General features: G+C 37.7%; 5 protein-coding genes across 6 annotated transcripts; all 5 read left to right on the top strand.

Moving 5' to 3' along the window:
- Positions 1-17635: 17635 nt before the first annotated feature.
- Positions 17636-19241, top strand: LOC109242158. Its single transcript, XM_019408993.1, has 3 exons — positions 17636-17698; positions 17919-18639; positions 18946-19241. The coding sequence occupies exons 1-3, from the start codon at positions 17636-17638 to the stop codon at positions 19239-19241; spliced, it is 1080 nt and encodes a 359-aa protein (XP_019264538.1).
- Positions 19242-23144: 3903 nt separating this feature from the next.
- Positions 23145-29194, top strand: LOC109242162 (histone-lysine N-methyltransferase, H3 lysine-9 specific SUVH1-like). Its single transcript, XM_019409004.1, has 3 exons — positions 23145-23313; positions 23720-26026; positions 28892-29194. The coding sequence occupies exon 2, from the start codon at positions 23840-23842 to the stop codon at positions 25973-25975; it is 2136 nt and encodes a 711-aa protein (XP_019264549.1). The 5' UTR covers positions 23145-23313; positions 23720-23839; the 3' UTR covers positions 25976-26026; positions 28892-29194.
- A 941-nt stretch (positions 29195-30135) lies between these two features.
- LOC109242163 (probable protein S-acyltransferase 1) lies at positions 30136-35299 on the top strand. Of its 2 annotated transcripts, none has more exons than XM_019409006.1 (6): positions 30136-30541; positions 31938-32117; positions 32200-32508; positions 32893-33114; positions 33544-34000; positions 34623-34708. In XM_019409006.1, the coding sequence occupies exons 1-5, from the start codon at positions 30440-30442 to the stop codon at positions 33979-33981; spliced, it is 1251 nt and encodes a 416-aa protein (XP_019264551.1). In that variant the 5' UTR covers positions 30136-30439; the 3' UTR covers positions 33982-34000; positions 34623-34708. The 2 variants fall into 2 exon arrangements, with proteins under 2 accessions (XP_019264551.1, XP_019264550.1); XM_019409005.1 differs by lacking the exon at positions 34623-34708 and adding an exon at positions 34998-35299 and having other exon boundaries at positions 30137-30541.
- A 3893-nt stretch (positions 35300-39192) lies between these two features.
- LOC109242164 (probable protein S-acyltransferase 1) lies at positions 39193-46779 on the top strand. The gene is made up of 6 exons (XM_019409007.1): positions 39193-39702; positions 40305-40499; positions 40688-40996; positions 41890-42111; positions 45167-45826; positions 46308-46779. The coding sequence occupies exons 1-6, from the start codon at positions 39646-39648 to the stop codon at positions 46311-46313; spliced, it is 1449 nt and encodes a 482-aa protein (XP_019264552.1). The 5' UTR covers positions 39193-39645; the 3' UTR covers positions 46314-46779.
- Positions 46780-50622: 3843 nt separating this feature from the next.
- LOC109242165 (magnesium-protoporphyrin IX monomethyl ester [oxidative] cyclase, chloroplastic) lies at positions 50623-53401 on the top strand. The gene is made up of 5 exons (XM_019409008.1): positions 50623-51139; positions 51922-51986; positions 52093-52420; positions 52552-52650; positions 52948-53401. Exons 1-5 carry the CDS (start codon positions 50681-50683, stop codon positions 53209-53211), a joined length of 1215 nt encoding a protein of 404 aa, XP_019264553.1. The 5' UTR covers positions 50623-50680; the 3' UTR covers positions 53212-53401.
- The last annotated feature ends 10631 nt before the right edge of the window (positions 53402-64032 follow it).

Raw genomic sequence — 64032 nt, forward strand, 5'->3', positions numbered from 1 at the left:
CTGCTCCAAGCGGGGTATTGGCTGCTCCAATGGGTAGTAAGGACCGCGCCATGGTGGCGACCAGTCGTTGAACTCTTTCCAGGTATACTCATACCCCAATCCGAAGGTGGTGCCATGTTTCTTGAGCTTGATGGGCTTAGTGATTCCTTGGAGATTCTTGCCAAGTCCGTTGCCAGGTTCATATCCACTCCAGTTTAGTATGCTTTCAATTTTGTTGTCCCACCATTTGTCTTTATCAACGACGTTGACTCGCTCGATGTGGTGGTAAGTTTCCCCGCCTATCCTTCTTCTGCCTCCTATTGCTGGGATAGTCTGGCGACTGTATATGGGATTGCTACCGTCGCCGTCAGTGATCACCTCTTGGTGGTTCCACTCAAACTTCACTACCTCATGTAGCGTTGACGCTATAGCCCCAGCGGCATGAATCCACGGTCGTCCCAACAACAAATTGTAAGATGCTGGCACGTCTATTACTTGAAAATCAACATCAAACCAAGTAGGCCCCATTTGCAAACACAAGCTAATTTCCCCAATAGTGGACCTTTGGGAACCGTCGAAAGCTTTGACGTTGATGGCCCCGTCCTTGATCTCATGCAGCCCTTTTCCCAATGTTCTGAGTGTTACCAGTGGACAAATGTTGAGGCTAGAACCTCCGTCAATCAGGATCCTGGTGATAAAATAATCTTCGCACTACACGGTGATGTGCAATGCCTTGTTGTGACTCAACCCCTCTGGCGGCAGCTCATCTTCGTGAAAAGTGATCTTGTGACTTTCCAATACTTGGCCTACCATGTTAGCCATCTCTCCGCCGGTGATGTTACTTGGTACATATGCCTCAGTCATCACTCTTAGCAAGGCATTCTTGTGTGCATCGGAACCTTGTAGCAAAGCAAGGATAGAAATCTGTGCTGGTGTTTTGTTCAGCTGATCAATGACTAGGTATTCTTTGGCTTGTATCTTTCTCCAGAGATCGTCGGGCCCAGTTTCAGTGATGGTTGGCCGACTAGAGGCCTGTTTGCTTGACTCGGCCAAATGCTCCGGGGTATAAACCCTCCCGGTTCTTGTCATACCCTGTACCGCAACGGCTTCCCCGAACTTGACCTTCCCTTTTCTTCTTGCCTCAGTTGTGTAGTCCCATGGTATAGCCTTTGTATGGAACGGTGTTACTGCCGACATCGCCATTGAAATTTTCGTGTCTATCTTTACTCCGAACGGAGCCTGCACCTTGGGCGGTAAAACTGCAACTTCAAAGGGTGTAGGTGCGTTTGCTGGCGACATAAACTCAAACTTCAATTGGCGCTTGCGTCTTTGCCGAGGATGGTGCTTCAAACTCGAGTGGCATGGACATGTTTACCTCGGCGTCCCCAGAAGGCTGAATCTGGACCACAATCGGATTAAGGGTGACTACTGGCTTCTTTGGATCGTCGCCTTCTGTGATTAAACTGATTGATCCCTTGGGGTCCCAATCGTCCTCTATCTCGATCATGTGAACACCTCCTCCCTTGTGGTCTGGCAGAGGGTTATTGCGGACATTCGGAGCAGGTTCCTTTGCTACAATGATCTTGTTATCAATCAAAGTCTGGATCTTATCTTTCAGAGAGCGGCATTCATCGATGGTATATCCTTTCATGTCGGAGTGGTATGCACAGGATTTATTTAGATTGACCCACTGAGAAGGGTTTTCGGGGGTTATAGCAGGGATAGGGGTGACATAACCAGCAACTTTGAGCCTTTCGTACAGTTGGTCAATTGGTTCAGCAATGGCGATATATTGTTTGGGAGGCCTGCAGTCAAAATTTGGTCGAGGTCTAGGGAAGTTTTGACGTGGGGGAGGTGATTGATGGTGGGATGGTTGGGTGTTGTAGGCTTGGTAAACATGTGTTGGTTAGGAGTGTTTGGGTGAAATGGGCTGATATGCGGGAGGTGGAGATAACTGATAAGTGGGTGGTGGAGTATGGTAAGAGGGTGAGGGCGCTTGGTAATTTGGAGTAGGTTGATATGTGGGTGGAGGCATTGGATAGGTTTGGTATTTGATAGGGGATTTGGTCCTCTGTGCAACCATTACAGCACCTACGTCCCTTTTCTTGGACGTACCATCAGACTGTAAAGCCTTATTGCTAGCTTGCAAGGCTTCAAAGTCCGTAACCATACCACTCTTGATGCCTTCCTCGATCCTTTCTCCTAGCTTGATGATGTCAGAAAATTTGTGGCCTTCCATCATCGTCAGCCTCTCATAATACTGTGGGTCTTGGGCCCGAACGAAGAATTTGTTCATTTGCTCTTCTTCCAAGGTAGGCCTAACCTTAGCAGCTTCTGATCTCCATCGAGTAGCATACTCACGGAAGGTCTCCGTGGGTTTCTTCTTCAAGTTTTGAATATAGAACATATCTGGTGCATTCTCTGTGTTGAACCTGAATCTGTCCATAAAATCAGACGCCATGCTTACCCAGTTTGACCACTTCTTTGGATCTTGGCTAATGTACCAAGATAAGGCATCTCTCCCTTCAAGCTCCTCATGAAAAGCTTCATGCGGATTCTCTCGTCTCTTCCCACTCCGACCAGCTTGTCACAGTATGTTCTCAAGTGGACCCTTGGATCCCCTGTACCATCAAACATCTCGAACTTGGGAGGTTTGTACCCCTCGGGCAGTTCGACATCGGGCTGTATGCAAAGATCTTCATAGTTTAGCCCCTCAATTCCCTTACTACCTTCAACGCCTTGAATTCTGCTAGTCAACTTCTTAAGCTCTTCGGCCAGATTTCTGATGAGCAAGTCCTTATCCTCGGACTCGGGTGTGCTTGAGATGGGCTGGGTAGAGTGTGGCACAGTCTCCACGTAGATGGAGGTATTATTTTGGGTGTGGCAGTAGTTATTTGTGGAGTTCTGGAGTTCTGGGATGAGCAGTGAGGTATGGCAAGTATTGCAGTGGTGGTGAGGAGCGGGATGGTTTTGTTGCTTTGGGATATTTTGCGGAGGTACAGGATTCTGAGTTTTGGGAAAGTAACCTCTGGAGTGGTGAGGGAAAATGACAGATTTGCCAGATTCCGGACTTGATCAAGTTCTTCCTGAAACTTCAACAGCTTTTGTTCTAGTTGGGATGCATTTTCCTTGGGGACCAGAGTACCATGAGTGACCTTTACCCGTTCAGCTTAGTTGTTCGAATCTTCCATTTTTCCTTTGTTTTTGTGTGTGACAGGACTGGGAGGAAGAGTAGGTGGAGGGCCCCTGGATCTCGTAAAATATGATGATGTTGCCAGAGTTCACGAACTAACCTTTGGGAGGGGAAATAATAAATAAAAGTAAAAACAAAAAGGTAACAAGTCAGTGAGGATTATTAGAAAAATGTTGCAATATTTAAACACGTAGTGCTGAAAAATAAAGCGCATCCTAATTTTAGGGACCTCGTTGTGCCCGAGGTAGGCCTAGCAACAAGTTAATTTGGAGAACTTAGAATGCTAAATGTCTCATTTCATTGATAAAAGGTAGACGAATCCCAAAATGACACTAAATAACAAGAAAATAAAAATCACTAATGGCCATCGGCCTTATTACATCTTATAAAGTGGAAATGGAAATTCCTATATATTTGGTCCCAGAGGGACCTTCCCTAGACTCGGCATTGTTGGCTCCATCGAACAGCTCCCCTAGCTCGCGCAGTCCTAGTAGCAAATAAGCTCTGGCCAGATGTCCGCCTTCGTTTCCCTCAGCATTCTGACAATCTTCGACCCTTTTGAGAAACGATTTTGGTCACTAGAGTGTAAATCTTTTCACCAGCTTAGCAATCTTGGGTGGATGTTGGTGACCATGCCGAATCTGGGGATTTCGTGCCTCATATTTCTGCAAGACAAAAAGGTTAGGCCCTTACCCCCACCAGACTCGACTATTTAATATCAACAATCGGCATAAAAGCATTTTAGTTCTCCAAATAAATGCACAAAACGTGGTAGTGTCTGTTTGGATTTTGGGAAAACCCAGTGGACTTTGGACAAGGCTATCTTAAAGAGTCATTATGCGGACAACATAACTGACTCGGCTAGGTTTGACCATGATGCATGCACAATGAAACAGAGTGAGGTTTCTATGGGGTATTATACTGGTACACTTGAGCGGACAGCTCAAGAGGGAAAGGCGCGGAACCGTCGACTACACCGTTGATCGACTGGTTTTACCGCAAATATGCCTTTGCCGGATTTAGGGGGTGATAATATCGGAAGGGCGCAACCACTCATTATAAGCGTTGCTATGGTATTTTGTTTGGCACGAGTGGAATATGATGTTGAAAACATGCTTATGCAATAATTAAAACAAGTTGTCACGTATTTGCACGTTCATAAAATAATAATTACAATAATTTAAAACAGTAATAAAGGAATGCAGTAAAGGAAGGCGGTAAAAGAAATAAGAAAAAGAAACAAAAGACAAGTTAGTTTTGTAACAGAAGAAGGAGTTAAATGCTTAAAGGGATTAAACAAATAAAGGCATATAAGAAATGTAAAGTCACAGTAAAAGCTTGAAATTGTAAAAGCCTAAAAGAATATCCCCAGTAGAGTCGACATGCAGTCGCACCCCCTTTTTCTCGCGAAGTCAGGTTTATGACATTTGGCAAGACAACTCGTTCCCTTTTGGGAATTGGGTTTTGGATTGAAGAGTCTCCACCTAATGATTTAAGTGCATTAGGACACTAAGAAGGGTTTGAGTCAAGTAACCAGAGATTGGGTAAGGGCTTGAAATTATCCTAAGGGGAAGGTGTTAGGCACCCCTCAGGATCCACTAGTGTGGTTCCCGGCCAAACTATTGTTGTGACTTAAATACAAATAACACATAGGCAAGTAAGAGTTTCAAATAAGAGGGGATTTTCATGTAATGGTCACTAATAAACAAAGGCGGAAAGAACTAAAGAGAGTTGATTTTCTTAGAAGAAATGGTTTTAAAAGATTTAAAAGAAACAAAGAACAAAGGGAAAGCGGGGGGTCCTAGGTTTACAAATAATATGGATCACCCCACACAATATCCGGTAATCACTCCTCAATGAGGGGCTACACGTGATGTTATCGCGTGGTCATCATATCCATATCTACCCTTTCCCACCCCGTTAAGGTATTAAAGCGCGGAATGGTCTCGTTTACCTATTGCATGCTATTACCCGCCCCAATCCTATCAGCCCCGGAGGTACTTGGGACTACTAATCCTAAAGGGAGGAGATATTGGCTTATTTGTGGTTTCAAAAGGTAAAATACTAAGGCGACAGGCAAATACACGTATAGCAAGTTGGGGGGAAGCACATAGAAAGTAAAAGGCTCAGATATACCTCCTTTGACAGAGAAGCACATAATTTTAGCACGACTTGCACATACTGTTTAGGGTCTGATTAAAACTTAAAGGTTGAGGCAAACTAATTTATTACATAGTTAAGATAAGAAGCCCGAAGCAGGCCTACCTGTTGGTTGTAGCTAATAAAATCTGATTCAGTTTATAAAATATACCCTATGGTTTGCCTAGGTGCTAGACGAAGATCCTATAGGCATGATATCTATTGATTTCAGAAACAATGAATTAAACTGAATACATACTGATTTAAGAAAAAGTTGTCAGTTATTAAAGAAAGGCGAGTTTTAGCAAAAGACCATAAGTTCTGCAACTGGTAAGGCATTATTACTGGTTTTAGACTTATAAGCGAGTGAGGCGATTCAGATTTGGTTAAAGCTCCTATAGGCAAGCTTTCTATGCGTTTGTTGACTTTAGAACACTTTTACAGACATGGAGAAACGCAGAAATCCAACAAACATGATATCTAGGTGTTGTATTTTTATATGAACATGATATCTAATTGCAATTGATTATTTAGGGCCTATAAATATGTTTGCCTAATGAAAGTGGATATGCAAGATTCAGAAAGACCTATAGGCATATTTTCTATATGCATATGCAGAATTCTGATTTCGAATAATTGTAGATATGGCATCTATATGAGAGAATGCAGGATTCCTACAGACATGGTATCTATGTGTGAAATGCAGAATTCAGGAATGTCTATAGGCATGTTATCTATATGAAAGTGCAGAAGTTAAGAAACTCCTATAGGCAAGTTATCTATATGAGGGTGCAGAAATTCAGAAATAACCTATAGGCAAATTATCTATATGAGAATGCAGAAATTCAGAAACTCCTATAGGTAGGATATCTACCCCTTTGCATGCATGGTTACCCCTCCCTTTTTCACTAGCCATCCCCGATAGTTTTATTACAAAGTTATTACAGCCCAGAATGAAGATAAAAGAAAATACATCAGAAATTAAAAAGGTACAACCAAGGAGAGCCTGATTCCGGCTTCCAAGAGATCAATGTTTCAAAGCCTTTCTCTCATTTGGGGTGTGTCAGAGTTTCCTAAGAGTCTCATATGAACTCCGGGCAGTGCTTACACCCAAACGTATCATCAGATTAAGACATAGTGCAGTGTGAAAGGGCTAGCCCTCAGGTGTCCAAGTTAGAGGGAACTCAAGGTCCCAAGGCAAGGCTCACAAGAGAAGGGCAGAACTTAAGGACTAAGAGAGAGTGCAAGTGCAGAAGCAGAATTCTGAAAGGGGAAAGGGAAAGGGAAAACAACTTAAATCAGTACACATAAGGGTATAGGGGAATGGGGGAGTTGCAAGAGGCAAAAGCAGGCTGGTGGGCATACCCAGCAATGGGAGATGCTGGCACACCCTTAGGCTTGTTAAGACATATTGTTTAGAGGTTAAGATCCCCATGGATCAAACTTAATTCATGGACAACAACTTACGTTGCCATGCCTCAAGTCATAACTCAAAACACATAGGGGTGATAGGAGTAGGGATTCATTACAAACAAACAGAAAGGAATCAACATGCTAGTTTAAATATTTAACTCTGCAGCAACAGTAAAGTAGACATGGATACAAAAGCTGTAATTAAACACATTGTGATGATGCTGAAGCTTAAATTAGGACATACCAGTTTCAAAGAAACAAATAGAGAAAAGCAATAGGTCTTGTGAACAGGCCACAGTGCAGGCAAAGAGAGAATATTATTATGAGTAAGTAAGAGTTCAGAAGAGGTTGTGAATTGCGAAGTGAAGGATTATGAATCGTGAAGTGAAGGATTGTGAATCGTGAAGTGAAGGATTGTGAATCGTGTCTTTGTGAAATAGGGGCGTGACTTTTATAGTGTAAAAATCAAGCAGAAATAAGGTAAGAAAATAGTTGAAGAACTGATTGTCAATCAATTACACAAGACTCCCTTTAATTAAGGGATTTAGATTCAAACGGGTGAAAACCAATTAAGGAAAGAAATTGAGTAAACACTTTGTGCACAGCATGCAATTAAGGGCACATACATAAAAGGGTTATTTAAGGGCAGGGTTTTGAAGTACACGGTTTGTACAATTAAGGTAAGGAAATCAATTAACAGTCAGTACATCACAAGGTCTGAGATTTGTATGAATGATTGAGTCAAAAAGATGGGAAAGGTTTTTTAACTTAAGGGAAATCAGCAAACAATAGAAAGGGAATCAATTAGACCTATTTAGAAGGGATTCTGAATTAATCACAAGTTTGAAAACCACTTTAAAGGGAAGTTCCTCATATATAAGGAGCATAAGAACATGTTAAGCATGAAAGAAAATTGTCATGTCATCAATAGAAAATCCAGTGTAGAAGAGTTTAGTAAAAATCCAGAATCATATGCAAACACGGATGTCCAAACTCGAAGTTGGACTAAAAGAGTTAGGGGTTCTAAAAATAAAAACTCTAGTTCAAGCAAATCACGAAGCAAAGATGAGAGGGCAAGCAATTGAGTCGAAAACATGTTTAGGGGTTTCAGAAAAGAACTAAAACTTCTAACATGCTTCTTTCAGCAACAGAACTCATGAGAAACATGATAGCGAAGTAACATGCAAACACAGTAGAATTGTTTCAAAGCAAACAGATTGGAAGAAACTAATTCGAAGCATAATGAGAAAAGACTGTTAAGAACAGTAGGAAAGCATGCTTAAGAGGATCTTTTAGAAGAAACTTAAACAAGGTTCGGTAGAAGGAAAATAGCAAAACATTAAGAACACAGTAAAAATATAGCAGGCGAAACATACCAGAACATGGTAGAAGAAAATACCAGAACATAGTAGAAAAGCATACGAGAACACAGTAGAAGAAATACAAGAACGTGATAGAAGAGAAACATAGGAGCACAGTAGAAAAGCATACGAGACTATAATATAGGAAAACACAGTAAGAGAAGTATATAAGAAATATGGTAAAAGAGAATACAAGAACAACACAGAGGCAAATACACACGAAAGAAAAGAAAGTCAGAAAACACTTGAACATTTTCAGAAAACCCTAGATCGGAAAAGAAAGGTTTTGAAAGTGATTTTTGAAAGAAAAGTTAGGGAAATCGTTTGAAAGCTCAGGGAAAGCGTAGATACACAACGGATCTAAAGAAATCGGAGAAAACCTAGAAGGGTTAGGGTTTCAGAAGAACCCTAGAGATGAGAAAGGCTTTGAAAGGTCATCGATCTAAGTCGGAGAGGTCAGAATCAGACTTAAACAACCATGGTACGCCGGAGCAATGCCGGAGATGACCGTGGAACTCCGAATCGACAGAGGTCTGGGTATGAACCTTCAAGGTCAGGCCTTGAATCTTCAGAGATCATGCACGTAAGAGCCATAGGAGGCCAATGTAGGACTCTCGTAGCCTTGGAGGCCATAGATTCCGGTGGATTTCAGGGCGGAGATGGTAAGAGGCGGCTAGGGTTTGAGAATATTCGAGAGAGTTTGAGAGAGTGGAGGGTTTCAGAGGTGGCGGGCTGGTGAAAATGATTAGGGTTAAGGGGGGGTTGGTAAATTAAAAAAGGAAAGAATGAAGCGTGGCCGTTGATCATTTTGTTCAACGGCCTGGATTAAACGGGGAGCCAGGCGGGTTGTATTTAATTGGGTCAGGGGCGGGTAATTTAAGAATTGGGCCGGGCAACTTGGGATTGAAATTGGGTTTAATTGGGGGGGCTGACTTAGGCTAAAATTGAAATAAGTAGGGCTAGTGTTTAAATAACCACTTTTCCCTTTTTATTTATAAAAAATAGTAAAATAATTTCCGGAAACAAAATTAAAGGCACTAAATTGACTAATAATATGTAAATATTAAATAAAAAAATACTGGAATCAGTTTTGTAATTATAAACGCAATTAATTCTTAAAATAGGCTAATATTGCAATTATATGAAATTTAGCTTTAAAAATACTAAATAAATTTGTAAAAATACTAAAACTTACCTTAGCTATATTTTGGTATAAATATGAGAATACAATAAGTGAATCAAAAAATGATAATATTTGGGGAATAATTATTGGTTTTTTACTGGTGAAATAGGGCAATAAAATCGGTTTAAAAATCTTTACAAAATTAAAGAAAAAAATAGGAAAATTCTTGGACATACTTATATATGCATTCCTATGTTATTTGAAAGGTAGTTTGTATATAAAAATATACAGGGAAAAATTGGGTATCAACACCATCGACTATTCAAACAAGTGAGTTTTCTGCTTTATGCCTGCGCCTTTGTTATTGCTGTACTGAATCTATCTTTCCCTCCTTTTTTTATGAAGGCTGTGGTGCTCCATAAAAGGGAATTTTCCAAGTCTCCAACTGATCTTGCTCGATGTGAGGCTGAGCTTAAGAAGGTTTCGGAGGAGTGGGACAGCCTCAACACCCTTTATGTTAAGATAGTGGTAGGGATCAACGATCTTCGAGCTGAATTGATGCAGGCTTGCCAAGGGCGGGCCGAGTTTGTTGAAAAGGTATTATAACCTTCGAGGGTCCATTATGTACTTGTTTGTTTCGACGATTAACACTTTTAACTTCGCAGTTTCATCAGAAGGGCGAATTGGTGATGCAGCTTCTGGAGAAGCTTAAGACGAAGGAGGCCGAGACCTTGGGGTGGAGGCAAAGCATGGACGATATCGCCTCTGAGAAAGAAACTCTTCGAGAAGAGTTGGATTCACTTGAACGTCAGTTTCAAAGTGTGAAGGAAGAGAGCCTAGCTCGAGGCCGCGAAATCGAGGAGCTCAAAGCTAAAGTCGCCGCCGAGTTGGCCAAGGCCAGGTCCGATGCTGAGGCGATTACGGCTTCGTAGCGAGCCAATGCCGAAGCGGCTAATGCCCGAGCCAAGGAGATCTCCATTGTGGATGAAGTTAAGCTATCCTGTGCAGTCGACCATGCTAGGCGACAGTCCCGGAGGGAAACCCTCGAGGAAGTGCACGCTCGTGGCTTTGATCTTTCAGCCGATATCGAGAAGGCGAATGCCCTGGAAGAGGAAGCTGCTGCTCTGCTTTCTGATGAGGATGATTCAGCCAGTGGCTCTGAGAGTGGGGAAGACAAAGACGAAGTCCCCGAAGATGAGGCTCTCGGAGATGCGGCCCCTAAAGATATGACCCTTAAGTAGTTTTACGTTTCTTCATTTTGTTTTTATGCAAGTGTCCCTCGTGTAAATATCTTCTGTAATCATCTTTTGGAAATGTAAAGGGAACTTCTTATCTCATCTTTGACTCGTGATGGGTTTCATATTGCCTTTATTTACGGAATACTTCGCTTGTACAACTTGAATGATTGGTCCGGGAATTGGTTTGAACTCGAGATATAGTTGACCCTTAGATCTTTATGGATATAATAATCATCGTGCTAAATTTAAATCGATCCGATGTGAGCTCGGGATATCGTGACTCATAGTCCTGGTAAAGTGAGAACGGGAGTCTCGAATTATAAGTTTTTGGCCTTAGCCTTTCGAAGTTGGCCCTTGAGCTCTTATATATCGGCCTTTAGGCTCTTTAGATTGGCCCTTAGGCTCTTTAAGTTGGGCCGATTCGGCCTCTAGAATGGCTACATAATTTTTCCCTCATTTCGGCTAAAAGACTTGGTGAAAATTTAACTATGCCTTAGCATGTGTTTTTTGTACTCGTTGGGTTTTTCGAAGGTTCGACGTATCGGGACCTTGTTTGCGTACTGATAATCAAATACCTCTTGAGGTTTTATTGAGGGATGATGTTGTCGAAGCCTTTAAATAGTTTGAGGGCTGATTTTATCGAAGCCCATTATATTTTGCTTTCGCCGAGGGTAGCCTGATTTAACCGGTTTTTACAAAGTGTTTGAAGGCCTTTAATTTATGGCGGAAGTCGGACATCTCCGAGCCGTATTATTTTGGCTGTAGCCTTTAGTATGGTCGTAGCCTTTATATGACCGTAGTCTTTAGTATAGCCGTAGCCTTCGGGTATGTCACTTGGACTTGTTTCCCGATAACTTTCCGAACTTGTTCGAAAAGTTAGTCCCCGAGTATATTGGCCTTGGCCTTTGTTTCGAGGGGGTGCTTCTTTGAGGTCTTATGAGTTTGAGTTTTTGATGACTCGGATGCATTGTCTGTCGACGATAGTCCCCGAGTATTCGGGGGTGCTTTATGCTTTGGCTCTTGAGCCGTTTTCCATAGGATTATAAGTGTAGAGTTCATGTAATAGTAGACTTTTTTGAGACACAAAATGTTTTTGGTATTAACAGAATGCTTCTTTAAATAATCAATACATGCGTACATGCTTTTGCCGTCAGGGCTTGATTATTCTATGTGGACACGGTTCATCTGACCATTTGTCCCATTATAAAGTTTTCCTATCGAGGCCCTCTTAGGCGTGAAGTATTTTCCCTGAAAAATATGACCTCTGTGGGTGATGTCCCCCAGTATTCGAGGTTGATTGAAGAGAAGCCTTGGATGCTGTTGAGTTTTCCCTAGGTAGCACATAGTTGTTTCCTCGTTAAAAACCTTGCCGGTAAAACCCATTTGGGACAAAACCCAGGCTAAGGAAAAAAGAGTGCAACGTATACTTTAAAACCTAAGGCCTTCGTGTAAAAAGGTGAGTCTTCGAGATCGCGCGCCTTTGAAAACTTCCATCGTGCCGAGCTTGTAAGATCCTTTATCAACGAATCCGAAGGATCTTTTTGGTCTTATCTTGCTATCCGCGATCATGATACCTTCAAAAACCATGATTTGGTCGGGGATGATTTTGATATCCCGATTTCACATCATGACGCCGAGAAACTTTCCCGAGACGACTCCGAAGACACATTTCTTTGGGTTGAGCTTCGTGTCGCATTGTCTCAAAACTTTGAATGTTACCTGCAAATGAATTAAGATGGTCCTCTGCGCACATGGACTTAACCAGTCATATCATTAATATAGACTTTCATTATTAACCTGTTTGTTCTCCGAACATCCCATCAACTGGACATTGGTACGTAGCTTCTTGGATTGAGGCCTCCCTTTTTGCTTCACTGGTTCAAACCTGGGATCGACGCTCAGCCTATGTGTGGTGACTTCCATCGGAACCTCTGTCATATCTAAACGGGACCAAGCAATGCAATCCGTATTATCAATAAGAAACTAAATGAGTTTTTTCCTGAGTTCGGGGGTTAATCCCGTCCCCAGGTGTACCTTTCTCTTGAGCGGTTGACTGGGTAGCATCCATCGAGGCTGGGAGCTGTGATTGCTATTTGGTCGCATGCTTACCTTTAGGGCTCGATTCCTCCGAGTCCAAGGGTTCTGGTATCGGCACCACTTCCTCGATTGCAAACATTTCTTTTGCAGCATGCTGCTCCCCGTGGACTATTTTCACTCCTTCCTCTGTCGGGAATTTCATCATCTGGTGGAGGGTCGAAGGTACTGCCCTCATGTTGTTTATCCATGGTCTCCCGAGGAGTGCGTTATACCTCATATCACCTTCGATGACATGGAACCTGATATTTTGTATGGTCCAGGCTACGTTTACTGGCAAGATAATCTCTCCTTTTGTTGTTTCGCTAGCCATATTGAAGCCATTCAGCACCCGGGACGAGGGTACAATCTGATCTCGTAATCCAAGTTGTTCCACTACCCTCAATCTGATTATGTTCGCAGAACTACCTGGATCCACTAAAACACGTTTAACTTGAATTTTATTTAGAAGAATAGAGGTTACCAGGGCATCGTTGTGAGGTTGGGATATGTTTTCTGCTTCCTCGTCGCAAAAGACAGGACATCCTCGGGCACATAGCTCCGAGTCCGCTTTTCTCTTGTGATCGATACTCAGGTGTGCTTGAATACAGGACGTTGGGGGACGTCGACTCCTCCAATGATCATGTGGATTACGTGTTGTGGTTCTTCTTGCTCGTTTTTCCTTGTATCTCTCTCCCTGAAGTGGTTCTTAGCTCGATCACTTATAAATTCTTGAAGGTGGCCCTCGTTGAACAATCGAGCCACCTCTTCCCTTAGCTGCCAGCAATCTTCTGTTCTATGTCCGTGCATACCATGATCCTTGGACATCAAGTTCGGGTTTCTTTGGGAGGGATCGGTTTGTATGGGCCTCGGCCACTTGGTGTCTTTGATTTTTCCAATAGCCGACACGATCCCTGATGCATCCATGCTAAAGTTGTACTCTGACAGTCAGGGAGCTTCGGCGGGGTCGGTGTGCTTGTCGAACCCACTCTTGCTCATGAGTCCCCGAGAACTTTGGCCTCGATCGTTTCTCTGATTGCTTCGAGGAGTGTTACGGCTCGAGCCGCTATTTCTTCGGTCGGTATATGGCTGATACCGTTCTTTATTGAATCTAGATCCCCGATCTATGTCTCTCGGGGGCTTGGCTGCGAATCTGTTAGGATGAATTGAACCCGAGGGGGCTCCCAACTGATCATCTTCAACCCTGATTTTTGACTGGTAACGATTGTGCACATCTGACCACATCACAGCTGGATACTCGATCAAGTTCTGCTTTAGTTATCGAGAAGCAATTAAGTTTCGCTCGTTCAAACCCTGCATGAAGGCCTGCACTGCCCAGTCGTCGAAAACCGGCGGCAGTTCCATTCTTTCCATCTGAAACCTGGACACGAACTCCCTTAGCATCTCGTCGTTCCTTTGTTTTATTTTGAAGACATCTGACTTTCTCGTGGCCACCTTTATGGCCCCGGCGTGAGCTTTAACGAAAGCATCTACTAACATAGCAAATGAATCAATAGAGTTAGGAGCTAAGTTGTGATACCAAATCATAGCTCTTTTTGAGAGTGTTTCCCCAAACTTTTTCAACAATATTGACTCGATTTCGTGATCATTCAAGTCATTTCCTTTGATCCCGCAAATGTATGAAGTAACATGTTCATTAGGGTCGGTTATCCCGTTATAGTTGGGTATATCGGGCATGCAGAATTTCTTAGGAATGGGCATCGGGGCTGCGCTCTGAGGGAATGGTTTTTGTATGAACTTCTTAGCATCTAGACCTTTTAAAAGTGGAGGTGCCCCCGCTATCTGGTCTACACGGGAGTTATAAGTCTCCACCTTCTTGTCGTTATCCTCAATTTTCTTTTCTCCGGATTCTATTCTCTTAGTGAGCTCTTCGAGCATTTTCATAATGGTGGGGTCAGTCTCCGAGCTGTCTCCATTTGGTCCTTCCGGCGTTGGTTTAGCACGTTGATTGTTTTCATGTTCAGCTACACTCGGGGTCTTATTCTGGCTTTGAAGCTGCACGACGGCGATTTGCTGAGCCTGCAACATCTCAAATATCACCTGGAGGCTAACTCCTCCATCTCCTGCTCCCGGCGTTCCTTGGTCCCTTGGTCGAGCATCCCTGCGTACGCTCCCTTCGGGGTCTGTGCCTAGGCTGGTGTTTATAGCAATATGAGAACCAACATCAACTGGTTCCACGTTTGGCACTTCCCCAGGGTCTATTGGTGGTACACCGACCCCTACATTGTTGTTTTCTCCAAGACCCTCATTGTCATGAACAGGTACGTTTTGTGAGCTAGACATGTTTCAGCCTGAAAATCAAAGATTATTGACAAGAAAAAGCGTAAAGATAACGTGTGTAATGAGAATCAGTAAAGAAATAATCACTATTATCTTTAGCCCCACGGTGGGCGCCAAACAGTTTACCTCGAAAAATACGAGTAACAATTAAATTTGATTTGTGGTTTTAAAGATATGTGATTTAGTTCAATACCAATTAAGAATCAAGAAATATGAAGTAGAATGAAAGATAGAAGTGAATCAAACCAATGTTCCTTAGCATTAGTGACCTCGAGACGATGACCTCGAGGTGGCTTAGGGCAGTAAGAAGAATTAAATAGAGAAATCAAAGTAAGAACAATTGAGCTAAGGGGCAATTCTGATGAACAACAGACAAAACGTAGAAAGCATATTCTTTGCTAAGTGAAAAGGTGTCTTACAAATGATTGGGGTTCCCTTTTTTTAATAGAGGAACCCTAAATAAGGAATATTTTTATTTACAGTGGAATATTCTTGTTACAGCAGTCTTAATCGCCTAGTACGGAATTGTACGATCCTATTCCGAAATTCGCACCATGATCTTAGGGACGTGCCAGGAATCTAGCTCGCTCTGGTATAAATCCATAACGGTACTATTTCGAGGTCGAGCACACTTGGCCTCGGTATTCCCCGAACTCCTGCTTCCAGGCATTACGCTCTTTCTTCGAGCTCGAGCCCGGCCCACTCGCTTCGAACTTGACTTCTCCCGGGCTTGGACCTAGGGCGGAACCTCGAGCTTCTACATCGGGGGCATATGACTTTAACCGTATACACACATAAATCGGATTTATCAAAGACGTATAAATCGATTTCGTCAAATGCGACTTATAAATCGCATCCTTCTATAACGTCAGCGACTTGTGAGTCGCAATTAAATCGGACTCAGAAGCCGCGATCATCTTCCAAATCAAATGCGACATATAAATTGCATTTACTAATTGGAACCTATACATCTCCAGGAAATGCGAAATACAACTTATAAATCGCATTCATCATATGTGACTTATAAATTGCATTCGTCATTTGCGTCTAACAAACCGCATTCAATATATGCATCTTATAAATCACATTCATCTTTTTCCAGAAAAGGGGGCTTTTGCTCCAACAAGTTTGTTTAGAAAAGAAATTCCAAAGCGGGAGAGATGGTTGTACCGTTCAATAACACAACCACTATTTTATAGATTTCAAGGAAAAATAAGAGAACATAAAATTTACTAACAAAAAAATTTAAACTTGAATAGACATGCATCAAGATAAAGTACCACGTATGGAGATATTCAAGACCAATAAAATGCACAAAAACTTTTTCAAAATAATTACAACAACTAAACAGATAAATAACAGAAAATGTAAGCAAAAAGAAAGAATATTAGAACTTGAAAGGAAAGGAAAAAAAACTAAAGAGCATACCGTTTTTACTTCAAAAGAAACAAAGAAATTAGAGGACTTGAAAATAAACAATGAGACTATAATAGTGTCTTTTCATTTACTCTCAAGTTTAGACTTTAGATACTAACTTTCAAAATAAAATGAAGTGCTCGATAGACAATGAAAGGACATAAATGAGTCAATTATTCAAATGGTCACTCAACTATCTGAAATTATCTAGTAAGGTCATATTTCTTTCTTTGTAACAGAAAAGTCACTTAACTATGCTTATAGCACTCATAAGATCACTCAACTAGATTTCTTAATTTTTGATTGTCAAATACCTATTTTGCCCTCTAAATTATCAACTTTTATCTTTTTTAATAACTTTTTTAATATTTTAATCTCTCTTTTTAATCTACATTATGGACTTATCTATAGAGAAAATAAATTCAATTTAAAAAATAAAAAAACTAATATTCTTTAATATCAAAATAATAAAATAATTGAGTATAATTTTCAAGAATATATAATACATATTATAAAAAACCTTTATTTTAAATCATTGCCTTTATATTACGTGCATAGAATATATATTTTAAAAACTTTTATTTTCTTTCATTCTCAATTTTGTAAATAAATTTTTGAGTTTTTGTTATTAACATCAAAATTGTCATTACGAATAAATTGTTCTGATTAAATTATTTACTATGCTCAATATGCTATTATTCCAACATTATATATGCTTAAATACTATTTTATTTTTTATTTTATAAATAAAATTTATTTGTTCTATAAGAAAGTCCATAATTTATTTTTTAACTTTACGTGTTGGTAAGGTAAGCTTGTGTTACTCTCTCTAGACTTTCTCTCTCGGCGCATGACTGCGTGATTTGCTAACGTGCGCTGATCGGAAATGGGGAGAGGACGACCTAGGAAGCTGGTGAAAAAGATACAATTAGCTGATTTCATTGCTTCAGGAAGTAGGAATGGAAGTCTGGGACGTAGTACTGAAACAGATGCACAAGAGAAAACTCAAAGCTGTGATCAGGGAACTTCAACAAGTATGGCTAAATCTCGAGGATCGAGTAACATGCAGCTGAAATTAACACGAGATCTGGAGAATTTGAGTCCAAATATGAGGGATTTGACACCTCAGGCAGCTGATGGGAAGCTAGGTAAGGGAATTTCGAATATGAACACTGTTCCATTGGTTACTGTTTCACCAATGGAAACAGTGTGTAGTTACAAGGAAAAGGAGCTGAACATCATGGAGAATAAGGTAATCGACAGTGCGAACAGAGAAATTACTTTGAAAGAGCAGTAATTACTGAATCAAAAAGCAACGAAGGAGGCAGAACAAGAGAAATCAAAAGTAGTAGTGGGGGAAAATCAACAGAAATGGTCAAATCTGTTCACAGGGAATAAAATGGCTGCAAGAGGTATGGATCTAGTGTTCATACCACCTACTATTCAGGATGGGGTTAAAAAGGTACAATTACAGCAGGAGGAGATGGAATTGGAAACTACAAAGTGGTAGAAAGCTATAATTGTATATATCATTGGAGAAGCACCGTCAATAGGAGCCATGGAGAGAATCATAGCTATGCAATGGAACTTTGCTGCCAAACCTACAGTGTATTATCATAATGAAGGCTATTTTGTGATACTATTCAATAGTATGGATGATAAAAATGTTGTACTATACTCAGGAATTGATTATGATGTCATGGACAGAGGACTTTGATTTGTACAATGAAGTTCTTAAAACTATTCCATTATGGGTAAGCTTCCTTAACTTGTCTTTGAACTGTTGGGGACGATTGACATTGAGTAGAATTGCTAGTGGACTAGAAACACCTTTGTATGCTGATGAATGTACAAGTAATGCTTCTAGAATTTCCTATGCTCGAGTGCTTATAGAGATGGATATCAGCAAGGAGTTACCTAAGTGTATCAAAATTCAAGATCCTTCAGGCAAAGAGTTTAAGCAAATGGTGGAGTATGATTGGGTTCCTCAGTATTGTAAGAAGTGTTTGATGGTGGGTCATGATTGTGAAAGAGATCAAGGAAGAACTGGAACAACAAAAAGAAGTGTGCAAAATGAGCAACATCAGACTAAACAACAAGGAAGGAGTACCAATGTAATTGGGAATATACAGCAAACAAGGAAACCAACAACTCAATGGGTGGAAATAGGGCTATCAAAGCAAGCAGAGAGGGACACGGGCAAACAGATCTATCAAGGAGATGAAACACAGGATCCAAAAGAATATCAACAAGTATGGACAAAAGCAAAGGGCAGGGTGGAACTGACAAGTCCTATACAGCAAGTTATAAGGACTACCAATAGCTTTTCTCCATTGAGAGAAGTAGCAAATGAAGGCAAAACATGGGCAGATAATGATAAAGCTGGAGGTAGTAGGGGACAAGGTGAAGAGATAATTCCAACTAAGCAGAAACCTATATGAAGATAGTGACATGGAATGTGAGGGGTTTTAATAAGGTTCATGGAGATGAAAATTTTCTTGAAAAAACAAAAAATCAATCTTATAGCAATAGTTGAGCATAAAGTACAGAGTATTAAAGAAAAGGAGGTCATAAATAAATGTGCACCAGGCTGGAGTTGGTGCTCAAATAGTAAGGTTACTGAAAGAGGTAGAATTTGGATTCTATGGGATGCAAATAGTATTCAATTCACTATGTTGCAATCTCATACTCAATATATTCATGGTATAGTCAAAAATAGTAGCTCCAGCAAGCAATTTGCTTTTACAGCTATATATGGACTGCATATTGTTGCTCATAGGTGTGATATGTGGGAAGAATTAAGGAAAATTGATTCACAGATGGATAGTACTTGGCTGCTCATGGGGGACTTTAATGCAGTACTGGACAAAGAAGACAGGGTAAATGGTACAGAAATACAGGATAATGAAATCAAGGACTTTAGAGCTCTAATGGAGGATTGCAGGTTAAATGAACTAGAAAACTGTGGGAAGAACATACACATGGACAAACAGCCATGTGTTTAGTAGAATTGATAGAGCTATTGTAAATGCACATTGGATGATGAATATGCCACCATTGCAAGTTTGTGTGATGGATCCTCATTTCTCTGATCACTCTCCTTTATGTATAGAGGTGGAGGCAGGAATGGAGTATAAAGGGAGACCTTTCAAGTTTTTTAACTGTCTCACTGAGCATCCAGAGTTTGAAGAAATAATAAGAAGCAGATGGGAAAAAGAGAATAGAAATATGAAAGATATATGGTGTAATTTGAAGCAGATCAAAGAAGAGATGAAAAGTTTAAACAAGAGAGAGTTTTCCAATACAACAAAGAAGGTGCAGCAGTTAAGGGAAGAATTAGCAAACATTCAAACACAGATGAGAACAACTAACACAGCAGCTGATATGTTTGATGTGGAGAGAAACACAAAGCATCAGCTAGAGAAGTGGAGTAATATAGAAGAGAGCATCTATAAGCAAAGGTCTCGAATACAATGGCTTCAGCTAGGTGATTCCAACACAGCTTTTTTCTTTGCAAGCATGAAAGGGAGAGTAACACAGAATCAAACAAAGAGTTTAACAAATAACAATGGAAGATTGATCAACAATCCAGAGGGCATTAAACAGGAGATAGTGGGGTTCTATTGAGGATTATTAGGGAGATCAACTAACAACATGACTGCTATTAATCCTAGCATAATGAGGAATGGTCCAAGACTTATAAGGTCACAACAGCTTCATCTTATAGCCTCTTTTACTAAGGAAGATGTGAAGACAGCCTTGCAAGGGATTGGTGACTCAAAGGCACTGGGTGGAGATGGTTTCAATGCCTACTTCTACAAGAAGACTTGGCATATAATTGGCAAGGACATCACAGAAGCTGTTCTGAAATTCTTTGATGATGGTATAATGTATAAACCAGTAAATAGGACAACAGTTACTCTGATCCCAAAAGTGAAAAATCCTTCTTCTATAAAGCAGTTTAGGCCAATCTCCTGTTGCACTATTGTTTACAAAATTATTTCCAAAATGCTCACAAATAGGCTGCAGTCAGTAATGGGAGACTTAGTTGATCTGAGTCAGGCAGCATTTGTACCAGGGAGAATACTAAGTGACAATGTTCTACTGGGGCATGAACTTGTTAAAGGATATGGGAGAAAAGGTGTGTTACCAAGATGTATGGTTAAAATTGATATGCAAAAGGCGTATGATTCTGTAAAATGGTATTTCCTTGAACAAGTACTTACAGAAATGAATATCCCAGGGAAATTTCTTTCTTGGATTATGACATGTGTTACTACAATGTCTTATGCTATTGTGGTTAATGGGAAGCCAACAACTCCTTTTGATGCAAAGAGAGGAGTTAGACAAGGTGATCCATTATCACCATATTTGTTTGTTCTAGCTATGGAGTATCTTACAAGGATCTTGAAGACTCTTAAAGAGAAGCCTGACTTTAACTACCATCCTAGGTGTGAGAAGCTGAATATTATCCAACTCAGTTTTGCAAATGACTTGTTGCTGTTTTGCAGGGGAGATGTGGTGTCTATACAGCTATTGTATGAATGTTTTCAACAGTTTTCAAAGGCTTCAGGTCTGATTGCTAATCAGGAAAAAAGCTGTATCTATTTTGGAGGGGTCACTGAAGATATTCAACAAAACATTATACTGTGCTTAGGTTTTTGTAAAGGCTCTTTGCCTTTCAAATACTTAGGAGTCCCATTGAGTAGTAAAATGTTATCTATTACTCAATGTCAACCTTTACTGGATAAGATGTTAGGCAGAATCAAAAACTGGACAACAAAGTTTCTGTCTTATGCAGGCAGGTTGCAGCTGATCAAAAGTATTTTATTTGCTATTCAATCATTTTGGTCACAGATATTTCCTTTACCTAAGAAGATCCTACAAGGAATTGAGACAATTTGCAAAAGATTTCTGTGGACAGGTGAAACAGAAACCAAAGCTAAAGCTTTAGTAGCTTGGAGACAATCATGTTGGCCAAAATCTGCAGGGGGTCTGAATATCACAGATATGGTTATATGGAATAGAGCTGCACTAATCAAGCAATTGTGGAATCTAAATAAGAAGAAGGATAGATTGTGGATACAGTGGATTCATACTTACTATATCAGGCAACAAGTAATATGGCAAGTGAAAGCTAAACAAGCCTCATGGTTAGTGCAAAAAATTCTGGGAGCTGGTAAATACCTAACTGAGGTCAACATAGCAATTGAAGAAGTGTTGAGCATGAAGGAATACTCCATCATATTGATATGTAACAAGTTGAGAGGTGGTCTACCTAAAGTGGACTGGAGGAGTATTGTGTAATAACTGGAGCAGTCCTAAATGGAGATTCATTTTATACTTGGCAATTCTGGAAAGGTTGTATACGAGAGACAGATTACTAGGATGGAGCATAGCAAAAAGTTTAGCATGCTCATTACGTGAAAGGGTAGCAGAAAGCCATGAACACTTATTTTTTCAATGCAACTACTCAGCAAGTATATGGAGTAAGTTGCTACAATGGATGGGGATACAAAGGAATGTACAAGGTTGGGATGCTGAAAAACAGTGGGCAATAAGGCATGCATCAGGAAAGAAGCAAATGTGTGCAACATACAGAATGTTACTCGCCTGTGCTGTTTATTATATTTGGCAGGAACGAAACTGGAGAACCTTCAGAGGAACACAAAGCAGCAGTGAGGAGATGATCAAACTGATAATTCAAGAAGTGCACTGTCGTGGAATGTTGAATTCTAAGATAGCGAGACATTTACAGAATTTCAATTTTTATCCATAGTTTGTAGTTGAGTAGTTATGTAGATATGAGGGCACTAGATTTCATGTCCAAATCTATGTGAGTTTTGAGGGTTCTTGCTATACTTGTAAATATTTTTCTCGGTAATAAGAAATTTAATTACCAAAAAAAGTCCATAATCTAAAATAAAAAGAGAAAAATCCATATAATTAAAAAGTAAAAAAAAATAAAAAAATAGATAATTTAGAGGGTAAAAAATAATTATTTGCCAATCAAAAGTTTGAGAAATCTAGTTGAGTGACCTTCTGAGTGCTATAGGCATAGTTAAGTGACTTTCTTGTTACAAACGAAAGAAAAATGACTTTAGTAAATAATTTCGGATAGTTTTAGTGACCATTTGAATAATGGACTCAGACATAAATTTAAGATTATAACAATAGTCTTTTCATTTGCTATTTAAGGTACTTATTTTTTAAATGTATACTAGTTTAACGAGTACAGTAATGATAGGTATGAAGGAGACTATGTTGCATTATCACAAGTTTTGTTATTTATCGTGAAATGTATTTGACGATTGCCGTACATTGATATCAATAACTTAATTACTTTTTTAATGAAATATATTTGTTATCCTTTTGGCTATATACTCCATATATAATCACACACACGTTCCATAAGATATAAGTAGTTAATTCTCAAATTTATTATACAATATTCATTTTTAGGGAAAACATGATTAAAAATACATAGTTACATTTTTGTACCAAAAAAATTACAAGAATAACATTAACTGAAGAGTAAAATGGTCAATTAATTTGTGATTGGTATGTTGGTCTTTTATCTTAGGCTTAGGAGCTTCACTTATAATATAGCACGATAGAAAAGTCATAAAAAAGATCATTTACTGCCTCATTCGTTATAATTTATATGACATAATTTGATTCAAATAATTTAACTCAATACAAAATGTAAGAAAGGAATATTTTTTAAAATATGTGGCTTTAAATATGCTATAAAATGTATATATCATAATATTTACTACATGACTATAAGATTTATTTTTTGAAATAAAATACTATAAAGTTAAATTATTTTCAACCACATTTAAAAAATGAAATAAGGAAAGTGAGGAGTATATGACTGTAGTTTGTGTTAGCAGGCGGCACCGGCACGTGACAAAGATAGTGCAAGACACAATAGTAATTTTCTTTTTATTCAAAATCTCACACACAGTAAGCATTTAAGTATGCCAAACCTGTCAACTTCACTACACACTAAACTCAATTTTTCTTCAAAAGCTCTCTGTGTGCTTCAAAGATCGTTGTCCCAAACTTGCCCAGGTACTTATCCTTTTCAAGATCGTTTCTTTTGTCTGAAATGTTTGAATTTCTGAGACTTATTTTGCTTCTGGCAATTTTTCTTTAATTTTTTTGTAAATTATTTTTCTTTTTATTGTCATTTTACTATGAAGGGTTCCTATTACAAATCTTGAGTTGGGTTTAGCTTATTTTGTCCTTTTGCATGTTGTTTTTTCTAAATTTTGGTGGAATTTTTGCTGGGTTTCTAGGGTTAGCTCCATTTAGGGCTTGTTCCTGTTCATTTCCCTTAAATTGTGAGTTTTTATTTGGATTTTCAGTCAACATAGCCATTCTTGAGCAGAAAGTTTGCATCTTTAGCCTTTTTATTGGTGCATGATGTCCTAGAATTGTACTTTTTATGGTTTTCTTACTTTTTTTCTTGCTGTAGTATTGGAGATTGTGCATGGATCTAAGTGGTGACTGGAAAAAGTTCAGAGCTTTGTATTTGGGTTATTAATGTGAGTGAAAGTTGTGATCTCTGTTGTTGTGGCTATTGATTTCGATTGAAATGGAACAAGGCTTTGCTTCAGACTCTGTTCCACCAGCAGGGTCCATTGACAAGTCTAAGGTTTTAGATGTGAAGCCTATGAGATGTCTTATGCCTGTTTTCCCATCCCCAAATGGAATGTCATCTGTTTCAACTCCTCAACCCTCACCTTTTGTGTGTGTTCCTCCAAGTGGTCCTTTCCCACCTGGGGTTTCTCCATTTTATCCATTTTTGGCCCCGAACGGGTCCGGAAGATCAGGTGAAAATCAGGAAGCTTTTGGTTTTGGGACGCCTATATCTCCAGTTCCCTTAAATTCATTCAGAACTCCAACCGCGAATGGAGACACTGGGCCAAGGAGGCCCGGCAGACCTCGTGCTACGAATGGCTTAGTTGCAGAAGATGATGGTGTCAGCGATTCACAGAATCAGAGTGACCAATTCGGCAGTGGCTATAGCGTGCACATTAATGATGTAGAAGACACAAGTACAGGGAAAAAAAGGGGAAGACCGAGAAAGACTAGGATGAGTCATCCAGCTAACTCCCATGTCGAAGTGGATGTCGATCCAATACTAAATCAGCTTCTTGCATCCTTTAAACTTGTCGATGTCGATCAGGTTAAAAAAGCTGATGGTGACAAGGAGCTAGTTGGGCGAATACTATTGGCATTTGATGTGTTTCGTAGAAGGTTGACCCAGATTGATGAGAAAAGGGGTGAGACTCCAGGTTCTGCAAGAAGGCCGGATCTAAAGGCTGCTAATTTGCTGATGACAAGGGGAGCTCGGACAAATCAGACAAAGAGGATTGGAAATGTACCTGGGATTGAAGTTGGTGACATATTCTTCTTCAGGATGGAATTGTGCCTAGTTGGTTTGCATGCACCTAGTATGGCTGGGATAGATTATATGAGTGTCAGACTTACAGGGGATGAAGAGCCTATTGCTGTTAGCATAGTGGCCTCTGGAGGATATGATGATGAAGGGGATGATGGGGATGTGCTAATTTATACTGGCCAGGGTGGAGTCCAGAGAAGGGATGGCCAAATGTTTGATCAGAAACTTGAGAGGGGTAATCTTGCTTTGGAAAAGAGTATGCATCGCGGCAATGAGGTGAGAGTAATTAGGGGTGTTATAGATGTTACAAATCCGAGGGGGAAGATTTATATGTATGATGGCCTTTACAGGATCCAGGAATCATGGGCAGAAAAAAGCAAATTGGGTGACTGCAGCATTTTCAGGTACAAATTGCTTAGAGTACCTGGGCAGCCTGAAGCATTTACATTGTGGAAATCAATTCAGCAATGGAGAGATGGAACAGCGACACGTGTTGGAGTTATCCTACCCGACCTAACATCTGGTGCAGAGAGTCAACCTGTTTGCCTTGTAAATGATGTTGATGATGAGAAGGGACCTGCTTATTTCACATATATCCCAAGTCTGAAGTACTCAAAACCTTATATGAAGCCTAATCCATCTATGGGCTGTCAATGTGTTGGCGGATGCCAACCTGGAGGGTCCACTTGCCCTTGCACTCAGAAAAACGGAGGCTTTTTGCCCTTTAGTTCACTTGGAGTTCTTGTGAGTTACAAAACCTTGATACAGGAGTGTGGTTCTGCCTGTTCATGCCCTCCGAATTGCCGAAATCGAATGTCTCAAGCAGGTCCTAAAGCGCGTGTGGAGGTCTTCAAAACAAAAAATAGAGGTTGGGGACTTAGGTCTTGGGATCCCATACGTGGAGGTGGCTTTATTTGTGAATATGCCGGAGAAGTTGTTGAAGAGTCTAGGGTAGGTGAGCTTGGCAATGACGGTGACGATGATTATATATTTGATGCTACCCGCATGTATGAGCCATTGGAACCTGTGCGAGATTATAACGACGAATCGAAAAAGGTCCCCTATCCCCTTGTAATAAGTGCAAAAAAGGGTGGCAATGTTGCTCGTTTTATGAACCATAGCTGTTCACCTAACGTATTCTGGCAGCTTGTTGTACGTGAAAATAACAATGAGACATACTACCACATTGCCTTTTTTGCCATTAGGCATATTCCTCCCATGCAAGAATTGACTTTTGATTATGGCATGGTTCCACCAGACAAAGCAGATCGTAGGAGGAAGAAGTGCTTGTGTGGGTCATTGAACTGTAGAGGGTACTTTTACTAGTCGTCATGGTCTGATGAAGAAATGGAGTTCACTGGTCACCACTGAATCAAGGTTTGGTTTCCTTTTTAAATTTGAAAATATCTTGTTTCTTTTATTTTTCTGCTCATTTTGAGTTTTAATCCATGTTTGCTAGTTATCATGTGAACATAAGTTATGCAGAAATCTGAATAGCATTTAGCTGTTTAAAGTTGCTTTATCTTCATTGAGTTTATGAATTGAAGTGTTTCTGAAGATGACTTTTTTCTACTTCTTGATTTAGCCGTTGGGCCTGCTCAGATAAGGTTGCAAGGTTTCTATCTTGCCCTTTATCTTCACCAGTTTGCTCCCATTCTCTTTTTCTTGAATCTGATTTTTACGGTCCTTGCATACCATTTTGTGGGACACAATTTGATAGAGGCACAGAACACAGGGATTTAAGAATTTATTGGGCGTTTAAATTAGAAGGTAGTCGTTGAAAGTTAATTGACTGAAATGATGATTTAACCTCGAATAGTTTACTGAATATGAGCTGTTAGAACTTAGGAAAGTTCTTGTGGAATATTATTTGTGGAAGTGTCTGAAATATTTTCATGATGGGGGAGTCTGAAGGTGCTTCTTGGCTAGAGATTTGACTAAGGAGAACTTAGAGATCTTAATCTCTCATCCTTAGACCTTGGTAAATTGGAGATCTAGACCATACTTATTCACCTGAAACTTTAGTTCATATTGCTAACAAGGGAGGCAAGATGTGTGGTTGATGTGTCATGGTTTGTAAAACGAGCATCTTCCTTGTCTAAAATTATCTTTTTTTTCTTGACCAGTAAGGTAAATGTTATTTAGTAAATAAATGTCAGTACCTAGAAGGTATACTGCTAGGTACAAAATGTATACGAGAAGAATCTGTATTCCTTCACTAACTATCTTGACCATCTAAGAAATCTAGCATTGATTCTATGTCATTTACATCATTTCCTCTTCCCCATAATTTTAAATTATATGGACATTTATATTATACAAAAGAAATATTTTCTATTTTCTCCTCAAAAACATCCGAGATACCTGTCTAACCAAACTTTTCCAGAAATACTTAAAGGATTGTTCCCCACAGTTCTCTTTGTTCCTTTCTTAACATTTATTCCTGTGATCTAGCCTGCTCGTTTTACATTCCCCTGCATCACCCAGTGAACTCAATATATATTCATAATCATGCTTCATATCTGCCATGAAAGTGCAATGCAGCAATGTGTGTCTTGCTGATTTAGTGTCTTCTTTGCAGAAGAAACACCTGCTGCATTTATTAAATCCTCATTTTGTAGATTGTCATGTGTGAGACACCTCATGCATTGCTATCCGTTTTAAACGCGCCACTTTTGTTGGGGGTTTTGTTCTCCTAAAATATTTCTAGGGAAGAAAGTGGTCTGACTTGTCAATCTCCTCCTTATCAAGGTTTGGTAGCAAAATTTGACAGAAAATTTACTTTTGCTTTTTCCTTCCACCATAAGGAATCCTTCCTGGTTTTAACACAGTTTCTTAATCCAGTATTTGTAGTAATAATGTAACCCTATCAATTCTCCAATCATTAAAGTTTTTTTCTTAATTCTATCTTCCATCCATCCACTCCAATCACTGTGCAATTGTTAATCCCCTTACATTTGCTAGATTGAGGAGACCTGAAAGTTGTCTTTCAACGTACCATTATCCATCCATTTATCCAGCCACAATCTGATGTTTCACCATTTCCAACTTTGAATCTTATTCTGTCCAAAACTTGATTGCGCAAATTTCTGATTTATCTCCCAACAGCCACACCGTAATGACCTGTTAATTGGCTTTGAGTACCATCTATTCTCCATTCCATATTTGCGTTTGATCACTCTTTTCCATAGCTATCCTTTCCATAGATGAATCTCCAATGCCATATGAATAAGAGACTTCTATTCTGTAATCTAAAGTTCTTAATACCCAAATCACCATCTGGTTTAGCTTTCATCACTGTGCTCCATTTTACCTAGTTGATTTTTCTTCTGTCCCATAGAAAATTGCATCTACTTATGTGTAACTTGACGTCAAGTATGTAAGAGTTCCAACCATACACTGTTTTTCCCAAGGTTTCAGCTTTACAATTCTTTTCCACACCCCTGAATCTTTGTGTCTGGCTCCAACAGGTGATCCCAAAGTAAACTGTTGGAAAAATTTCTCCCCTGCATCCCATATCTCGGTCAATTCTTGTATATTTTGTTTACAGTTAACTGGAAAGATCTGCTTGCTCTGAGATTAATGTGTAGACCAGAAATTGCCAAAAAGGCCACCAGTATAGCTTTTAAGCAAAGTAATTGTACTTGCCCCACATAGGAACCAATATTACCAGCTGGATACGAAATGTGAGACATTTCCGCCTGCTTCTCCATCAATTTTACAGCCTGTAATCATAAGCATTTATTGAAAGTCAATTTATCTATCAATGTCTTTAGCTTCTGTTACTTTTGTTTCATATGGGTAGACTATCCAATGTGCGTTGAGAGAGTAGATATAATGATCTTCCTCCATCCCGATTTATTCAAATGTGGTGATGATCGCCTTGAAATGTGTTTACTGTATTTGGAGTTTTTAGGAATATGTTAAAATAATACTAGTTAGAAAATGGGTGAAATATATAAAAAGTTGCATCAAATCCAAACAAGTATAAAGTGATATATGAGTGTTTGAATGTCAATGTGAATGTTCACCTTATTGTATGTCAATTTGAGTGTTTTAAGGTCAGGAAAATCTACTTTTTGGAATTGACTAAAATAGGAAGTAGATGAAACAAAATGAGATGGAGCATTGCACCTTGAATCAACTGATTGATTCCTTTCTTCCCATTTGATCTTCTCTTTTCCTTTGTTCTTTGATAGTCATGGACACATAACACTAAACATGTTGGTTTTCCTTTTGCAGTTGATCAGTAGTTGAAGGTAGGAGCAAGGATTTGGACTTTTGATGCACCGTCAAAACGATTGCCTCTGAAATCTAGTATTATTAATTATGTCATCACTTGAAGCCAGACAAGGATAATTGTAACTTGGCTTCCAACAACGCAAGACCTTTGTAGCTTTTGATGTACTAAAACATAGGATTGTTATTGACAGGGTAAAACCAAATTATTGCTCTTCATAATTTTCCCCATCTTCGGCAAGTTGATGTTATTGTACTATTCTATATCAATGTATTAAACTGTAGTGTTATTTTGTTGTTGCTGCATGATTCATTTTTATGTTATTCTGATAACCTATAGAGGGTAGTAACACCCGGTGTTTACAGTTTATACCAAATTTAGGAATTTAGTGCAAACATCAGGTGGCTTATTTCTCTGTTTAAAGTTTTGACCTAGACCTTCTCGTGAAATCACGCTGGTTTCTTTGTTTACCTTATTGTTTTGTGTTGCTCTTAATCGGGAATTCCAATCATACAATTATAGAAATAGCTTGTCGTAATCGGAGCACAAACAGTAGAAGAAACAACTGAGTTAATATATTTTTAGTTACTAGTAAATGGCTAAATATGAGATTTATATTTTGGAATGTCCAAATTACCATTTTCGTTTACTCGTAAGTCAGTAAATCAATGTGATTGGTCAAACACTGAGTTCCAATGGTTGAATAAATATGTTGTAGTTGTAAAAATATAGAAAACAGACTAAATGCGAGCATAGAGAATTTTTTTTCTTTCGGTTTAACCATTTGGTATATGAAATTCACTGGTCAGACTGATTTGCAAGGGCGAAGTTATGTGTGGCCAATGGCAGTCAGTTGAACACTCTTTGCCGGTTTTTTTTTTTTTACTGTATATATGGTAAAATGTACTTGTTATTGATTAAAAAAATAGGATTTAAACACCCTTATTGATTTTTTTGATTTTTCGCATCGACTAGACTCTCTAAGCGAAAATTCCTACTTACCTTAATTATTCATGGAGGAATACCACCAAAATGAGGTGGTAAATATAGAGAACTGAGTTGCCTTTTGTTCCTAAATGATTAATATGAAGGGCTGAACTAAACCAGAATTGAAAGTTAAGACCTCTTTCCATTAAAAGACATGCAAAAATAATCCGCGCGAAATGTGCGGATGAATAAGAGAATTATACTCCAACTTTATTGAACGGTAATGAGAGAAAAACGAAGAGGAAACATCATTCTTGGGTTCAGTTTTGTCGTCAGCATGTAGAGCTGCGAAAGCTGGTTTTGATCAAAAAGGAGAGAGAGAGAGAGGAGAGAGAAAAATAGGGGTGCACTAAGAGAATAGAGGAGAGAGAGATCCTGCTTTCTTGTTTCTTCTTCTTCTTCTTCTTCCTCTCCTAAGTTTTTTTTGGGCACCAGCACCCCTCAATATAGAATCTTGATTTTTTTGATCTCAATTATATAAGTTATGGGTATGGTTTTACGTCTATAATATTAAGATATCAAAGTATATAAATTTCTAAGCTTCAACTTTTAGATTTATTGTGATGGGAAGTGGGATTACAAATCAAGATTTGGCTCTTTCTTCCAAATCTATGGACCCTCCTAAATTGAAGAAAAGGCTTTATCAAGTTTGGAAGGGTCGCAATGTAAGCTCTCTCTTTTTTTTCTTTATCTTTCTTTTTGAAGAAATTCACTGCATTGCATGAAAGAAATTTGTCTAAAGTTATTAAATTCTCTTAACAAATTTATTATGGTTATTAGAATGAGCCTTGTGCAAGAAAGGGAGCTTTTGGCGTAACTGGTAAAGTGCCTGCCATGTGACCAGGAGGTCGCGGATTCAAGCCGTGGAATCAGCCTCTTGCAGAAATGCAGGGTAAGGCTGCGTACAATAGACCCTTGTGGTCCAGCCCTTCCCCGGGCCCCGCGCATAGTGAGAACTTAGTGTACCGGGCTGCCCCTTAAAATGAGCCTTGTGCAAAATCTTACATATGATCTGATTAACTGTTTCGCTTGGTGGATCGAGAAAAAGCCAAGAGTCTATTGCTAGTGTTTAAGTTCTACCTGACTCGATAACCAAAAGGAGATCTGAAATTAAATGAGAAATGTTGTCACTGATTTGAGGTTCAATTACCTTATCCCATGAAAGGGCAGCCCAGTATACAAATTCGCATTCACGCAGGATCCGAGGAAGAACCGCAACCTCAAAGGGAAGCCCAGTATTCCAAGGCTCCCCTTCTACCTTATCCCATAGTAAATGACATCATCTTTGAGGAAGATGTCCAGGGTTAGTTCTAGATTAGTTTAGTAGTAATTGGCCTTTGGCCTTTGAGAAAGAGATTTGTGCTAAAGCATGCCAATATATGAACTTAAATAAAGGTGCTTTATGATCACTGTAGATCGAAATTTTGCACGTGGAAGAAAGTGAATTCACTCACTTATGATCTCGGTTATCATTGGGTGCAAGCAGTGGTGAAGCTAGAAATTTCCCCAAGGGTATTCAAATTTGAAAGAAGTGAAAAATATTCCCGACAAAGGGTGTTCAGTATGTGTTATTCAGAGGCGGATCTAGGATTTCTAGTACTTGGGTGCACTACCAAAAAAAAGGAGACAAAAATGTATTTGGCGGGAATTGATCCCTATACCTCTTGGTAAATAACTCAACCTTCAAACAAGTGCACCATTCAACCTTCTTGGAGCATGGGTACCAACAGTTAATATTATACCAATTTTAGAAAATATGTACATAAAATACCTAATTTTACGGAAAGACCATGGGTTCACGTGCCCCATAATTAAGCCTATACATATGCCCCTGGTGTTATATAGCTTTAAAACGTAATAGTTTACCGTGTAATTTTTCGACAAAGGGTGGTCAACTGGCCACCCTTATGACACTGGGTGCAAGAGCATCCGCAACATGCAAATAGGGGCTTTTACAAATTCATATTGCTTCATCTATCATAAGCTAAAGCAAGCAGCCAATTACTACCTATCTTTTAATGCAGAATAGCTCAATCGTAAAAGCTTTGTCTAATGTTTCAGAAATTTCTCTGTGGGGGGAGATTGATCTTTGGTCCCGACGCAGCATCACTTTACTTATCAACATTTCTGATAGGGGCTCCTGCATTGACATTTTGCATAAAAATGCTTTTGATGATACCAAAAGTCAGTCCAGTATATGGGCATGTTGTACTAATTGGGGGACTCATCATCTCAGTTTTGGTATGTAATTAAGTACTTGAGGATAAAATCACATAAACTTTCTACTAACAATGCTCAAACCTAATACATTGACATAGTGCAGGCCTTGAGTTTTCTGTTCATGACATCTTCAAGCAATCCAGGAATAGTTCCTAGGAACTCAAGACCACCCGACTTGGATGAAATATTAAATACAAGTACGGCATCTATGGAGTGGGTCAACAATGCTGCCCCTGATGTAAAGTTACCAAGAACAAAGGATGTTTTTATCAACGGTCATTCTGTCAAAGTCAAGTTTTGTGACACATGTTTGCTATATCGTCCTCCACGTGCTTCTCATTGCTCAATTTGCAATAACTGCGTTCAGAGATTTGATCATCACTGTCCCTGGGTTGGCCAGTGTATTGGAGTTGTGAGTCATCTTTTCAATTCTTAGTATGGTTTCACTATATCTCTTCTGTTGATATTTCAAGAGCAGGTTCTTTATCTTTGAAATTGGAAAAAAAGAATATAAACGCAACATACATGTTCACAAGAACAATCTTTTAGGCGTTAAACATTTATATCAGTAATATTTAATTAGCTTCTGCTCTAGTAGGGAAAAGGATATTGGCATTCTTATTCTCATGCAGGCTTAATTCTGTAGAGCTAAATTAAAAATCTGAAGTTTCAACAGAAGTTGAATATTCGATAATATGATCAGGAACGAAGCTGAATTATTGTCTGTAGAGTTCTGCTATAAAAGAAAGCTCCCCTCTTTCACTTAAACCTTTTCTTTTTGTTGCTTTGGTTGCAGCGCAACTATCGGTGCTTTATACTATTCATATCAACAACAACAACTTTGTGCATATATGTTTTCACATTTTCGCTGCTGAACCTCCTTGGACAACCAGGAAGCTTTTTGCGTGCTATGTCAAGGGATATCATATCTGTGATTTTGATTGTATATTGCTTCATCGCTGTCTGGTTTGTCGGAGGGCTAAGCGTCTTCCATTTTTACCTGATGTCAACCAACCAGGTTATACTCTCGCTCTTCAATGGTAGTTTTGAATATCTAGAACGTAATTGGTCGATAACAACTTAAATTCAAATGCATCAATTCAACCTCGTGTGCTTTTTCATGCGACATCTCTGGTGATGTGCTGCTTGGAGATTCTTTTGAAATTTGGGGATTTGACATCACATGTTGACGAACTTCTGCATTTTCTTACCACTCAGTCCATTCAGCAATACTTCTATAGTTGGATGCACCTCATGTACACATTTGAAAAGATAATTTAACAAGAAAACCAGTGCAAAGCATTGAGCATAATGTTCTTTTATTTGTGATCACAATACAGTTCCCTAAACTATTCTATAGCTTCTTTTGATGTTTGTTTCTTATGGACTCTTCTATGGTTGCGAAAAGGAAAGTGTCATCTTATTTGTGTTGCACATCTTATTGCAGACGACGTATGAAAACTTCAGATATCGTTATGAAAAGAAAGAGAACCCTTACAGTCGTGGCATTTTGAAGAATCTCAAGGAAATCTTATGCTCTAAGCCACCACCTTCATTGGTCAACTTCCATGAGTGGGTAATTGAAGAAGATGATCCGAGTGTGAGATCTATCTCGATGAATCATAAATACGGTTCAATCAACTCTAAAGGGAAATTTGATCTAGAGATGGGAGGCATACTTGGAAAAGATGGTACTTTGCAGAATATGGATTATAGTGGCATTGATGACACTTTGAAGAAGGCGAGAAGTGACAATGCAAATTTTGATCCTCTTTTCTTTCCTGATGATCAAGACACGAATGATGCAGAGTCGACGCATTCAAATGGACAAAGGACAGTGGAAGATGGCAGAACTGATGAAGGCAGGAACCACGGATCTTCATAGCAGTTCTGCATAGATAAAGGTAGTTTTTTCTTATACTACATAAAAGTGTTAATCTAGCGTTTAAAAAGAAGGCCAATTACTTATCTACACGCAGCAGCCTTGAGCTTGTTCTTGATTAACTACGAATCCCCTCAGTTGGAAAATATGGCGAAAGTTTACTCTCAATATAGTAAAAGTGTAAAACTCGAATATATCTAAACAAATGTACTGACTACTGAAGGGGAGCGTTGGAGCAAAGGTAAAGTTGTCTCTGTGTGACCTATACACGTAATGGGTTCGAGCCGTGGAAGCAGCCTATCAATGGGTAGGCTGTCTACATCCCCCTAGGGGTGCAACCCTTCCCCAGACCCTTGCGTGAATGAAGAATGCTTTGTGCATCGCCCTGCCCCTTCTAAAGTACTGACTGCTGTACATCCTCCATTCAAAGATTTTTGCTACTCAAGTTCAATTTTCGAGTCATTCCACCAGGTGGGTGGAAACGATCGATCATACCCATTTTTAGCAGAAGTGATTATGTGCACACAGCTGAATTTGCAATACGCCTGGATGTTGAAGTGACTGCATTAACATTATTCAAAGATCGTCTGCATGCTGTATTGTGCTTATTATCACTTGCACTTATATTTTCAACCTTGCATCAGGTATCCGGATATTGTAACTGGGATCGCAATACTTGCTGGGTTATCCTATATATCTAATGTTAATAGAGATGATATTTTCCCCTCAATGTTTAGCCTGTGAAAGAATGATTTCATTTTACTAGATTCTGATGAAACTAAAGTAACCAAGAAACTAGACAGTTTCTGACTGATAATCACGGTACTCACTTATGTTTTAACATTTTACCCTGAATATTGCGGGTTCAAACTTTGGAAGTCTGATTTTTCTGAATTTGGTTAGTTTTTGAAAGCAGTGGTGCTTTTTTACTTGAGATCATTGCTCTTTATTGATGAAAACACTATATATTATGCATTTTAAGACTAAGTCAGTGACAGAAACTTGCAATGTTTTCATAGGTCGAGCGAATGAATGATGCTTATCGACAGACATTTGTGAAGGCATCATCATCAGATGACCTATTTGAATGCAGAGGTTGATTTTGCGGAGGCTGAAACGCGAGTAGTTGCTTCTTTTTATGTCTTCAAATATGGAAATTACAGCAAAGAAACTCTTTTGGAAAGTCTTTGGTACATAAATGAAACATAAAGAGTGGGAAATTGGAGCTAAATGAGGGTACTCTCTTGTTTGTACAGTATTTATATGATTTATGTTCTTTCCAACTTTTCTCGTTATTCACATTTTCTCCTGTTTTGTTTTACATTTAACGTTTTCCTATCTATCTATCTATCTATCCATCCATCCATCCATATTTATTCTAATATTTTGCGGCTGTTATAGTAAAATGCTGTTATAGAGAGCATATATTATAATATAACATGAAAAATTAGTTCCAAAGAAAATTTGACCGTTATAGTGAAATGCTATTATAGACTTCAAAAGTCGCTCCACGAACCTATATAAGTTCGAGGCAAGTACTATGTTGAGATTGTGTTGAGATTTAAGATATAAGTATTGGATGTGTGGTTATAATAATTTCTATAGTATGCGAGTTGTTTAACCATTTAAGCATGACTACATATTAATGCGTTGATGAAATGACATAATTGAATTTGAGTATTGTTGGTTAAAGTTCATTAAATGTATAAAGATATTCAGATTAGAATTCAATCCGTTAATTCAATTATTATTATATATTAACTTGAGATTTTTTTAGGAATCCAAACACTTAAAATTATGAATCCGCCTCCGTGGCTACGTTAAGTAAGTTAGTTCCCTCGGATAGGCTAAGCTTTCTAGGCCACGACCCTAGTTTGAATTGTGACATCTTGTCTATTAAAATTTTAGTAAAAATACTGATTGTATCTGGAAAACAGTTAAATGGTCAAGACATTGCATTTAAATTAAAAGAGTTTAAATTATTGCAGTTATGATTATTAGAATGGTTAAAAGATAAACACTAAAGTTTTTCACCCTTTTTCCCACATTGCTCCGGCCTTTTTTGTAGTTCCCACTCGGTATTCGATAATTGTATTAAGACCGGACTAAATTCGGATTCGTGCCGAAAAATTCTATATTGGGAGGGTAAAGCGCTCCCTAACAAAGGTTACCCTATACCAAAGGCCCAAACCCAGACCTCTAGTTAATGATGAGAACGTATTTACCAATTCATCAAAATTATATCACCAACTCGATGAGCAGTGGAATACATGACTATCAAATCTCAAAAAATAACAAAAACTTAAAAAATCATAAAACCTCCCCCCACAACACCCAGAGACAACACACCTACCAAAACAGGAATGTTTCTCTTAGTAATAATAATTGCCAATGCTTCATTGGTATATTCCATTCGAAAGACAAATGAATTGTGCTGTGCCTGCACGTTTTTGCCTAAACAACAGACACCAGACTGTACAATATTGAAAACACGGTTTTCTATTTCGTAATAAAAAAACAGAAATGAAAGAATTTTTTAAAATAATATTTAATTCCTTCATTAGCTTAAATAATATTTTTCTTCACTCCCAATCTCGAGAAGAATATTTGTCACGATCGACTTACTTTACAAAGTAATTATTTGTGTGCGCGTCTCTCTTTGTGTTTGCGGGCTTGTCCATATCATACTTAAATAATCATATTTGCTAGTTATGGATTTATGATTCAAAATATTTTAACTCTATGTTGTCTTAATTTATTTTGAAAGGATATGTTGCTTTGTATTATTTGTTGCCACTTGCCATAAGTTCAAACATAAGAATTGAGTATAAATTGAATAGTTGTAAAGAGGTTTATGTGAATGGTGATTAGATTTGCATTTTGTAAGAAATGCTTAATATTAATGGGTGCGTTTGGAAAGTGACTGAGATTAATTACAAGTAATTACATGGTTTGGTTTATTTGTTTGGTCAAATAATTACATAATTTGGTTTAATTACACCATTTACTTTACACCCAGCAATTTTCACCTCTCGTGGGGAATTATAACAACAACAACAACAAACCCAGTGTAATCGAACAAGTGAGGTCCAAGGAGAGTAATGAGTATGCAGTCTTAGCCCTACCTTGTACATGTAGAGAGGTTGTTTTTGATAGACCCTCGACTCAAAACAAGAATGCATAATTACAACAGTATAGAGAAAGAAATACAGTAGTATAATAATCAGGAAAGCAGTAACAACAACTAGATAGTAGAAAAACCAAAAGACAAGCAACATCATGGAGTAATAGAATTATAAGGATATGGGAATATTAGAATAACGCTATTACTACTGGAATGGAAGGAAAGATGCTCAACTGCGTACTAGCCTTAGGCGTGGGCATCGTCGGTTCGGTTCGGTTATGGATATTATCAGTTTAGCATATCGGTTATCGATTTACAAATTTGATAAACCGATAATCGAACCGATAAGATATCGGTTATCGGTTCGGTTAATCCGTTATCGATTATCGGTTCGGTTATCGGTATACCCGATAAGATAGCTCAATCTAGAGTTAAGCAAAAAAGAGAAGACAATTCATTGGAGTTAAGCAAAAAAGAGAAGAATTCACATATAGTATACTACACATTTGTGCGTTCTGTCCAGTGGCCACAACTGGAATAGTACTAATTCTTCAACAACAGTTGTCCAAATACATTAATAATAATACAAAGTAGTAGCAATTTCACCTTAACTGGATGTTGTTTGTCAAATACCTAACCTGAAAAAAGAAAACATAGATCAAAACCTTGATCTGTGCATGGGCAATACTAACATAGAAATAAAAAATACCTAGAAGGCAAGAAAATATTGTCCTGTTGTCAAAGCTCAGCGTACTGTACAGAAGAATAATGTTAAAAAATATGCCCGAAACTGATGAAGATTATCGATTGAGAATTTTGATAAGTGCGAAAGAGAAATTGGTAGTAGGTATAGGTTGCAACGTGAGCTCACAAAATTAAGAAGCGAAAATAAAAAAATAAAGAATCATTAACAATCAAAAATACCAATATGAAGATGAATTTTGTTATAGAAATTAAAAGCCTAATGTATAAGACTAAAGACTTACACTAGGAGTAACTAGTAAGTCTATGAAGAATGAAGATAAAGCAACTAAAGAGTGCGGTTGATAGAATAGGAGAGAATGAACCGAAGCCCTAACATATGTATATACTTAAGGGTAAAGTCGTAATATTAATTCTTATTGGGTTATCGGTTAAGCCATTAACAAAATTGGCAAACGAAGGCGAACCGATAACCCAATAGTGAAAAAATTCTAAACAGTTATCGAACCGTTAACCCAATAACCCGATACCGATAACCCAAATAAACAATTAACAGTTCGGGTCATCGGTTTTACCCGATATATACCCAGTCCTATCTAGCCTTCTCCTAGAGAATTGGAAAGCTTAACTCACTCCCCTCAATTACATCAATTCCGTGTTAACAAAGTATTACTTAATCAGAAAAGCTTACCATTATACAACTACACCTAATTACATTTAAATCAAAAAATCAAATGCCACTTAACAAAAAGGTTACCTAAGAATACTACAATATTTCTAGGGAAAATTTATCATCCAAAACCAATTTAACTAATTCCATAAATGAGAATTAACCAAGTTTAGAATTGCAACCGGGCAAAATCACTTTAAACTACGATATTTAGAACTAAACATAAATAAAGAATTCCATTTATAACATAACAAAGAATTCCATTTCTCATAATTAATGTCAAATGTACCCTTATCCTAATTTATTATTTCCCAATTAACCAGGCATGAAATGAATAAACTTTCTCTACAAAAATTTAAGTTATATACACTAATAACGTAAATCTTTTTACACAATCACTTTAATTTAACATATTATAGACTTGTAGTAAAATCACTTACCCTTATCAACTAGATTACTAAATCCACTAATTAAGTGGAGTTACTTATAATTTATTTACATAAAATAATATAATTCTCTTTTGTTTTTGTTTCTGCATTGTGTGTTACTAATTCCATTTATAGCAAGTTTGAAAATAACAGTTAGATACAACCAGATAACGGAATATCGGCAGAGAGGGAAACAAAAGTTGGTTAACTGAAACCCAAAAAAGAATTCAACATCTTTTATTTAAAAAAGTTAAATTTAATTAGAGAAAAAAGAAATTCAAGAGAGAGAAAGAGAAAAAGCATAATTGGAGAATTTTCACACATATTGGATAGGTACATTTCATCAATATTTTTGGAGAGAAGAGAGAGGGGAAGAATCATTTCTGGGTAAATCCGTCTTGACACATAAACACAACAAAAAGCAGCTGTTTCTTGATCACATATTTTGTGTCAAAATTAAAAGAAAAAAGACTTTCTCTTTCTCTCTCTTTTGTTACATATTTTATGTCCAAACCCCATTTCTTGAAACCCCCCCTCAAGACTTTTAATTCCCAAAATTGTTGATAAAAAGAGGATCTTTTTCTGAATTTGATATGCTTTATTTACATGGGTTATTGCAAACTGATTAATAGGAGGATAAGAGAAGGAGTTTGATTGTTATTTTGGGATAAGAAGCATAGCAATCCAGAAAGTTGAAATTTTTTGGGTTGTTTTGTTTCATTAAATTCCAAATTTTCAAAGTTATGGTTCGTGAAAAACATAAACCTCTGAGGCTTTATCAGGTTTGGAAAGGAAGCAATGTAAGTGTGTCTCTTCTTTTGGATTCTGCTTTTTTGTTTTTCATTATCTCATATGTTGTGAATTTTTTTATATAAGCAACTTAGTAGTTTAGTCATGTTGAATTGTGTGTTTTCTAGCTCAAACTTAAAGGGCTTCAGTGTTTAGACTGCATGGACTGGCTAATTGCACAATTTTCTTTTTCCAACTATTTGATGAGTTGAATTTGTTTCTTTTCTTTCTTCTCTTTGCTCTGTCTGTTTTCAGAATGAATAATAAGTGAAGCGTCCATAGCTATGATTTGGGTTTTCATAAATGACAATTTTCACTTAAAGTCGCGGACTTTATGTAAGTTGTTTATATTTGAACTTGAAGATGCTGCTTTCATCTCCTTATGTTCTTAAACTGCTTGTTTGATGCGACAATTATCAGTTAAAGTCTGCTTTCATCCAGCTGAAATTTTGCATAACCGAGATGATGCAATTTTTATACTCTTAAATCGCTTGTTACATATGGTTAAATTGTTCTTAGTTTCACGTAATAGTATCTTTCAATATAGTGAATTATTCAGACCTTTCTATACCATATCTTTTACCTTCACTTTTGTGCTTTTCAATGTTCCCAGAAATTCTTATGGGGTGGAAGATTGATCTTCGGTCCGGATGTGGCATCATTGTTTCTATCAACACTTTTAATTGCTGGCCCGGCACTTGCTTTTTGTATAAAAGTCTCTTGTGTAATCAGACATCGCATCAAAGAGCACAAAGATGCTGGTCCTTGGTATCCTATCCTTGGAATTGGAGTAGTTCTTACCATTATGGTATGAAATTTCTTCATCATCCTTAAAATTAGTACCACGTGGGTGATTCTGCGTTCTGCTTTCTCCCTTTCTGGATAACCTATTCTTTTCCTTTTGGGAAGTTAATTGTGCGTAAATGTATAATCTGTAGCTGACTGATGTGACTTGAATGTTGAAGCTGCTGACCAATTCTTTAATATCTTATGCAGGATATAGTTTTTCTCTTTATGACATCTAGTAGAGATCCTGGCATTGTCCCAAGAAACACGACACCTCCTGAATCTGATGAAACATTTGATATACATACTCCTTCCATGGAATGGGTCAACGGTAGAACTCCTCATTTGAAACTTCCACGAACAAAAGATGTCATCGTCAATGGACACACAGTTAAAGTCAAGTACTGTGATACATGTTTGCTGTATCGACCTCCTCGTTCATCTCATTGTTCTATCTGCAACAATTGTGTTCAAAGATTTGATCATCACTGTCCCTGGGTTGGTCAATGCATTGGACTTGTACGTATTGCTGACTATGCGTTTCTTCAAGCAAACTTGAACCACATTTGGGTTGTTTATGTTACCAGTTGATAAACTGTCTACTTGTGTGTGCATGATATGGTTGAAAAAGTACATGCATTGTGAAATGAATAAAATTCCATCACTGCATATCGAAAAGTAAAAGCTTATGGTAGCCAAAGTTAATATAGATTTTCCTCACTATTCAGCTATGGAGTCTTTTTTTTCAAGAGCGTAATTCTGGATTTGTAGTTAATGATTTCTGTAGATTATCAGGGAAAGCCATTATATTGAGGAAAAGTGGAGTGTACTCATATAATAGTTTGGCACGAGATGCTAATCAGCCTTTTGAACTGATATAAGTGATGGCATGAGATGTCAATCAGCCATATGAAGTATGATTTTATCGACACTCATCACAAAATTTTGTTGGACGAGAAAGAACAAATTCATTGACGGTGAGGAATATATGCAGACTAATGCTTATATCTTAGTAAATGCGTGACAAATTAGATAATCCTTTCCTAGAGTATGAGTTGTACGAAGGAGATGTTAAAGAATTGGTGAAAGATTGAAGAGGGTCAAATGTAGTTCTTTTTGTTTCATAACTTGAGATATTAATACCATTGTATTTCATTTAAGTTCTGGTTATAAATGATCTATTGACAATACCAATGAAATGGAAGATTCTTCTTTTATTCTACTGTATCACTTGGGAGGGTAACTTGTCATGCAAGTTTATGTCCTTTGAGAAATAAGATACTAAAGTTACTCAAGATCGTAAAGCACTGGATGCTGTAGGATACTAGACATTAATATAAATGAGATATTATGACATCATACCACCTTTGAATAATTTGCTGATATGTTTTCTATTTCTGACTTGGTTGCAGCGGAATTACAGATTCTTCTACTTGTTCATATCTACGTCAACCATATTATGTATATATGTCTTCATCATATCTTTGGTCAATATTCTTCATCGTGGTGGAAACGTATGGAGAGCTATTTCACAAGATATCTTGTCAGATGTTCTCATTGTATACTGCTTCATTGCTGTTTGGTTTGTTGGTGGCCTTACTATTTTCCATTTTTACCTGATCAGCACTAACCAGGTGACCGTTCTAACTGAGATGTATGCTAACAAATTAGTTATGATTCTTCTGCAATGTTATCTGCAATATGAGTTGCCTTATCATGAATTGGCATCATTAGAGACTGCAACTTAAAATTACATACTTTCTATGGTAAATCATGTCTTGCCATTTTCGTTAGAGTATATCCTGCAGTATGAATACTCTAATCTGGCAGGAATTTCTGGCTGCTATGATATTAGAAGTTTAGAACACATAAAAACCAAATTTTATTGATTGTCCATCTAAACATCTAGTTGGATCTCCGTGCTTCGGTATGAGCTGCAACCTCTGGATCATATTTGATATTCCTTCTTGTTTTCTTTCTTTTTCTTGGTACTTGGTAGGTTTTCCTTTTACGTCACACTTATCTGTTTATTTGTGAGTTCTGTGTGTAATCTTCTCTCTTTCAGAGATTTTATGGAATATTTAGTAGACAAACTTTAGATGTCTTGTCCTGGTTAGATAACAATGCGTGCAAGTGAGTCTGCTAACATCTACAAGCGCTTAGAGTAATAATATGTAAAAGCGCGTAGAGTAATAATATGTGAAAGTGAACCTGCTGACATCTATTAATACTGACCGCTTAAGTTTGTTTTGATGTATAATTGGAACCAGCGTGTCCTCTCATCTTTCTTACTCCTGTTGTTCTTCAAGGTGTCGTTGCTTAGAATATTGACTTCCAAGGATTGAGCTCTTAAACATCGGGCTATGATATGGATCTAACTTTAGTCCATAATTTATTACATAAACCCCATTACCACCCCATCCAAATACGTTAGGGAACTTACACTAAGGATCAACTTCCATAATTTTTCTTACTCTACAACAACAACAACAACCCAGTGAGTTCCCACAAGTGGAGTCTGGGGAGGGTAGAGTGTACGCAGACCTTACCCCTACGCTGGAGAGTAGAGAGGATGTTTCCGAAAGACCCTCGGCTCAAGAAAACGAAAAGAGACAATATATCAGTACCATCAACAAGACCATATGAGTAATAGAACCAGAAAATAGATAAAAAACGATAACAATAACAAAAACCAGTGAATAAGGCCCGATATTATGAACACCGAAAGAATAGAACAATAATCGCTAGTAGCCTAGGACAAAACCTTATCAGACCAGCCTCCCACCCGGACGAACCTTATCGGCTACCTCCTAACCTACCACCCTGATGCTCGACCTCTACACCTTCCTATCAAGGGCCATGTCCTTGAAAATCTGAAGCCACGCTATGTCCCGCCTTATCACCTCTCCCCAATACTTCTTAGGCCACCCTCTTCCTCTTCTCGAACCCGCCAAGGCCAACCGCTCACACCTCCTGACCGGGGCATCTGGGCTTCTCCTTCGCACATGCCCGAACCATCTAAACATCGCTTCCCGCATCTTGTCATCCACAGGGGCCACACCCAATTTATCCCGAATATCTTCATTCCTATTCTTATCCATCCTAGTGTGCCTGCAGATCCACCTCAACATCCTTATCTCTGCTACTTTCATCTTCTGGATATGTCAGTTCTTAACTGGCCAACATTCTTCCTCATACAACATGGCCGGTCTGACCACCGCTCTATAAAACTTACCTTTGAGTATCGGTAGCACTTTCTTGTCACACAAGACTCCAGATGTTAACCTCCATTTCATCCACCCCACCCCTATACGGTGTGTGGCATCCTCGTCGATCTTCCCATCCCCTGGATAACCAACCCAAGGTACTTGAAACTGCCTCTCCTAGGGATGACCTGTGATCCAAGCCTCACGTCCGAGCCCGCTTCTCTCGACTCAACTATGAACTTGCACTCCGGGTATTCTGTCTTAGTCCTGCTCAACTTAAAACCCTTAGACTCAAGGGCCTGTCTCCAAACCTCCAGCCTCTCGTTAACGCTGCCTCGCGTCTCATCAACCAGAACTATATCACCAGCGAACAACATACACCATGACACCTCCCTTTGAATATGTCGTGTCAGTGCGTCCATCATCAGAGCAAATAAGAACGGGTTGAGCGCAGATCCTTGGTGTAAACCCATAACAACCGGGAAGTGCTCCGAGTCACCTCCCACAGTCCTAACCCGAGTCTTAGCTCAATACATGTCCTTAATCTCCCTAATGTAGGCAACCGGCACATCTTTTGCCTCCCGGTATCTCCAAAGAACCTCCCTAGGGACCTTGTCATATGCTTTCTCCCGGTCAATAAACACCATGTGCAAATCCTTCTTCCTATCCTTGTACTGTTCCACCAACCTCCTAATAAGGTGGATCACTCCGTAGTCGAACGACCCGGCATGAACCCGAACGGGTTGTCGGATATAGACACCGTCCTCCTCACCCTCACTTCCACCACACTTTCATAGTATGACTTAGTAACTTGATACTCCTATAGTTGTTGCAACTCTGGATATCACCTTTGTTCTTGTACAACGGTACCACCGTACTCCACCTCCACTTATTCGGCATCCTCTTCGTCCTGAAAATAACATTAAACAGCCCGGCCCCCCTCTTCATTCAGAAGTTTGTGAAAGTATGCTGCCATCTCCGCTTAGTCTGAGCCTCTCCCATCAAAACTCTACCAATAATTTTTCTTACTCTGCGGATAATAATCTACAATGCATCGAAAATTATGAGAATCCCAGTATAGTGGCTCATTAATACTCTCGGTGATGTATAGAGCATACTGCATTAGTTGAGTTATTCCATGGACGACTTTCTTTCATTACTAATTTGCATTCTGTCTTTGCTGGTCATATTGTTCTGACAAGCCAATTAAAATTCATCAACAGCGGAAGTTCAAGTCTCATTTCTCCTTTATGGTTTAGGAGCTAGAGAAGTCCAATATATATGGTACAGTATGTTAGTGAAATTCTAAAGACAATATCATGAACTTTTTCTTCCTTTAGTTTTGAGTCCTATAAACCCCCTCCTCGCCCCCGGCCTACAGTTCTCTATATTTACCTGCTTGAAATATAAATCTGATGTGTTGCTTCATATTTTTACAGAACCATTTTTGTTTTTGTTTTTTCTTTTCTGTTGCTTTTTGCAGACTACATATGAAAACTTCAGGTATCGATATGATAAGAAGGAGAATCCCTATAATAGGGGGATGATTGAAAATATAAAAGAAGTTTTCTTTTCCAGGATCCCACCTTCCTTAAATAAATTTCGAGCGATCATTAAAGAAAATGACCTTGTAATGATTGAGCGACCAACTTCCAGCTTTGTGGGAAACATCACTAGCTCAAAAGAGAAGATAGATATTGAGATGGGAGCGATGTTTCCAGAGGATAGTGGACTTACACTTCCTGAAATTTTGCGGAATTTGGAATATGAGGAGATAGAGGATACTTTAAAAAGCCGGGAAGGAACTGGAGATACTTATTCTGATTCTGGTGATTATATACGAAGCATCTCCAGCTTAACAGAGAAAGTTGATATTGAGGTCGGAGATAACTCTGCAGAAGATAAAGGAGTCGCACAGCCAGAAAATTCAGAGAATATGAATGGCGATAACATGACGAAGAACTTCAAAAACAAGGATGAAGACGGGAGAAATGATTATCAACCTTTTTGGTTTTCTCTTGAACAAGATAAAGAAACTGTAAAGAGCTCCACTCTAGGAAGTGGATCTAATGTAGAAGAGCACTCAGAAGAAGTAAATAGCTCGGCTCAGTATATGACACCAATAAATGAACCTAGCCCGAAGGTATCTATTTTTCATTTTCTTTCACTGCTTATTTTCTTTAAGTATATCAGTACTCTAGTTCTATGTGAAGACTAGGACCACATATATTGTTACTCTATTGAATGGTTGATAACACGAAACACAGTATGTATTTGACACACATACCAGGCACATCTGCATTGTAGAACCAATATTAAGAGCCATTGCTTTGGCTTCATCAATGTTATACTTCAAGATGCATACTCAATCAGAAGGTTCAGGAACTGTATTGTGTTTGAGAGTGTTGGATCGATAATGTGATAATATGTTTTTGTCCGTTGCTGGCGCTGTGCGTCGTCTAAATGATCTATCACCCCCTTTAGTTATTAAAGCTTAATGGCATTATTGTGCTATCATTTCCTCTTTCTTGAGAAAGTTTTGGTTCTTCAACAGTAAAAATTGTCATCAGACTGCTGTAGTCTTTTGGATATTAATCAAAATGACATTACCATTTTTGTTTCAGGTCTAGCATACAGTACAAGGAACTCCTCCTTAAGTCTTTTCCGTTTTACGTTGTGCACAAGCTGAGAAAATTTGCTTTCCTCAAGGATAGCATTTGGCAAGCTTGGGAACACTACCAAGATACACGACTTTTCAGATTATCATTGACAAGATCAGAAACGATTTGCAGAATTGTGTTTGAAATAATGCAGGGTCTTGCTTGAGATGAGAGAGCAGATCCTGTTGGAGTTCAAAATTGTAGATAGATTGATGAATAGCTCTTTTCTCTTAAATTGTTCATCCTTTACTCCAACTCCATGCAAAGTCTCCTTTTATTCTCTTAAAAACAGTGTGCATAGTTTGCAACAAGATGTGAAGCTAATAGGGTTATGGAAACAATGTTGGAGAACAAATAGATAGATGTGTGTAAATTTGATTTTGCAGCTTCTTTTCCCAAATTTGTTTTCTATTGGAACGTTTTGAATTTTTTTTCCTTTTGGGCCTTAATCTTATGATAAAGGATTAGTTACCTCCTATAGCAAAGGTTGATACCTTATTTATTTTAAATAAATACCCTTTTAAAAAATTATATTCCATAGCTACCTTTTGATTTTTATAGCAAATATCTATTTATGGTCACCTCCTACTCTTAAGCCATAAAATACGCCTTGTATTATTTTTCTCTCTCCATTCAAATTTCTCGTATCCCCTACCCCATATCTATTCTCCCGCTCTCTCTCATCTTCCATCTTTATCTTAATACCAGAACTCTCCGGCAAAGCATCAGAATTAGAGTTTCCCGGCGAAGACTCTGCTTCAACCTCACCACCGCCGAAGACTCTGCTTCAGAATTAGAGTTTTCCGGCGAAGAATTACTGATGCTGCTTCAACCTCACCGTCGCCGCTGAGCAACTTGAATTTTCTTGAACTCCGTCAAGCCTCCTAGGATCTCAAATTCAAGTTGCACAAACTTTGGAAAACTCCGTCGCATGCTACAATTCCAAGAAAAACTACTTTATAAGCAAGGAAAGTTGCAATCTTTATCTATTTAGAAGTTTCAAAACGAGTGAATTTTTTTAAATAGAAGCTAAAAATGCCAGAATATAATTTAATATAAATTGTAAAGAATAGGTTTTTTGAAGCATACCGTGAGGGTATTATGGTAACAGGAACAGTGGCGTTTCGAGTCAGAATCGCGGCCCTCTCGACGAGACGACATTAGGGTTGTTCTTGAACGAAGACGACGGAGTTTGGGGCTGAGCATTTCAATGTATTTCAATGTATCTCGCTGTATTTTTATGTATTCATTATATTCATTGTCTTTTTTTTTATTGTATTTCAATGTATCTCGTTGTATTCCATGTATTTCATTGTATTCATTGTCTCGTTGTATTCAATGAATGTTTTCATATATTTTTTTTAATTAATATAATTTATGTATTCAGATGTATATATGTATTCAAATTGCTCTGTTTTTGTTATATTTATCGGCTGGGAAAAATATTCAGCATATTTTCTCTGAAGATTGCTATGTTTTTGGGGTGTTTTTCGGTTGAGAATCATTTTTATAACTGGAAATACAAATTTTGTGTGTTATAATTGAGTTTGTTGAGTTATATTAGGAGTCTATTATGTTAATTGATTCATTTTCCATTTAAAAACAGCTGAATAGACCATGAATTGCACTATTTACGTTACTGTATTCACAAATACATATCGTGAATACAGTCGAATACAATAATCTGTCTAGCTGTAATCCCCTATTTCACGCCGTGAATACAGTCGAATACAAAAATCTGTCTAGTAATAATCTCATGTTTCACGCCTAGAAATGCTATTGTATTCATGAATACAGTAGCTTAAATACATCGAATACACTCTAAAAAACCTGAAAACATAGTTATAGGAAATAATATAGTAAATAGTAGCTACAACTAGCTAATAACCACTAATTAGTGGTTTCTGAAAGTTTCTCTATGATAAATGCCCAAGAAAGTTCCAATTGACACTATTCATGTCATTTCCCTGTTGTTCTTGCTATAAAATTTGATCCACATGAACTAGTTTAACTATGATACCAAGGCAATATAAGAAGAAACAACAACTAAGGTAGGAAAGTTACTACAAGTGGTGAAAGAAAAACTATAAATTGTTAGTAACTTTCCTTCTTTATGTTATAGTTTTCCGGAGTGGCGAGTTCAGAATTTATACTCTATGAGCTCAATATTTAAGGTTCTTAGCATTGAAGCCATTATATTTTTAAAGTTACGAGTGGGGAAGAAAATCAGAAATAGCCTAATTTGCAACTGCATATTGAAAATTAGTTACGTTTCAAAAGTAATCGAAATTTAGCCATTTTTCATGTAATAGTAAAATCCGAACAAAAACATCGTTAAAATTAGGAAATTCAAGCATAATATGTTTGAGTTCAAATTTTTTACATATGAGATTCCAGCATAATATCCTGGAATTTCATAATGTGCCGGAGTTTCAATATAATATGCTAGAAGTTTATATGCAGGAGCTCCATAATCCAGCATGTTGTTGGGCTTAAACGGCCCAATGACACTCTTAACATGGTGTGATATTGTCCGCTTTGGGCCAAGCCCGCACGGTTTTTCCCAAAAGGCCTCACACCATTAAGAGATCCCTACACCTTATATGTAGACTCCCAATCTTTTCAGCTACCAATGTGGAACTTTGTTCGCACACCCAACAATCTCCCCCTCGAACTAAGTTCCACGTGGCCCATTACCACGATCCACGGGTCAATTTTAGAGATTACTGTGTGTCACCCACATTGTTAGAGTATTATGGCAACCGAAGCCCGCAACTAGCTTTTTCTTGTGTACGTGCCGCCTCGCACCATCACTCCGCCATCTCCATACTCGTCCCACTGAACCTGGGCTCTGATACCAGTTGTTGGGCTTAAACGGCCCAATGACACTCTTAACATGGTATGATATTGTCCGCTTTGGGCCAAGCCCGCACGGTTTTTCCCAAAAGGCCTCACACCATTAAGAGATCCCTACACCTTATATGTAGACTCCCAATCTTTTCAGCTACCAATGTGGAACTTTGTTCGCACACCCAACAATTATGTTGGAACTTTCCGTGTTTCAGCTACGGTATATTTGTCCAGGTTTTACCTCCGCACAAATAATGACTATGCAAAGACTGGTTATTTTTCAATTTCTAGTCCGAAAATTGGCTACCATGTGCTATTTTTACGTTCATATCTACTATTTATTATATTTTTAATAAAATTTTACGCATAAATATATGTTGCGCGCCGAAAGTACCCACCGTTTCTTTTTCCAGTACAAATCGATTTGTTATTGTGTTTGGTACAGAGCTGAGATCAGAACATTGTTAAGTACTGCCAGTAAAACAAGATCCATTCATTTACCAGACTCTCTCTCACACACATAAAATTGGGAGAAATTCAAAAATAACCAGATTTACAAGTGGTCATTCAAAAATAGTTATAGTTTCAAAGGTAATCGAAATTTAGCCACTTTTCATGTAAAGATAAATTTGAACGAAAATACTGTTCAAAATCCGGAAAATACTCCAGCATAATATATTGGAGTTGTATACTAGAACTCCAGTATATTATAATGGAGTTCCAGCATAAGTATACTAGAACTCCAGCATATTATGATGGAGTTTCAGCACAAGTATACTGGAACTCCAACATAATATACTGGAGTTCCAGTATAATATACCAGTCCAATATAATATGCTGAAAGTTCATACACAGGTGCTCTAATCTCCAGTATATTATGTTGGAACTTTTCGCGTGTTGCAGTTCCAACATAATATGCTGGAAGTTCTTACGCAAGTGCACCAATCTCCAGTATATTATGCTGGACCGATCCCTGTTGCAGCAAAATAGTGGCTATTTTTTAATGACTTTGCAAACGCCGGCTATTTTTGAATGATCAATCAGAAAACTGGCTAGCCCGTTTTATTTTAACCATAGAATTACCAAACACAGGAGTGAGTAGTAACCAATCAAAAAGACAACATTAAAGAAACTCATAAAGATTAAGTACAAATAGAAAATTTTCAACCAGTAGTACTAGTTGAATATCTTGAGAAATCTATAAAAAAAAAAATTAAAGAAAAATCTACATGGAGAAACATAGACCACAACTACTACTACAACTTTCCAATTGAACAAACATACAAAACTTACAAGGCTACCATGTAATCGAGCTGGCCCATCACAGACTGCCACGTGTCAAAAACCCACTTAATCCCCTAGATTTCATTGGATGAGATTAGATTCCATCACTGTCATCTAAATTCATATATTTCCCCTCCACCTTTCATTTCCCTTAGCTTCACTTCTTTCAAAGAACTGTAGTTTCTGCTGAAGTTATCAAAAAAATGGCAGCAGAAATGGCTTTACTAAAACCAATTACCAAATTCAACACCTTTAACACCACCACCACTTCACGGCTGAGCAACCGCAGACTGCCGTTCACAGTGAGAATGTCAGCCACCACAACTCCACCAACTTCAAAACCAACCAAGAAAGCTCAGAAACAAGGAATTAAGGAGTCCCTTTTGACACCAAGATTTTACACAACTGATTTTGATGAAATGGAGACACTTTTCAACACTGAGATCAACAAGAATTTGAATGAAGCTGAGTTTGAGGCTCTCTTGCAGGAATTCAAGACTGATTATAACCAGACTCACTTTGTTAGGAACAAGGAGTTTAAAGAAGCTGCTGATAAAATTCAGGGACCTCTTAGGCAAATTTTTGTTGAATTCTTGGAAAGGTCTTGCACTGCTGAGTTCTCTGGTTTTCTTCTCTACAAGGAGCTTGGAAGGAGGCTCAAGGTTTGTGTTTCTTGTTCCTTTACTCCTGTTTTTACTGTAGTCAATGGGATTCTTGAGACTTTTTGTGTTTTTTGTGAAAATGTTAGTATAATTATTTGGTTCAAGTGGTCTGAGCTTGTCTAGGTAGCTTTTTAGCTTCTGTTAAAGTGAAATTTGAATGTCTTCCAATTATAAGTGTTATTCTAAGTTATAGTTTGATTTCTAGAATGAAAAATCAAGTGGTAGATGATTTGCTCATAGCATTCTCTCTAACACCAGCTTCTGATAAGAAAAAGTAGACAAGCACATTTCTTTAATAAGGTAAAAAAAGTAGCTTCTGTTTGATATGCAATGAGAGTAACCCTCCACAATGCTGTAGTTGATTTTGAGCAGCTTATATCAGTAGCTATTTATGTTCCTGTTCACTTATTATTATCTTCTTGCTTGTCAACCAATAAAAGTGCAACCCCTCCCCCAAAAAGAAAAAGGGAAAAAATTAAGGTTTGTGCTTTTTACTCTACTAGCAAAGTTTGTGCCGAAAATAGCCTTTCTATGTTCATAAGATAGGGGTAAGGTCGCGTACACACTACTCTACGCAGACCCCACTTGTGGGATTACACTGGTTTGTTGTTGTTGTTGTTGTACTCTACTAGCAAAGTTTACTTCTGTTGTGCTGTGTTCAATCTTCACAATGGAGACTTTAATCATGGTTACAGAACTAATAAAATAGGTAGTTCATTGCCAATAATGAATAGCTCCGCTTTTGTTCCCATAACCAACTAACACTTGGATTGTTTATGCAGAAAACTAATCCCGTCGTTGCAGAGATTTTCTCCCTTATGTCCAGGGATGAAGCTCGCCATGCTGGGTAAGCTCATGTTGTTACTCTCTCTTTGGGCATGGTTCATGAGGAATATTAAAATTACTTAGAATTTACGAGTACTGAGAAGGTTTGGCTGGTCGGGATTTTGCAGGTTTTTGAACAAGGGTTTATCTGATTTCAATTTGGCATTGGACTTGGGTTTTTTGACAAAAGCGAGAAAATACACTTTCTTCAAGCCAAAGTTCATCTTCTATGCAACTTACTTGTCTGAGAAAATTGGATACTGGAGGTACATTACCATATACAGGCATCTCAAGGCCAATCCTGAGTACACATGTTATCCAATTTTCAAGTACTTTGAGAACTGGTGCCAAGACGAGAACCGCCACGGTGATTTCTTCTCTGCTTTGATGAAAGCACAGCCTCAGTTCCTCAATGACTGGAAGGCAAAGTTGTGGTCTCGCTTCTTCTGCCTTTCGGTAACCACCTGCATTTGAATATCCTTTCATTATGATTAGCCAACTGAAAGGCTTTCGCATTTCCTTCTACATAGAGATTGTTTCACCTGTTTGACAATAATCTTACTAATGTTTTGACTAATAAAATGCAGGTTTATGTCACAATGTACTTGAATGACTGCCAAAGAACAGATTTCTATGAAGGCATTGGGCTTAACACCAAAGAATTTGACATGCATGTCATCATTGAGGTATGTTCTTTGCTTGATTTTTAGCAATTCTGTATGTTCTACTTTTTACTGCACTTGTTCGTATAGAAATCTTTAGGATGCCAGTTCATACACATTTTGTTAAAGAAAAAAACCTAAATTAAACTTGCATTTTTTGGCCTGCCTAGTATCTGCTAAGTTTGTAGCTCGGTTTACCGAGTAAATTGTTGTATGCAGTAAAATTGGTAAACTGTTAGGTTTTAACATTGTTGCCTTTCTTCTTCTGGGTCATAGGCATAGTATATTCACTAAGCTCTTCCAAAATCTTATCTTGTGCAGACAAACCGCACAACAGCAAGGATTTTCCCTGCTGTCCTTGACGTTGAGAACCCAGAATTCAAGAGGAAGTTGGACAGGATGGTGGAGATTAACCAAAAATTACTTGCTGTTGGGGAGACTGATGACATTCCACTGGTGAAGAATTTCAAAAGGATCCCTCTGATTGCAGCTCTGGCTTCTGAGTTATTGGCTGCATATCTCATGAAACCCATTGAGTCAGGTTCAGTTGATTTTGCAGAGTTTGAACCACAACTCGTCTACTAATTTCCTTTTCCCTCGTGACTTTGTGAAAAAACAGAAATCAGTTCTTTTCACATAGAGGTGCATGTTCATTGTTGTAAGTTATATAGTGTATTCAAGAAACACTCACTCTCCTGCATAGAGGACACTCCCTTGTATTATCTTGATAAATCTAGAATGAATTTCTTGTGAGTACATCATTATGTTTTCATCTTGACTGTTCTCAGTTATTAGTCGTTCTTCAATTGACAACGGTTTTCTTCTTAGATTTGTATACTGTTTTGTGCAAAAAGAAAAAGGAAGACTTGAACATAAGGATCTGCAGATAAATTATCGACACAACACCAGATATTCTAGCATGTACTAAGAGATTTGCAGCTGTAAAGCTAACACATGCTAATTCCATTGTAAACTTCCTAATAACTAAGCACATACTCTATTCCATTTCCATATATGAACAAGAGTGGTGAAATTTCAGAATTTGTTGAGGTTATGGAATCTCTTCTATTTGCAGCCATCAGTGAACCTTTTACTATGGCTAACTGACTAGTGAACTCATCTCTATTTTCTAAACCTAAACACGAATTCATCTATGCTCGAAAATCTAGTGACTTTATCAAATAAAATACCTATAAATACTCCTGCAAATGCCATCTTTATCAACAATCTGTTGAGGAAAATGGAATTAAAGGGGTAGAGAGTTACCATCATCTGATCCCCTCGGCGAGACATGCGATTTACATGTTGACCAGCGAAAATTGGTTATATTAGTTAATCATAATTAAGCTATAAAGTGCGAACACGTGTCATGTATTTATTGATTGAGTTAAACACGAGTACGTTTTTTCAAGATCCATATCCTTTGTCGTCAGGTGGTGCTGCAATCATGAAGCTAATCCCCTCGGTTGAAGCAAACACCTCAAAGCAAGAAACTGCTGTGAAACCATGCTTGGAAAGGGGGAAAAAAGGAATACTCAACTCTCAGAAAAAGTTTTGGGTTGAAAATAGAAATCAAATAATTAAATGACGCTGACAATCAAGAAAATAACAAAAGGAATTAGCCATATTCTCAATGTCATTTGGTTGTGCTATTATAATTATACCTATAATGGTTTCACAAAATATTACCACTATTTAGCTCTGTTGAATTGTCCCTGGAACCCCACTATCCTTCTCAGATCTCATTTATTTGTTATTGTATAACACACTAGCATTGTTTAGGGGGGACTTTGTTCGTCCCCGTTGTTTAGCCCTTTTGAAGGAGGATGGTGGCAGTAGGTTTGAGGACACCAAAAATAGACTAACCACGATAATCCTCTCAAATTAAAGAGGAATTTTCGGAAACCACTATAGTTTAGTAGCTATTAACTTCATATAGCTACCATATACATATTTACTTCCTATAGCTAATATTTCGTTGCTACCGGACTGTATTCGCGTTACTGTATTCATGAATACAGTCGCGGAATTTCCCAAATAAGTAGGGAGTCCAATTGTTTAATAACGGAAAGAGGATCAATTAGCGTGTATCTCTCCTAATTTAACTCAACAAGATCAATTCTACAAAGTTCGTTGCTATTGTGTTGTATTCCAAGTATTCGCGCGACTGTATTTATAAATACAGTGAAGTAATCCGCCTAAAAAATAGGGACCACACTTGTTTAATTCTATATTCCATGTATTTGCGCGACTGTATTTATAAATACAGTGAGGTAATCCGCCCAAAAACAGGGATTACAGATGTTTAATTCTGTATTCCATGTATTCACATGAATGTATTTATAAGTACAGTAAGGTAATCCGCCTAAAAAATAGTGATTACAGGTTTTTAATAACGGAAAGCGCAATACTGAATTATATTCAATTTCACTATATTGAATTGAGTTGTATTCAAACAACAAAAGATCAAGTAGGATGTATACCGTTCTACTTAATTCGACTGTATACATTGTATTCGATTTATCGATATTCATTATTCACTATTATACGTTGTATTCAATTCGACTATATTCAAAATAACAAAAAATCACAAAATTAATGATATTCGACTGTATTGAAAACAAACCTTTGGAATACATCAATATAGGCAAAAATATAATGTATTTATACAAAAATACAATAACTTTTTTGTGTATTTGTACAGAATACAATGCATTTGTATTATTGTATGTGACTCAATAGCGAAGAAGAGAAGAAATTTCGTTGGAGATAGCGTTTTCCGATCAAGAAAAATATTGTATGCATTGTATTAAAACTAAAAATGGAGACGAACAAAAACCCGGCCCTCAAATCTTCTCCAGCGACTCTGCTTCAGATTCCAAAAGCTCAATTCATAGCCATGGCCAAATCTGTTCGCCTACTTTCTCTTTGCTTCAGATCTATTCTCTTCGCTTTAGAAAGTCCACCATCGCCACCAAAAATAGCTGCCTTGATGGAAAAGTAAGAGAGATTTGAGGAAGAAGAGAGAGGATTGAGAATCTTGCTAATAGAGAGGGATAGAAGTAAGAGAGAGAGAGAGAGAGAGAGAGAGAGAGAGAGAGAGAGAGAGAGAGAGAGAGAGAGAGAGAGAGAGACAGAGAACATAACTGACATATTTCACGCCTCAATGGTAGGGTATAAAATAAATACCTATTTTTCTATAAAATAGAAAAGGTAGCTATAAGTAATAATATTTTGAAATTATTTTTGGTTTATAATGAATAGGGTGTAATAGTTTTGTTACACCCCATATTTTCGTACGTGTAAGTACGCCATAAGTAAATTAATGAAAGCTCGGGAATGATATGTTACATCCCGCATTTTCGTACGTTAAAGTTTCGTAGTAAGTTAATCGACGTAAGCTCGGGGATGAGATTATCTTGAGATTATAAGTATTATGTTATTTCAAACAAGTGATAAGTAAATTCGTGAAGGTGAGAGGGTAAGCAAATCGAAGAAAATGAGTTCCGTCGAAGTTTGACAATTTGGGGATAAAATTCGGCCCAAACTATAATACCACGTATTTATAGACTAGTGCCATACAAGCTACTACATGACCATGATAGTAAGGTGTATAAAATATGTTAAAAGCGAGTAGTATTTTGAGTAATTTAAGATAATTCTTAATTATGTGAATAATTGGTAATTATTGATTAATGAGAGATTAGCAAGATAATTAAGAATTTGTTGGATAAGACTACCCCCCCAACGTGGCAGCACCCCATCCCCATTTATGACTCTTAAAACCATTTTGATAAGGTGGCAAGATTTTAGGGCTATGTGGCTAAGCCAGCACATGAAATGGGGCCCGCACCCATTCAATATAAGGCCTCTCTACCTTAGCATATATCAAATGCTATAGTATGGATCTTCAAGAAATCAAAAACGTGAGATTTCCTGGATCTTCAACAATTTAAAACGTGAGATTTTGCAATTATAAGGGAGTACGGTGCAATCCTTCTCAAGAATATCATACGAATTTTTCCCTACTCCAATTTTGTCGTCACGTATTTTATCGCAATTAACGTGTATTAGAGGGATTGCCAAGAGAATCGACTCATGTATGTTAAGGCTATCATTTCTTTCTTTTTGGCATGATTCAAATGATACAAACGAAACGAGCAAACGCACAACTTTCATAAATGACTCTATTCATAGAAGTATTAGAGGTGCCTATGTTCTTGAATTTCCATGTGTCTTATTATTACATCTTCTGTTTATGGGTCTCAATAAAATACGTAAGTTGAAAAAAGTCTACTTCATGATATTACTCAAAGGCATAATGGTCTTATGACATTACAAGGGATTTAATTGACGTACTTCTCATGCATTGCATTCATTTATACATGTACATTGACCCATGACCAGATGACATTATATATGCGTATATATGTATATGAGATTTGAAAAAAGGTTACGGTGTTATATACGCACCACCACCTGATCAGCTGGTATACGTTAATGATTTTTCCACAGTGGCCGAGATGATATGATGGGATGCCCTCAGAGGTTTGATGATGTTATGAACACATGTACATATGCACGACATGATATTCATACGCATATGCATGACACTATAAGTGTTTCATGATTTACAGAGCTATCCAGACTTACAGGTTGAGTCATTTACTCCATGTTTCTTTCATGTCTTATATACTTACTTATGTGCCTTACATACTCGGTACATTATTCGTAACGACGTCCCTTTTTCTTGGGGACGCTACATTTCATGCATGTAGGTCCCGATAGACAGGTTGAGAGTCCTCTAAGTAAGCTACCAGCTCAGCGAAAGATGTTGGTGCGCTCCATTTGCTCCGGAGTTGCTTATTTGGTCAATATGATTAGTACATGTATTTGCTGGTATGGCGGGGCCTGTCCCGACCTTTATGATATTATGTACTCTTAGAGGCTTGTAGACAGATGTCATGTATACAGATACTTGTATGGCCTTGTCGGCCTATGTTTTGATTTTACAAATGATCATGTTGGCCCTATAGGCCCATATGTCACATGTATAAGTCTTATATCAGGTTGGGTCGTCCTAAATAGAGTATTCCCTTATGTTAACTATGGTTAGACCATGACGGCCATTTTGGCCCATTTACCCATGATGATGTAATATGAAAGATACGTTATGTTGGTACTCGGTTGAGTAAGGTACCGGGTGTCCGTCACGGCCCATCGGTTTGGGTCGTGACAAGTTTGCTATAGAAGGCAAAATTTCCCGAATTAAATATATGAGTTTAAGTATATATACATTAGAGTAAGGAATTTTTACAGTATCACATTACCTTTAGTTGTTGTAGCACGTGGCCCATTTTATTTTTATGTCTTGTTTTTAATATTATAAAGACAAAATTATAGAATAATGCATTCCATAAGCTGGCCTTGCAGTATTTTAGACAGTTACAAATTTGCAAATGTGTAGCCAAATATCAATAAGCTTAGATCCGAATTACTTTTTCATTTTTTTGATTCTCTATATCTTTTGGCATGAAACATCCGTGAATTTTCATTCTCCTTTTTCCTCAAGTTTATACATACCTATCACAACTACAAAAACAGACGCAGGAAACCTAAAATTCCATCTCCTTTAATGCTAGTCTTGTTAAATTTCGAATAAAATTTTGTGAGAAATCCGGAGTGGGTGTTGTTTGAACTTATTAGAAATAGTGTAAGTAGGTTGTATACAAAGTTTGAAGTCATTTGATGGAGATTGAACAAGTTTTATACAAGAACTACAAGTGAAAATCGTACAAAAAGTTCGTCAGAGATGCTTATACACTTTTATACAATATTATACACTTTTATACAAAGAGGTACATTATATATATAATTGTATAAAAGTGTATAAAGATGTATAAGTACAATAGTGAAAATATTCGTGATATACTATGTATATAGGTGTAGAAGAAGAAGAAGAAGAAGAAGAAGAAGAAGAAGAAGAAGAAGAAAAAGAAATGTGAGAAATCAACCAAATACCTGTAAATAATGTATCAACCTTGCATACAATAGTGTATAAGTGGTGTTTATACAATATTATACAGTACTCATATAGTAGTATATACTATTATACAAATGAATCCTGTTAATGGAGCTTCATAGGTTCTTCTTCCTTGGGCATCTTCTGAAATTTCACTCACATCTAGTTTAAATCTACTCCAAATCCTTCAAATCTGAGTTTTGAACTCCCCTTGATGATCCCAGTCAATTGGGACAACACCCAATCCAAATAACTAACAAATCGGAAAATATAATTTTTGAATTGAAGCTTCGAACAACCTTTAATGGTGACTTCTATTTTTCAAGTTTGTACTCAACCACTGAGATTAAAATTACATGTGGAATGAGGATAAGATTGAGACAATGCCAACATCTTCTTTCTAGTTTGGTGATCCACCAACCAACCAAGTGAACTTCAGAGTTCTCTCCATTCAAATGGAGGAAGTGATCTTCATATGACTCCAAAAGAATAATTCTTTTATCTAGTGGCTTTTCTTCTCATCTAAATAGTGATTATGAACTTTGAATCTGGAAGGAGAATTGAAGAGGTAGAGAAATTTTGGGGTGCAAAGTCGTGATACAGGGAGAAGAAAAATGAAGGAAAAATAATAATTAAATAGGGTGGACTAACTGGTAAAAAGTAATTTTCAGATTATGTACGACATGGACCATATTAGGTAAGGGCTTCAAACGTGGGCCATTTTCTAATGGGATGTTCGGCTAAGTGAGAAAGAGCGTAATTCCCCCTTAAATGGGGTGGGCTAACTGGTGAAAAGTACTTGAGAAAATGACCCTCTATAGCCCCTCAAAATTTTAATAGCCCATATTTTTCCCTATTGACCCGAAATGTCTATTTTATATATTTTTTGTATAGTGACAGTCTATTTTGTATAGTGACAGTCTATTTAGTATATTTTTTTGTATAGTGACAGTCTATTGTATATAAATTATACAGTGACAACCTATTTTGTACAATTTTTGTATAGTGACAGTCTATTTTGTATAATGACAGTGTATTGTATATAAATTGTATATTGACAATCTATTTAGTATATATTTTGTATAGTGACAATATATTTTGTATAATAACAGTCTATTTAGTATATTTTTTGTATAATGACAGTCTATTTTGTATAGTGACAGTCTATTATATATAAATTGTACAGTGACAGTCTATTTTGTATATTTTTGTATGCTGACAATCTATTTTGTATATATTTTATATAGTGACAGTCTATTGTATATAGATTATATAATGACAGTCTATTTAGTATATTTTTTTATATAGTGACAATCTATTTTGTATATAATTTGTATAGTGAAGACTATATATTTTTTAAATAATGATGCAACCATGTTTTGCACACGTTGATGCTCCACCAGTGAGTTCAACAAATTTAATGTATGTTATTTTCATACCCAACTCCTCTATTTAGGGAATTTCTTGAAAGAAAATGACACCAAATGCCACACTTGCATTTTAGCGATTGATAATTCTTTTTTTTTTTTTACATAAAGGATTTTCGCCATGCAAAGAAATGCTTATATATATATATATATATATATATATATATATTGAAAGTAGGCATGCTCGTGATAGTGAAGGGTAAATTTCACAAATGATCATATAATTATAATTTTTTTATCAAAGTCATACAACTATGTTTTCTCACATAAAAATCATAAAAACTGCTAATAACTCACACAAAAATATAATGACCGAAAAATATAACTTTTCGATATCATTTTTAATTTTATTTTTCAGTCTAACAAATAATAACCAAATTATTATTTGTTATTTGTGTGGAACAAACTTAAGAAGCTGAAAGGGGCCCTGAAGCAAATGAATTAGGAAGAGTTCAGTGGAATTGAAAATAAGATACAAGATGCTAGGGGGAGATTAGAAAATATACAAAGTCAAATGAATATCCCAGGCCAAGATGATGAGCAAATTGCATTTGAAAGAACTACTAAATTAGAACTGAAAAATAGTTGATGGTGGAGGAAAGCATCATGAAACAAAAGTGTAGGCTACAATGGCTTAATCTGGGGGATTCTAATACAGCTTTCTACCATGCTTGCATGAAAAACAGGCAAGCAAGGAAGAGATTAATCACTAGTACTGGGCATATACTACAGAATTCAGCTGTGGTGGAGGCATAAATCCTAAGCTTCTATAGGGGGCTGCTTGGTACTGCAGCAGCACGGTTACCAGTTATCAATCCACAGATTATGCAGAATGGGCATGTACTGAGTAGGAGGCAACAATTACAGTTAATTAGACCTGTCAGCATAGAAGAAGTGAAGCAAGCTATAATGGGCATTGATGAAAGCAAGGCACCAGGGTGTGATGAGTACAATTTGTTGGACTTTAAGCCATTGGGCTTTAAAGTAGAAGAAGTGTGAATTGGAAATGGAGGGAAATAAAATGGAGGGAAATTGAAAATTTGAAGAAGTGAACTTTTGTCTTGCACTTTGTCCCTCATTGGTGAGGGACAACCACATTTGTGTGCTTATATATAGAATCACTTCTTAAAGCTCATAAAAGGAGTTGAAGAGAATGAACCCTCGCGCCGTCGTCGTCGCTCGCTCGGCTCGGCTTCGGCTTCAGATTCGGCTTCAGATTCGGCTTCGGATTTGGATTTGGATTTGGATTTGTCAAATCGATCGATAAGATTATTTTTGGACAAAATTTATTTAATTATTTAATAATTAATTAAATGCCAAATCACTGCTGAAAATACGCCAGAACCCTGCTGTTGAAGGTTCAGAAAGCCCCTCTGACCGCGGTTCTGCCGCGACCGCGGCAGAACCGCGGCAGGCAGGTTCAGAAGGCCCCTCTAACCGCGGCAGGCAGCGTATTCTTCTGAAAATGCACCTTTTCCAGACACCTCTTTTGATAATTGCCTATAAATTCTGAGGCAAGACTCCATTTTCAAAACACGAAAAACACTCCAGAACTTCTTTCTTTCTGAATATACTGCATCCTAATTCGCAGTCTCTCTCTCTCAAATTCGTAAGTGTGATTTTGCTCCGTTCTTTGAGTTCGTTGGTATCCTGCAGTTTGTATTGCCACTGTTGCAGGAAGGTTTATTCCGTTTTATCCTGGGAGGATTTAATCCATTACCTTGGCAACGTGTGAGGGGGTTAAAATTCCTTAAGGACACACAAGAAAATTGTGGACTCGGAATATTTCTTAAACTCTTCTGTTTTTCCAGTGTCTTTTATTTTTCTAACAGTTTTGTCTGATTTTTGGTTTAACACAGTAACGCTCACAAGCTTAAGGAATTTTGATACTAACGTTTCTATGTTAAAACATATATTAAACTTTATTCATATTTTGTATACTGTTTTGGAGACTAAAGCCTTGTTGCTTTCTACTCCAATAATTCTTTCTGTCCGGTTTAAAGTACATAAAAACTTTGCCGGAATAATAAACGTACGGGTTTGAAGTATATAAAAACTTCAGCATTGTTACGTGTTGTATGTTTGGTTTGATATTCAGTTTGAAGATATCAAAACTTCACTGATTTAACAAAGTTCTGTATTGTTTTCAACTTTACAGAAATATGACGAATGAAAACCAAACTAATGGAAGTGTTGCGGGAACGGGTGCTACTGTTACGAGTGCTGCTGCCTCGTCAAGCCGTTCTACTCCTGCTCATGCTATGGCACCGGCAGAAAAACCCGGAAAGTTTTCCGGTATTGACTTCAAACGCTGGCAAATGAAGATGCTCTTCTATCTTACTACGTTGAGTTTGCAACGTTTCATCAAGGAGGATCCTCCGGTCATGGCTGAAAATACTCCGGATGATGAACGACTTGTTGTAACTGAAGCATGGAAACATTCTGATTTCCTGTGCAAAAATTACATTTTGAGTTGTTTGGAAGATGGCTTGTACAATGTCTATAGTGTCATGGAAACTTCAAAAGCGTTATGGAATGCGCTTGAGAAGAAGTACAAGACTGAGGATGCCGGACTTAAGAAATTCGTGGCTGCAAGGTTCTTGGATTTCAAGATGATTGACACTAGGTCGGTCATAACTCAAGTCCAAGAACTACAAGTCATTGTACATGACCTCCTTGCTGAAGGTATGACCCAAATCAATAATTTTAATAATAAGATTTATCTTATTATTAATAATGAATTTGTTATTGAAGGTATGGTCATAAATGAGGCCTTTCAAGTCGCTGCTTTCATTGAGAAGTTACCTCCACTCTGGAAGGATTTTAAGAACTATCTTAAACACAAACGGAAGGAAATGACACTAGAAGACTTGATTGTTCGTTTGAGGATAGAAGAGGACAACAAAAATGCTGAAAAGAAGTCACGTGGACACTCGACAATAATGGGGGCAAACATTGTTGAGGAGGCACCACAAAATAAAAAGAGGAAGAAAGCTTCTGGACCAAAGAATTACCCAAGTAAGAAGAAGTTCAAGGGTAATTGCCACAACTGTGGAAAATCTGGGCATAAGGCAGTGGATTGTCGTGCGCCAAATAATGATAAGAAAAAAAAGAATCAAGCCAACATGGTTGAAGATGAAATGGAAGACTTGTGTACCATGTTGTCTGAATGCAATTTGGTAGGAAATCCAAAAGAATGGTGGATAGATTTCTGGAGCCACCTGCCATGTTTGTTGCTAACAAGGAGTTATTTTCTTCTTATGCCGCGCAGGTCCCGACGAGACAATCTTCATGGGAAATTCATCTACGGCCAAATTGAAGGAGTTGGCAAGATTGCGTTGAAGATGACGTCGGGAAAATAGTGACTCTAACCAAGTCCTCCATGTTCCAGAAATTCGCAAGAATCTTGTGTCTACCTCACTTCTTGTCAAGAAAATGGATTCAAATGTATTTTTTGTTTCTAATAGTGTTGTACTAAGTAAGAACGATTTGTATGTAGGAAAAGGTTACCTAAATGAGGGCCTTTTTAAGCTAAATGTAATAGCAGTTCCTATCAATAAAGTGAATGCTTCTTCTTACTTGCTTGAGTCAAACACTTTATGGCATTCACATTTAGGTCACGTAAACTTCAAAACATTGCGAAAGATGATAAATGTAGAAGTATTCCAAAATTTGATTGCATTAATTCCAAATGTCAAATATGTGTGGAATCAAAGTAATGCTAAGCATCCTTATAAGTCCGTTGAAAGGAATTCAAGTCTTTAGACTTAATTCACACAGATATGTGCGACATGAAGTCACACCATCTCGCAGTGGGAAAAAAGTATTTTATTACTTTTATTGACGATAGCACGAGAATACTGCTATGTTTATTTACTTAATAGTAAAGATGAGGCAATTGATGCTTTCAATCAATACAAGAGTGAAGTTGAAACGCAACTAAAAAAAGATCAAAAT

Source organism: Nicotiana attenuata, unplaced genomic scaffold (assembly GCF_001879085.1).
Source record: "Nicotiana attenuata strain UT unplaced genomic scaffold, NIATTr2, whole genome shotgun sequence".
Classification (NCBI taxonomy): Eukaryota; Viridiplantae; Streptophyta; class Magnoliopsida; order Solanales; family Solanaceae; genus Nicotiana; species Nicotiana attenuata.

Coding starts and splice junctions, on each gene's coding strand:
- LOC109242158 (XM_019408993.1), top strand. CDS start 17,636: ATGGCTGCAAGAGGTATGGATCTAGTGTTCATACCACCTACTATTCAG. Junction 17,699..17,918: donor TTCAGGATGGGGTTAAAAAG/GTACAATTACAG, acceptor TACTATACTCAG/GAATTGATTATGATGTCATG. Junction 18,640..18,945: donor TGGAGGTAGTAGGGGACAAG/GTGAAGAGATAA, acceptor TTCATGGTATAG/TCAAAAATAGTAGCTCCAGC.
- LOC109242162 (XM_019409004.1), top strand. CDS start 23,840: ATGGAACAAGGCTTTGCTTCAGACTCTGTTCCACCAGCAGGGTCCATT.
- LOC109242163 (XM_019409006.1), top strand. CDS start 30,440: ATGGGAAGTGGGATTACAAATCAAGATTTGGCTCTTTCTTCCAAATCT. Junction 30,542..31,937: donor AAGTTTGGAAGGGTCGCAAT/GTAAGCTCTCTC, acceptor CTAATGTTTCAG/AAATTTCTCTGTGGGGGGAG. Junction 33,115..33,543: donor ACCTGATGTCAACCAACCAG/GTTATACTCTCG, acceptor ATCTTATTGCAG/ACGACGTATGAAAACTTCAG.
- LOC109242164 (XM_019409007.1), top strand. CDS start 39,646: ATGGTTCGTGAAAAACATAAACCTCTGAGGCTTTATCAGGTTTGGAAA. Junction 39,703..40,304: donor AGGTTTGGAAAGGAAGCAAT/GTAAGTGTGTCT, acceptor CAATGTTCCCAG/AAATTCTTATGGGGTGGAAG. Junction 40,500..40,687: donor GAGTAGTTCTTACCATTATG/GTATGAAATTTC, acceptor TATCTTATGCAG/GATATAGTTTTTCTCTTTAT.
- LOC109242165 (XM_019409008.1), top strand. CDS start 50,681: ATGGCAGCAGAAATGGCTTTACTAAAACCAATTACCAAATTCAACACC. Junction 51,140..51,921: donor AGCTTGGAAGGAGGCTCAAG/GTTTGTGTTTCT, acceptor TTGTTTATGCAG/AAAACTAATCCCGTCGTTGC. Junction 52,421..52,551: donor CTCGCTTCTTCTGCCTTTCG/GTAACCACCTGC, acceptor AATAAAATGCAG/GTTTATGTCACAATGTACTT.